Consider the following 72,089-nt stretch of genomic DNA (forward strand, 5'->3'; position numbering starts at 1 on the left):
ATTGAGACGATGATTTCAATACAATAGTTAACAATGTTGTGATACGATTTATTTATACACGTTCCTTAATCTAAACGAATTCTGCTTAAAACTGCACTAGCAAGAAAGAAGAACGATTTATTTATACATGTTCTTTAACATTTACCTTAACCTAAACGAAGTTTGCTTAAAACTTCACTAGCAAGAGAGAAGAAATATTTATTTATATACAATATTTCTTCTGTCTCGCTTGTTAAAACTTTAAGCAAAATCCGTTCAGATTTAGGCAAAATATTAAGCTCACAAATATTTTGGGATGTACTTTTGCAAGTTGAAAGGTATTGAAATATCACCTGCCAAATCTATTCTTGTACATGAGGAGTTTACCTTTCAACAGGCACAACTTAAAAGCCCACTACCGGTTGAAACAGCTTAGAATAGCAAACACTGACTGATTGTGCCACAAAATAAAAATAAAATTCACTTTTATGGGCATTTAACATAAAATGGTTTTCCTTCAGAACTTTGTTGTAGTGGATACATTACCCTGCTTTTCTGAATGTTCAGGCGGGCCCTACAATCGGCATCAGTGCGATTGATGTTGGTTCCACTCATAGTTATCTTTACCATGGGACAACGGTCCTGTGGGCAGGCAGTGGTTTCTCCCGGTTGGCGATCATATTGGTTGATGAATTTGAAGTAGAGAACACTGTTAATTGAGTAAGACATATATTCAAGTGCGCATATAATAGGGTAGGAAACAAAGTTAATAATGTTGCATCCTTTTAATGTTTACCCTTAGTATACCTTAGACAAAAGACCAGTCATACGTTTTCATATTTTGCATGAGATCACATGGTATGCTTTCCCATGAGACAGTGGGAGAATATATCGAAAAACGTATGATATCAAACAAGTGAAAGACTATCCCTTAAAATATCAAGCCGAAATAACCACAAATGTTCCATTTTGCCGTCCCAATGGATGTCTAAAACTGGATGAAGAAATTTTCATGACAAGAAAAAGAAAGTATTTCTCGGAGTTTAGCGTTGATATTTATGCCAAGTCGTATGCAACCGGATCTAGCAGCAATTGTTGTAGTACGAAGGGACCTGACTTAGAAGACGAGAGGTGAATAATAATGCGAAATGTTAGAAATTCAACACTTTCAAAGTTTTATCAAAATAACGGTACAGAATAGTTTTTGCCCAAAAGCCATAATTTCTTAGCTAAGTTATACTGCGTAAATCAAAGTTAGGAGGACATGCATTCAGAGGTCAAATCTCGTCTGTTATTATGGAACCTTTGAAATAAGCTTATTTAAGAATTTCATCAGTATAGCACTGCTTGTTAAATTTAATGCGTAAAGATGTGCTTTGTAATTCAAGTAGAACTCCAAAAAGAAGTAGACTACCACAAGGTCTCATCACTCTGATGCTACAAGTCCAGCAATTGTGGTGATATTAGTTTATATATTTTTCAAAACCCAAGGTCAGCACATCGGACTGTTTTCAAGGATACTAAACGTTTGCAGCACATAAAAAAGGTAGACGGAGAGATTCTCATGCACAATTACGTAAGAATATGTTGAATGGTTCTTGAGCTAAAGTAGCTACAAGCAATATCCCACGTGAAGATAAAAAGTTAATTTCAAGAGACATTCCTCTTTCACAAATGCAATGTCTAGGCCTTGGTACAGCATATTGAATAAATTGTATCCGAATTTTGAAGAATGGGTCCAACGCTATGATTATTAGACGGAGCTGGTATAGTAGGTATTTTATATTGATAAAATAACTTTATCAACTGGATCTGAGAAGACAAAATGCACATTTAGATGTAATAGTCGATTCACCTGATAAATGACACAAACATATTTGAAAGGTTGCAAAGCTATGCAGGTTTTAAAGAATTCATGTGTTATGATATAAATGTAATTTTCAAGAACGATAACTCAGTTTACAATGAAGTTGACGAGACAAGCCCTGCTAATGGCACATCGAGGTTTGTATGAACGTTAATATAAAAAAAAGACAGAATAACAAGAACATTAAATGGTTCCCGAGTTATACAGGTCATAAAGCTTTTCTGTGGTGCATTTTTAATATTGGTCGCAAAAGGGTTATAACTATTTCGAGCCTTGACAAAATCTATAATAGCTTTAGAAGGCAGGTCTACTTGTAATAATCAATTTTGCCAACAAATTGCAACGTGCTGTGTATAATGGTTGCAAGGCTACGCTGATTACAAGAAGTGTGAGTAGACGGATAAATGAACCGAGGGATGAACGGAGGGAAAATATAATTGTTTGCAACAGAGGGGGTTAGCTTCCACGACGTAGGACGATTAATAGTTTTAATCATCTTTACAATTATCAATTATAGCTGTTGTCAGCATGAACCAAATAGCTTTAGCTTTATCGTGTCCAACATGTTACATATATTGAGCAAAACTAATGTGAGCAGAGCTTTCCTTTATTTTGTAAACTGCGTTATTGTTATAGACAGTACAACAAATATAGGCTACATATCCATTTGTGCTATCGTAGTAATATTTCTTGCCATCATTAATTGTGCTTTCCAAATCGGCAATACTGCTTGCTGCTATCCAACTACTCAAAGTCGGGGCCCAGTGTGGAAAGTAGGAGTAAAGGTCAAATGATACTCCTCGAGGAAGACAAACTCCAAATGTTACCCACTTATCTCTGAAATAAAATTATATTATGATTTTAACGTGATATTAAATCCTCTTTCTACTAAAGCGTCTGAAATAATAATATATATGTCATATTTGTGCTCAACCAGGCAGGAACGAGGTCATACTCCACCCATTCAGAACTGAATAAGAGTTTCAGTTCATATTTGTAACAATTTATTTATATATCGTTATTTTGGGGTATTTAAATGAAATATCGTGCATCGAGTGCTTTTCATTTCTTTTATTTCATTTATTTGTTTACATTTACCGTGCTAATTTATTATTTAATGTTTAGTTTACATGTTCTCTTTCTAAATTATTAAAACTGTAATTCTAATGTGCAACTCATTTTGTAAAAGCCTGTATTTGTTTTCCCTTTAGTGTTATATAATATTGTATTAGCAGAATAATGTATCATTTTAGTATTGACCAGAATAAGGTCATGTATTCATCTATGGTTTACCTCTGTATCTTTTCCAGAACTACCTAACAATCAGCCTAATTAGCCACCAAAAGATGGTTATGCTTAAGACATTCCTCAATAGACCAAGCCAAAAGCAGAACATATAATTGCTGGAAAACAGGCTGGTTTCAAAGCAGGACGTAGCACTATAAAACAGACCTTTATCCTCAGAATCCTCTGCGAAAAATGTCTGAAACATCACCAGAACCTCTATCATGTCCTCATTAACGTCAAGAAGCTTTCGACAAGGTATGTCATGCGGCCTTGTGGGCCAGCAGGAGGATATACAACATAGACGCAAAAGGAATCAACACCATAGAAAACATGTATTTTAAGGCGACTAGCGCAGTTCTCGAAACTAGCAACCAAAGTAAAAGTGAAATAGGCGTGCATCCTCTTACCCACTCTCTTCAACATAAAGTGTATCTGGAAAGGATAATGTCCGATGCCTAGGAAGACAACGAGGGCAGCATCAGCGTTAGAATTAGAACACTCACCATCCTGCGCAACGCTGATGATAATATCGATGTCTTAACATCAAAGAGTGGATAGGCATGGATTTTGCGAAGACCCAACAAGGAGTGGAGAACAGGGTAAAATAGAGAGAGTGTCGCAAAGTCATCAGTGGAGCCCCTACTACCAGCCATATATGGGTGCGCATGTTTGATTGTATATGTGCATCTTACTTTTCAATTCCATCACTGTATATTTTGAGAGGGTTCGGAATTCGGCTGCTCCAGTGAAGAATATATCTCTTGGATCCACCCAAGATTACCATAAAATCAGCTGAATCAACTCCTGTTAACTGCTCCTCAGCCCCCGTATCTACCCGCGTCATGATGGGATCTGTTATAGCCTCAATTCTGTCTGGTACCCTCGGACGGATCTAAAATCAGAATGTGACCTCTTTGACTGGGGAACCGCTTGAGATGATACAGACGTTCTCAATAGATGCATGTATAATATACAAGCCACAACATTTCTACCAAACACTGACGTCATATGAAAGTTTCATATTTAGTTTTGTTTTAAGGAATGAAAATGGTGCACTTTTGAAGGTCTATGAGTAGCGTCAAACCTTTTCACTCGAGGTTATAATTGTTAGGAGGTTACGATTTAAAAAAGTTATAAGAAATACATTTGTATTCTGAAAACAAATCCATTATCTTGCTTTCTATTTGACAAAATAATCGCCATGTCATGCATTTCGCTCCATTATCATTTGTTAGCATCAAGACCCATGACAGACTATACATGTGATGATGTATTGTTTATTATATACATTACCAATTGATAACATACAAATAAATAAAACATTATTGGACATAGAGTCGCAAAATTCAAATATGCTACGAATGATTCTCTCTTGGCAGAAATATCAACTGGATATAATATACCTCGCAGGACAGTATTGAATAAATAAAACGATATCTGATTTAATTAATATTATTGTATTATACTATAATATGCATTTGTTCAAAAATTTACTTTGCGATGGTTTTATTCGTTACCTTTCCATAATCATGTGGACATATCGCCATTTCCCAGTTTACTCTCTTCCTGCATTGGTTTGTAACATAGTAATCAAATGGTTTTACAATCTGATTATTAGCAGCGCCAGAAACAGAGCCGTCCGTATCTTGGAATGTTGCAGCCTTGTCGCCGTCTTCATTTCCGAATCCAACATCCTCCTGGTCTCCATTTATGATCCAGTTTCCTGTAGAATCCTGAGTTGGAAGAAATACAAAAGCAAATACAGTTCTACTTATTGTTGCGTAAACCTTATCAAACAGATATTAGGTGGGTGCACGTTTCTCATGTGCTGGATCTATTTCCGATTTCAAGACTGAAATAGAGAAAAAGAGATGTTGTTTGGGTTTCCACTTATCCTTTTTCTCCCACACGCGCTCTTGCAAAATGTCTTAAGGAGTCATAGGGGACCAAGCATATCTAAATCCTAAAATAAATGAACCATATACAAAACTTAAAATATTTTAAAGTCACACAGGGCTCCTTATATTAGCAATTAGATCTGCAGAGCTTAGTCCCGATATTTCATCTCGTCCCGATTCGATTAATAATTAATTTGACTGACTTAGTTTTTAATCCACTGTTTAATCCAGTCCAAAACTTCTGAAACCGAATAACTGTGACTTTCTATACGTTAATGGTCCCCTCAAAACCTTCTCATCAAACCGATGTATTGATAGCGGACGACTAGTAGTTATTATTAACTGTTATATCAATTACACAGGAAACGGTCACTCGCACTAAATGAGGCGGTCATGTACAATACTTACCCCATCAACAAATGCAAATTTGGCAGCCTTCATGGAATTAACAGTAGAACTGCTAAACCTATTTAGCCTCAGAAATCCTATAGCTCCCATGTTGTAGTAAGGTGTTTTCTTGTATCCCTTAAACCAGATGTTTTCCGCAAATACTGGTCCGTCAGAGTAGATAAATCCTTGCCTTGGACTGGTCCTGCAAGAGAAGTAAGTTTCAAAATAACAAAACTAATTAATACTCAATCACTGTAGTCTACACCTGATTTTCCTACTTTCTTTTATGTGCCGCTGATTTTGTAGTGTGTGTGCGCGGGTGTATGTGTGTGTGTGTGTGTGTGTTTGGGATGTTTAAGGTAGCTTTCAAAAAATTCAGTCATATCGATACGATGTCTGCAGTGTTGCAGTTTATAGTGATGTCTAGAACTGGGGCGTTATGCCGCAAACATGTAGCATGATACCACACCTAGTCACATTATCATGACACCAGCCGAAATGTCCTAACACTGACCTCTTAATGCTGAACTCCTAACGAAGCAGCTGTGAGTATAATTTTATAAGTCTTTGGTATGACTCGGCCGGGGTTTGAACCCACGACCTTACGCATCCAAGGCAGATGCTCTAACCACTATGCCACCGGAGCTGTGTCGCTGTTTTTTGTGTAGCATTATATATGAACTTATGAAAACACTGCATGATAGCTTTGGTTTAGGTTTAGATTAGAAATCGCACATTAAGCAATATTATCATCGATAATATATGCTAGGAAATGAAGGACAATTCAATCGTAGCAATATAAATTAAAGAGTATACGGAATATAAAGAATATTCGTGATTGCTGTGGTACAATCTGGAGTAGAATGATCTCCTTTACTTTTCTGCTCATTGACATATCTTGTCACCTATTGGGTTACCTTATGTGAATTTAAATTTGAATATCCATGCAATGTTTCTTGCCAAAATATCGAGGTTCATGAAAGTAAATAGATTTATAACAAATTGTATTTACCTGATTATGTTAAGATACATAGTAGTTGGCATGTTCCATCTTTCCATATATAATCACAAAAACCAACGGACCCTCATTGTAAAGACAATACTATAGTACTGTCCCTGTTATAGCGTATCGAAGCCATGAATCTCAGCAAGTTGCTTGAATTTTGTATATTATTTCAAGATGAATAATTTCTCTTAATTTAACAGCATTTCTATTGACAACTTTTGAAAATGCAATTTCACACTGTTAATAAGCTTACTTTTCTATTCTTATATAATAATACTCAGCCGCACCATGAAACAATCGTCAGAATACAATGCCATAACTGATAATGTATGTCTAAACACGAGAGGGGAGCATTGTATAACCAGTTTGAATAATTGAATAGCACAATGATCGACGCAGCAATACAGTACAAGGATTTCACAACGAGACGTGCCGCACAGCGCGACGTTTGCATCAATGTCGATTTTTGAGAGTTATACGTGATTAACAATTTAGAACTTAAATATTATTTCTCCTGACAATTATTCAGAGCAAAAATATGATGCAAACAAACTAAAAGCACTTACAAAGCCCTATCCGTTGGTACTGATCGGTGGTATTTGACTGTCTTTCCATTGAAAGTAAATATAGCTGGTTCACCAATATTGCCGGATTCGCCGATGAAAACACTGTCTTTTATGAACTGTTCTTTCGGATTTGATCTAAACCAAAACAAGAAGCGATTGTGATGTTTTAATATTTCCGTAGTGAATGGTTCCTGACATGATATAATCGATAACCTGTTGTTTATGATATGTCTAGGATATGACTAAAATTAATTTGGTGTTTGCAAAGTCTCCAGTAAATAACAAGCATTGCAGCATACCGTATTTCTTCTTTTTTTCTGGGTCGCTGCCCTATTCATTGTGACTCAAAACAGCTGGACTTTAACCCTAAGAATATCTTAATGTTTTGTCTTTATGTCACACATGCTGTAATGTAGCTATACGTCATGGAAATTATTTGCTTTTCATTTCACAGTTTAGAACTCACACTTTCTGTCATTATTAACCATGCACATAAATCACCTGTGAATTATCGAATAATCGTATGCTTCTCAAAAAAATGTAATTAGAAATGAAGAGCTTTAGAAAAGTATGTGTCTCACCTGGCATATGTCAAACCTCTAAGACCGCCCAGAAGCCTGGAAATAAAATGTTCAGAGAGATATATTTGTGAAATGATAAAATCTCTTTTTCGTCTTGATATACCACAAACAGGAAGAAATAAATATACATTAAAGGTAAAACGATTTACACGAACACGGTGAATGAGAGAGAGAGAGATAGAGATTTATTTTCCTACGTTAATGCCGGATTTATTCCACCGTGTGGTACCAAAATAATGATATGTTATCGTGAGGCTATTTGTTTGGTATAAAGGATGAACTATTTCCGGTATTAACGTAGGAACATAATATGTTCTTCTTGTTATATGCCAACTTCCTCCAGAATCGAAGTTTAGAAGATTAAACTAAATCTTCGGTCGAACGCACTCACACCCAACGCTTTTGTTCGTAGCTTCACCTTACATTCATAGTCTGAAAATATAAGTATAAGTGACTTGAGAAAGCGGTAGGATTGGGTTGACATAATCTGCCACAGTAAATTACATTTTGTCCATTTTATAAGCAATTTAAATCTATCTGAAAACATTGCACGTGTGGTTCAGTGCAAATGAGTGGAGTTCTCGTTGTTATTCTTGTTTTTGTTGGTTTTTGCTGTTGTAAGGTTTAACGCCATTTTTCAGCGCAAGATAGGCTATACATGGCGCCCAATATTAATAAGGGAGGAAGAACCCGGGAAACCCCCTGAAAGAACCATCGAGAAGCTACTGGCAAGCTTTCTCACATACACACATTGGCCGAACCCGAGATACGAATCCAAGCAGACATATGTGAGATGGCTGTGATCGATAACGGTGAGCGCCTGGTCAGATTTCTTTATCAAAGATTAATTTCCATGCCTGAGATGTAAGGCAATATCTATCTATTTCTCCTGGCATGCAGGTTACTCTTTTATTTAGTTTTTGCAGGAGCAACTTTCGAAGGCACCCACAATCAAGATGGGAAAAGTTATTATAAGGGCATATTTGTTACATGCGAAAATATAGGAACGATAATATATACACATGATTTCGCAACACCAAATGGAAGACGAACACTTACGATGAATTAGACATTTCAAACCAGCCACCACGAATCCATGCATTCTGGTTCCAGTTGTTGTAAGCTAGAAAAAGACAACCGTAAACATCTTTCACGTCATTGCCCAGTCATGCATGATACAAGTAAAATAATTCTTCTGAATTTGTTTAGTCACACAAATTATCTTTCTTTGTAAGGGTTTCATATTTCTATCGTATCACAGGTTCCGAAAATACTCAAAATATGTTTTAATACAATTATCTCTGATATCGTTAGCGTAATAGGTGGAGCAATCTCAGCAAGTATATTTCATCCAAAAGCAAATGAAATGAAGGCTGCATTGACATAGGTAAGTGTAAACATTGTTTTGAAAAGAAAATACCATCCACATAATTAGTATTCTGAAAGACTTTGAACACATACAGGATCCTTTTCTTTCCTTTTTCATGGCTCACAACCCCAAATGGAGTTCCGAAACCAGGAAAGAAAAGGAATCTAACTGGATACCCCGCCTTAGAACATTTAAACCAAGTTAAACCAAGAAGACTAGAAAAAGACAGCCATTCACAACTAAAGTTACCTTTATCCAGCCGGCATGTTCGCTTTTCCATAATTCTCTAAATTTCCTTATTAGTCACCCAATAATCTATAGTTAAAACTATATCAATGAAATATCCGGGGTATAATTTACATAACAGATGACGCTATGGCTCATCGATTTCTAGGTCAATATAAAATATATTTCAGCATCCGCAACAAGTCATAGTCATGTAAAGTTTACAAAGACAACGGTTTGTCTGTTTTATTTGATTATTTTGTCCATGTTTTGTATTTGCCTTTGAAAAAGACTCATTAAGAGTCGAAAGCGCATAGGCCAGCTAGATACTAGTTTTCTACTGTTCGTAGAAAGTTTCTTATATATATATATATATATATATATATATATATATATATATATATATATATATATATATATATATATATATATATATATAATGCTACAAACATTTCAGCTCATTTATATATGTTTCACTTCTTCTATTCTACTTTCCCTATTTAGAATTTACGTTTGTATGTCATTGACCCCTTTACCTGTTAAACTAATCAATTTCACTTTCTTAGCTGGTGAACTGCTATTGGTTGGATCTTCCAGTGGATGATAGTCATTGCAGCAATCCATTTGTCCATCAGATGTTAATTTGTTGTCGATGAATAAACCCTAAATAGATATAAAACATTTAGCATGCTTGTACTGTTAGAATACAGTTCAAAAATAAATTATAATGTGTCAAAACACACGGAGCAGCAGTAAATTCACTAAACAGTGCTACCTTCTGCATGTGATAAATCCTTTACCAAAGTAATGTAACATTCTCCAGGGTTGTCAACAAATGTCACATACTCGAATCATGAGTAATGGATTCTGATAAAGAAAGCATATGTTACCGAAAATGCATTCTTATCAGTTTCCCTCTTTACCGATTATATCAATTCCCGTCCATATTTTCCAAAAAACTAATTACTTTAATTAAAACATACAAATATGGTGCTCCCATCATTGTATTTGTCAAAGAGTAAATGCATGCAACTCTGAATGTTTCAATGCTTATGTCTTTTTCAGGTATTAAACTAAATGAATTCGTTATTAAATAACATAATACAATCCAGGTTTTGTTTTTGTAAAGTACTTACAGATTCATATCCGTGTACTACGTTGTTTTCGAATAAGGAAATAGCTGTGCGGCGAGCTTCCCCTGGTGCCATAAAGTTTTCCGTAGCCGATGGACCTAGAGGTGACTCTGGATAAATGTACCAAATTCCTTTCCCCTGAATTGATGAAAATCATGCTTATCAAAATTGTGGTGAAATAAAACGTGTATTCACAAAATTCATTAGACCAATAAGACTTAAAACACCCAAAATAATCGAATCATCTTGGTTTAGGTTAGGAATAAAAACGGCCTTCTTGCAGGAAGCAACTTGAACATTTTTGTAAAGCTACGTTTGTATGATTTTAACCATTTTGTAAGTTAACTAATCAGTTGTGTGCGTTGTAGGATGAACTTTCTTTTCATAAAATGAGTTGCTCCTGATTTTACAAACTGTATTCAAAAGAATGAAATTCGTGCTAAACACGTGGACAAAACAACATACCTCGCCACCAGCACCAGCATTGTTTTTTAGGTAATTCAGAGGATTGGTCATCCAGTAGGATGTAGGGTCACTACAAAAAGATCAGAAATTGAAATTTTTTCATTTATGTAAGAAAATGTATCTTTATTTTCAATGTCTTGTCTGAAAGAAAAATAATTAAAGAAAAAAGAATCATAACAAATCATTGTATAATTCAAATGCAAAATTTGCAAAAGATAACCACAAACTCACTGAATTGTTGCAATAGTTTTATGAATATAAGATAACTTAGCACAATTTTTTTTATTAATGTTTGAAACATTTTGGCACATTTGTTCACGATGCGTATGTATTTAAAATTAAAAACAAAAGCTACCTTTTTCAGTAACATAGTAGAAGATTCCAAACTAAAGCTACACGTTTAACTCTGAGGATGCACTTTGTGTTATTCATTACGACATAACAAGTTTATTATAATATAGCCTAATAAACTTACCTATCAGATGGGATGAGCTTTGCCTTCAAGGTTCCAAGAGCCAAATTCCCATCCAATGTATTATACTTTTCCCCACCGTCCTCCAGAAAGTAAGAGTGCCCAAGAGAACGATAGCAAACATTGTCCTTGACCTATAATATAATTAATATAACTCATTAATATTTATATACAGACAGGGTCAGCAGCAGAATAACGTGACATGACTTGATAGAGATCATTTTAAAAATGACATTAACGACAGGAGGAAAATGGCCAGCGTGTAAATTAACCAAAATATTTCTTCACAGAGGAAGCATTTTATTTTGAGAGGCTTTAGCGATTGAAATAAGATGTATAGCATATTATGAATAAATACGTTTATATAACAAAAGTTAGAATACCAATGTAGATGTCATAAAGAGCGGCCATGGTACATAAAACTAATATAACGAACATTTTAGGGACGTTAGAAATCATGCCGTGTGAAGCGGAATTCACAATGGATTTTTCCCCCATGAAAATGTGAGAATTTACCGGCAATTTGCTGGGATTTCATCTCTGCCATTTGATAGTATGTATGATAATGGGTCATTTGATCTTTTGTTCAATGGGTATAAATGTTCTCTTCTTTAACGAAGTTTTTGACGCTTTGAATACTTTGAAATCACCAACACATAAGGTAACATTCGGTCCATTTCGCTTTATATTATCGATCGTCTATAAATCAACTCCTAATTCAGTTCTATTTTAAGATAACAAACTTTACATCATATCACACGAACTGACGCGCAATTCAATTCAGGCATGCTATCAATGCAAAAACCCAGCAGTTGTTCGATTTGTTTCAACGGAACCATTTCCGTTTGTGTGACACAAATTAATTAGCAATATGAGATGTTTCGCAGGAGTCGGGTTTGTTACCAAGGTACCAAATCATTGAATATCCAGAAGACCCAAGGGAAACGCCACAAATTATAGTTAAAACAGGAGTTTTGCTTTTAGCTATTTAGTTGTAAATAAATTTTATTTATACTGTATATAGTACACATTTTAATGTGATCGTCTCTGGAAGCAAAGGTTTGATCTGCCTACTCAGTTGCTTTATTAATTAATAGATAGCTATAAGATGAAATATTGGCGATGTGATAATTTATTTAATAATTCCAAAGTACTACCGATGGATCAGTTCGCATAAAAACTAAAATCTAGGTTATTGTTTGCATAATCAAAATGGAGACTTTGCAAGTTGCACTGTAATCTGACTATCTTTCAAAAATTCAAATGCACAAATTAGTTTTTATTTCCATCAATGAGACCTAACTACTTAATATTCGCGTATAAAATTGGTATCGTGATATATATACAATACAAATGTCCTGATACTGTCACCATATACTCAACAAGTGAAGGTTTGTGTTGGAAAGTTTTCTGTCATTTGCATGGAGGGCGGGTCCGCTAAAAACAACGGAACAGTCTTTTACGAGTGGAATTTTGTTTTAGACTGAAACGGGTTCATTTCTACATGCAATGAGCGTTCTGTACAAACATGATGCTTTTACCAATACAAGTCCTGGACTGGATAAGATCAATCAACACATAACCGAGTCTAAACCTGAATTTTAGAATCCTGAACCTGTCACAGATTTCACCTACAGAACATAAATAGAGGTTTAAACAAATATTTACGCATTTACGCCGAAGTTTAAAACTGGCTTAAATTTTAGACATTAACTAAATTTTGAGTCTGGACAAAATTTAAGACTTATTTTGACGAAATATAAGTCTGATCAGAAGACATTTAAGTCTGATCAGAATAAATTTAAGTTTAATCAGAAGAAATGTAAGTTTGATCAGAAGAAATATAAGTTTGATCTCAAATGAACCAAACATTCTGAACTCCACAAACAGACTAAACTTTAAGACTAAATTTAGTGACATTTGAATCTGCTTAGGCGGAAAGTCAGATCTAAGTCACAAGAACAGCTAGAACTGAGCAATATATCTAACTGATTTTTAGGCGTAACTTACAATTTCCGAAATCAAACGATTGGACATGACTTTAAAATTTGCGTTGTTGAAATTTTGATCCAGTTATTCAGTCTAATTTTCAATTTTAAAGTGGCATTGTTGCTAAGAAGCATGATTTCGACGACCATTTAAACAAAGCTGAGAAACAATATGATTCTAAGTAATTACAGATAATAGCTAAAATAATGTTCCTGTTATCCCAAAAGGTCTTGTAAATAACATATTCGCAAGTTTTGGTATTCAAGGGGTTAGCATGAGAATTGTGACGTCTAGAAATTGTAGAGTCTAAACGATTACGGTGTGAGGGAAATACCCATCTAATATTTTGGAAGTAATAAATATGACATATAAAGAAGTTTCACTTTTATTTGACAAAATGAGATCTCTTACCAATACACCGTGAGTTCCATGGATAGTTACACATCTAGCAAAGGTATGGTGTATACTGTTCTCCTTGACGTAAGGTCTGTTGGTGTAATTTCTCGTGTCTTTGCACATATGGAAGTGAACGGGATATGAACCTGGAAGGAACGCGAATTAAAATATTTAAATGTATATCAGTCACATGTCTTGATCCAATTTATGTCAGTAATTTTATGGCTTGACCGTCTCAATACTCATACAAAACAAACGTCTCATCATTAGTATAATCAATAAAAGCATCGAGTTAACTAAAGCTAGAAGAAAGACAGAATAAAGAAAAGCGCAACTCAGAATATTACAAATGCAATTGGTAAATTTAATGATGATGTTTTAAGGAATCCTCTCTGACATATCTTGTGGAAATTACATGCAGAAGATTCATGTATGATTTTCTGAACTTTAATGCATTGCTATTATTTGTATTTTGTCTTTTTGTTTTAAATTTTCGACAAAAGCCATAGACATCACAAGTAATCCTATATGGCTATTGGGAAAAAAGACAAGAAACGCATTCTTGAAAACTTCGTTAAATGTACGGATATAATCATAGCCGGTGTAAAGTTAAGAATAATTTCTTATTTACTTAAAACATGCTATTACAAAAGCAGTATGATAGATTGATCAGAGAGATAATGATAATATTTTCCTTAATCATGTATTTATTGTGAACAAACACGGCTTTAAGCACGCATACCCAAATCGGTCTGTTGTCCCATGTGATACAGTTCAGTTCCTTCTACTCTCCCATTCTTAAAACCGTATAAAAACTGAAATGAAACCAAAGTACATGCATGTATATGTCTAAACTATATATAGCAGCAGAATTCCACCTTCTACGAGGAAAATGCATGATTATGGATTTATTAATGACGTAATGTCAAGGAAGAATATATTGTTAATGACATATATGTTTATGGTAAATATGTACAAGGCCACATTTTATGGTCAAAATGAATCTAGCGTTAATTCCTGGCAATAAGCTGAATGTATCACATTTACTGACAAGTATTATGTACATATGCTGAAATTGTATATGATATAAATTCGGCTTGTACCTTGATGTGTCCCCCAAACGTGTCATAGTTGAAGTTGCTGCACTTTCCTGGACTATTGGCATCATTGACGTAACAACTAGCCTCCATTTTGCCCTCAAAAATAATGTTTCTGCTCAACAGCGCCACCTCTGCTCTCATGTCTACTACTCCATCTTCTACCCCGCCCCAGTGAGTGTAACGGGGTGGTACTGGTAATGCGAAGAAATCAACCATTTAATAATGTATGTAGAAGATTCCGCACGAGCACCACCACTGTCTCCTATTTTTGTACAGACCTAGTATCCACCCTGCTTACTATAAAATGCAAAACTATGAAGACGAAAGTGTTGACATGCACTGAAAGTGTATCACTTTTTTCTTATTAAAGCTGTTCGGCATTGGCGCGCAGTTGTTTTCCTTAAATAATATTTGTAAACAGTGATAGACACTAACACCGTCTATAAAGGTGTGAGTAATACTTCAGTCAGAGATAAACATCGTGTCCAATGTATTTTCGTACGTTTATTACCTTTAAAGGTGTATTATAGAACACAAAAAAACACAACAAAAAACAACGTGTATCTCTACCTTGTCAATTGCTAGTTAGATTTCTATTGCAACTATTTACAATTATGTACAGTGCACGATGATATTGTTTATAATTATCAAAAGCGTAAAGGTTTACTTACAGTCTATCCTGACTTGCTTGTTGCTACATGAAGAACATTTTATTATTGTCCCCTCTTCCGCCTGGTTCCAATCATAATCAGTGGAGGAAATAACGACCTTGTCCCCTTTAATAAGATGGGATGAGATCTAAAGTACACGCTCGTTCATTATTATTATTATTATTATTCCTCCAGACAGGCTAATAGACTGTGTATGCCATCATATCAATATGCAAAGAGGAATTCTACAAATTCTTTCTTTATATTCACTTAGCATCCATTTACCTTAAATCTTATGGCACATCTTACCTTTGAACTAAGCATGATGTCCTTCTATTCGAACCTCTATGATTATTTCTACGTCCTAATACTTACTGAGCTGAGCTAGGTAAAACTATTGATAACTAATGGTTTATTACAGCTCTATGCTGCTAAGGAGCTTGCTGTTGATGTCTGGTGTATTTAAATTTTAGAGTGGTTTTGAGTCCATGTATGCATGTCCTAACAAACAAATTGATTATTACCAATATTCCATGTGGTCACATAATCGATGAGAGTTATTATGGGATAGGCGGCAAAAGTAGTAAAGATGAAAAAATTCTGTTTGGCTTTCCAGGATTCGTCAGTGTCAGTCAAGCTCTCCACAAGAAACTTCAGCCCTTTGTCCCAAAGAGTCAATTCAGCGGAGGCAAGACTTCCTGAGCTGGATGGAGGAGTGATTGTCTCTTTCACCACTACACCAGTGGAAGCTGCAATAGTATAAAATGTTTATGGTCTGGCACGCATACATACATGCACGCACGCACGCACGCTTGCACACACACACACACACACACATACATACATACATACATACATACATACATACATACACAGACATGCAAACAGCAAAGCAGAATGAATCAAAATGGTCATTTGCAAGGAGATAATATTATTAGGATCATGTATAGAGAAGATAAATGACACATATAAACCATTTAATACTATTTCTCTATTGTATTAAGTAAAACAATCACTGATAAACTTTGCTCATTCCTTAGGAGCAATGAATTATAAAAAAGTGCGCGTATTTTTCCAATTCATAATTTAAGTTGCTGTTTGGTATTTGGAAATGTTCCTGAACACGTTATATGAATGCAAATTCAAAGGACTTGTTTGGAATTTTTTGTAGTATTGGGATTTGTATCAAATTTAAGAATGCCTGGGAGTCGTGAAACTAATAATAATTTACTAATGAAATTGAATTTGGCTACAAACATTTCATTTCTGCATGGAGGATGGCTCGATTTATTACAAATTATGTTTATTTTAAAATGTGAAATTTTACTTTTATACACCAAGGCTGCGTATGCATTCATGTTGTTGCTGACTGTCTTCAGCTTGCTTGTGCCTGTCACACTTCCAAAAACTAAAGTTTCAAATGCGTTGTAGATTTCGGTTAAATCATTGGTCAAGATCAAATTCTTTCTCAGCGAGAACAAAAGCACCTCGTTGTTTGCTAATTCTGTGAAAAGAGAAACACACACATATAATAATAACGTCATCGTTCAGATTTAGTTTCACTCAAGATAATCGGAGGCTCTATCTATTCTGTATTAAAACAAGGATTTCATGTACCCAAGGATGAAATGAATAAGCACAATTCTATACTTAATCAAATAAGGATACTCCTTTTGATTTTACATATTTAATTTAAATTCTTTATAACCTAAAATTAGAAGAAAAAAATTGTTTGCAAAGCTTGACGTCGACAGATATTGCTCAAGCGTACCTGTAATCATTTTTCGTAAAGTATCCCGCTTTTTAAGTTCATTCCAAGAGTAAAACCCAAACACTTCAAATTTCTTTTTCACAGGCTGATTTAGGGTATTGATTTCGAAGACGTATGCTACAAGGGCGTCCATCCAACTGTCAGGATCGTTGGGTCCATCCACCTGAATGAGAATGTAAGGATGGATTAATATATATTTATAGAATTTATGTTGGTGTTTGAACAGAGACAAGGAAATCCCAGTCAAAGGGTTATATTTCTGTCTCCCACGAGGCTATGCCACGCGGAGAGATAACTAATGTAACCCCGTGACTGGATTTTCTTGTCTTAGTACAAACACCGACATAGATAGTGTTCCTCACTCATCTTTTTTCAATTAAATTAATGGTACCCGGCATGCTTGCAATATAGCTAGCAAATGCAACACGCATATTATCAATGAGCTAATAGTATAGCCTCTCACGTTATGTAAAGGTCATCAAGTTTTATACTATTTATGAAAATATGAATAATTTTCTAAGTGTAGTCTAGTTGTATATGCCGTTCCTCGTAACAGCAACAAAATCAAGAAAAAAGTCATAATTGTTATGTGTTGGAAGTATTACACAACAAGCGGTTTGGAGAAACGTGCTATAGCTATATCAATACCGCACATTAATATGAATATGTTAATGAGATCAATTAGAAGACCTGTCGACAAAAAGTACATATATTCTACGCATGAGAAAATAGAAACATAAAAACATTTGAGATTATTACTGTATTAATACATTGAATCGATGTATGCCATACTAGAATAACTATACATAATTAATATTTTAAATGGATAATATGTAACTTTCAACAGTGCCAATTTGGAACACGTACTATGGCAGAAAATGGCACCACACTTTGCATTACAAGAGGCCTACTGGATACAGTTTTAATCAAGTGTGTAGTAGCTGAGGAGATTTCAAATTCATGACTTTCTGGGAAATTTATATTTTCTTTCATGGAAATAGCAAAGATGTAGCAATCGCTATTGCAATGACATACTACAAGGAAATCTACTTGTGAAATAGCGTGGGACCTGATGAATTATCAGTCTGGTTGGTAGGTGCAGATGTTGTCATTCGAAATTGCTTTACTGTGTCTGAGTCATCTGGTGTGGAGTGTTGTTGTTGGACAAAGTTGAGAAAACCAGCATGACATAATACATTGATGATTTTGTGCCGGCTTTGCAGAGAGTATGGATTTCTGTAGCCAGCGATGTGTATAGCCTGTGTGCCTCGAACTATATCAAAAAGCTCAACGTCGTGTGTGTATGTGTGTGTGCGTGTCTCAAAATGGTTTGGTTTTGTGTTATTAGAGTTGCAGATACCTTCAATTGCTTTATTAGTGAATTTCGTTATGATATGTATTCGTTGTTTTCGGTTGTTGTAGGTGTTGATGTTGTTAGATTTTATAACAACTCCGTAAGGCACAACAGAAAACAGCAAAGGTATCTTCATTGTAAAAGAATTTCCTATTGCATGAACACCATGACCGAGACGACCGGACTGAGATAACAAAACTGAGATAAGACAAATAAGCTTAGCAGAACAGCTAGATTTCTTTGTCGAATCAGTGAAAAATAGATGGGATGAAATACAAACACATAACAAAATTAATCGTAAAGATCAAGCTAGATGGATGGAAACGTAGAGATGGCTAAATAAGTAAACTGTTAAATATATTTATATTCTACTTTGATTTATAGATTGTTGAGCATCAGTCAAGGAATAAACATATGCACGTTAAATGCACTTCAGAAAAAACTAATTTACCAGTTAGGAATATTCCTTGGAGGAAGACAATAAATAATTCTAATAATTAGCATGATACTAAACGCTTTGATTGTGAAAGAATATAGGTAAATAAGGCTCTGATGTCAGTTATATTCGGCACTGGGAAGAATAATTTCTTTCCCGTTTTCCGATTATTCTATCAAAACTGACCAGAAATGCATCTGTACATGCACCCAAAGATAAGTTACGATAAAAACAATATTCTGGTGGAGCCAATAGCAGATATAGGTCTATTAGTGGTTTGACTTTGACCCCAACACTGGCTTGTATCTATCATTGAGAAAAGGTCTTTGTCATGCACAATCTTTGCGAAACAAAAGACCAAATATGATCGTCCGACCTCAATTGGTTAAACAGGGTGTAGAATAAAATTGCGTTTCCAAATTACCCATAACAAGGTCAGACTAACCTAATCTACTTCATATCAGGGCTGTATACGGAATAGAATCATAATATACTAATTTTGCAGTAATGAAAAACCAAATAAGATCACCCTCTCTCAGACGGTGTTGAAGACAGTTTGGTTACAAGGTTGCCATTCGGAAGAACGCTTAGATCGCGAATGGACAAGAATGCTACAAGACACTGAAGAAACATCTACTGGATATTTTCAATTGTACACATACGCTATGATCATAAAGAATTCCGTTTGATTTGGAGAGCTTCTGTAGAGTTCCATCCAGTTTAGTCCAGGACAACTTTCTCTTGCCATGAACCTCCAGTGTACCACCGCTCTTCACTAAAATTGACTTTCCGATTTCTGGGAAATCACCGCGCTTTCCTGTCAAAAAACACAGAAAAATGGGTAAATGGGTAAATGAATCGATATTCGTCATTGTTATTCGTCATTGTTGTTATCGGTCCTCTATATCCTGTCCGATATAAGTTCATCTATTCATCTCTTGCACTTGCATTATTTCCTGTTTATTTTCCCCCAACATCTCTTCTAACATCACACTAATACGCAGTTACGTGAAATGCAACCTATCATACAAAAACTATGGTAGATATATTGCCATTAACTTATTTTCATAAACAGCCATTAGTCTGTTAGTCGTAAAAGTAATATACGATGAGACTTTGACGCTTGAACCTATTACGTACATAATTAGCATTTGAAAGTTTCTATACGTTTGCGTCAAAGATTAGATCACACTATTCTATTTTGTCTATCTCATCAATTTATTTCGCCATGCTTCTTCAACTCTTTTGCATCTAATCTAGTATTTATTATTTAGACGTAATATGCAGTAATATCTTAGATATGAATAACACGCAGAACAATTAAATGAATCGATGACATGTTGGGAAATTCAGTTCTTACCGGCAAGTGTTACATGAACGTTTCCTTGATGAAGACAAGATTCACTTCCAATGATGACCTCTCCTGATATCTCTATAAAGTTTACTGTTAGCGTGATATCCACGTTAGGACTGAATACGAGCTTCCCACTAGAGATCACTACAATGCCTGTCAGGGTAAGGGTTGATTCATCTAGGAGTATGCCCGTGTCGATTGTCACATTGGCGCCAACAGCTGGCTGAATAATAATAATAATAATAATAATAATAATAATAATAATATGTTGGAAAGCATATATGCTATAGGAGACAGATATATATATATATATATATATATATATATATATATATATATATATATATATATATATATATATATATATATATATATATATATTGGTTGACATCAGTAGCAGATCCCCAATACCTAGATAATTAAAAACGATATTATACATTGATGAGATGATTACACCGGTCAACAATGGAAAATTATCACAATATGTCCGATGTTCGCTTGATATACCCCAGGCTCACGAAGGATAGAAATATATCGATCCGTTTTGTAAATTTCATTTGCTCATGGCATTCTTGTTTCTTTATTTTCTACATAAGTAGTAATAGGTGATACCCTACGGACAAAGGGACTTCTATGTTAAATTTACGTGGTTGTACCCTACCTACAATGGGAATTTAACATGAGGAATTTTAACATTGGATGTATAGGGACAATGGATTGGGACTGTCTAGGGTCAAAAATGTTGGGACTGTCTGGCATCAAAAATAGTGGGTTTGTATAGGGACAATAGGAATGATGACGTCACGGTGGCAAGAATGTTAAATTCCCATTGTCCGTAGGGTACAACCCCACCCAAATTTAACATAGAAGTCCACTTGTTCGAAGGGTATTACTACTTACCTCTCTTGTTATTAGTGTTCAAGACTAAATAGTCACGATCTCTTCAGAAAGGAAAGTCTGCATGAACATTGAAATATTTCACAATGGCGAGGTCACAATATCAAGTGATTAAATAACAGGCTTAGTCTCACTTGCTCGGCAGCTCTGGTGGGTGCTAAGCATATACAATTTCCATTTTGCAATACGCTAAGAAAATATCTCCTGGCAACACCTAATAATTACCTTTAGCTGCAATGAAAACTAACGCCTAGTATTAATAATGTAGGGCAGCCACCCTAAGTGTTACAGATTTCCCTTAGCATGCGAGAAAAGACACAACCGAAATATTTCATACGTCTAATACAGATTTATACACAGATGTGACTTCAGACTACAAAATAGGATCCCGCTGTCAAACGTTATATCGAGTCAGGTATCTTACTACAAAGTTAGCAAATAAAAATAACTTGAATACAATTGTTATATGGTATAAAGAAATTGGCAAAGTACGTAAATGTTAATAATCATTCGGTTTGCGAATAGTTAGTCAGATCCTTCAATCTATCTGTCTTATTTTAAAATTAATTGCAGACTGGTAAATGTGAAAATGTGAAAAAAAACTTGTTTCTATTGATCTTGTTTTCAGGTAGATTTCTGATAGTTTTCACACATTGCTACAACCATCATCATCATCCTCATCGTCGTCGTCGTCATCATCATCTCATTCATAATATCGTGTTCTTTTCGTAATAACGTATACCATCTATGTTCAGATGTTGCAATGATGTTCACATCTATTTCTTAATATCTGAAGCCTCTTGTGAGTAAGGTTTCTGATTTTGTTTTATTTTTGTTTTCCATTTCCCGTCGATTTTATCAATCTTGCCATCTCTTATAGATGTAAACGGGTTCGCCACTTATTACGTTTGAATACCTATCTGAAATCTCCTTACCAAACTGCCTTTATTGAATGTATGTATGCATTATAGCGAACATAACTGTTTGTAGCCAATAAAAGTGGTACGGTCATTGAAGAATAATGGTGTTGAAGACATACTAGTGGTGGTGGTGGTAGTGGTATCCCTGCTCTTTGCACAAAAATTATAAATTCTCTTCTTCATATTTAAAATATGTAAACCAAAAACCAACCAAACCAAACAAAATGGATTCTAAATCTGCTTCCCCTTCGGGGTCGATAGCTACCGCATTTTGTTAGATAACACCTATGCTCGCTGCATATATAACCAAATTGAAACAACAATACAACCACCATAGTCGATTAAATGTAATACTGTGAACGCAGACATGTTTGGAATTGTAAATGATCATAGGAATAAAATGTTTCTGATAATTAATTGTCCAATAAAACACATATTTTGATGTTTTAAGACTTTATTTACACCGTTTAAAGGCATTTGGATTAAACGATGTTAAAAATGCAATCAAATAACAAAAAGAAAAATAGAAAAGACAACATTACCTTTCCTGAAGACCACGTTGTCGGATCTGACCATAATTTAAGAGATGCATCTTCATGTGGACAAGTGGCTGCAGCGGCCGTTTGTTCACGTGCTACTAATAGCAGGAACAACGCCAATATATGGAACGAGATACGACATAATGCCATCATCAGCGTTCGGTAGTATTTTGCTAGATAAGGTTAAGGTGCTTGTATTTATACTGAAGTTTCCGATCGCTATTTGTGTGCTTTGCCACGTGTCTGATGACATCATGTTTCGCTTTCTTTCATACTCAGCTAATAACAATGTCATACAAATATTGGGTCCGGGTACTGATGTACCGTTCTGATGCACACGTGTATCAGACGTAATCACCTCGGGCGATTCGTTCAATTTAGTTTAATTATACTTAACCAGAAAGCGTTATGGGCTAAATAAGTTAGCCTAGATACGTGACATACGACTACTAGGTCAAGTTTCGTCTGGCTGATGCTTCATACATTTCCCTGATAAACATTTGTTGTTCTAGCAATCAGTGAGGAGGGTTTCAGGGGCGTACAATAGCGATTTTATTAGTGTCTTATACCGATTAGGGTGTGTACGATATTTTATGGTTTTGTGCCGCTAGTGTGATTTGTGAGAAGATAGTAAATTTTGTTGATATCATGAAAACTGGCCTCAAAAAATCACTCTGATATTTCAGGACTTTTCTTCTTGTTGCATTCAGAGAGAGAGAGAGAGAGAGAGAGAGAGAGAGAGAGAGCACTCCAGGAGTAGCTAAAAAGAGCGGCATAGACGCCTTATGGATTACATGTTATGAAAATAGTTTGGAAAAACATTATTACAGGTTACTGTACCATTATAACCCAAATGGAAAATTAAAACTAGTCATGAAAAGATGTTTCACCGTGGGAACGGAACATTGCGGATGACAATAGGGCCTCCTTTGGAAGTCAATAGTATGTTTCGGCTATAAATCACTTCCCCCGAAAAGAGTTTATATGCAAGCATACTATTTGTATTAAAATAATGTTAGATTTTCTTCAGACGCACACGTACTTTCTTTGTTTGGTTTGATTGGGCAATACAAGGATAACATCAATTTTATGAGCAATTTTGGTTGTCATGAAATTGCCAGTTTAACAACGTCAAAAGATTTTCTATTAATAGCTCGAAGTGATTTCTTTAAATGTCTTAGTACGAGTCAAACAATCTTGGCATCATTGTCCTTGCTGCTGTTCTTGCTGTTGTTGCTTTTGATGTTATAGATATTGTAGAAAGTATATGTCTCTTGTTCTTTGGTTTTCACAGGTAGGTTCGATATAACGCTCTTATTTCTTTATGTTCGGTCCGAAACTGATGTAAGAGATCCACTGTTACACTAATTACACATTATTGACTGCTGAGAGTCATCGTTTTCGTTTCTTGCGTCATCGTCTTATGTTGTTGTTCGACTGAAGTTGATTCTTCCTCCTTCTAATGTTGTGTATAACACAGAAATTATTCGTTTGCAATTCATTGCATTATGTCGGTACCCTCCTAAATTGTTGTGTGGCAAAAGTCAGAGAAAGTTAAACTCAGTAACTTGGTTAGAAGTAGAAGCTGTGACAGTAATGTTACTGCAGCATGTTTTGATTTGATTGCAGTGACATGAACCCTAATATGCTCAAAACGGTTTCTTGACTTTCTCATAGTTGATCGTATAAACGCTATTTTTGAAAAATCAGAAAAGGACCATGCCTAACGTCATATCACACACTGAACACAGTATAATACTTATATATGAAAATAAGAGCAAACACCATTCAGTCATACTATATAATATGAAGCAAGATGAGATAAGAATACTGTCTGATATCTCTCGTACTACATATGGGTAGACAAAACATGGTGTTATAAATGTATCGTTTTCAATGATGTTAATATTATAGTTAAAAATATAATTGGTCCCTTTTAAACAACAACCCAATAAAATAGGTTTTATCCAAGGGATTAAAGATGTCGTCACATATATGGGCTCGGCTAAAATCACTGGTACTAATATATTTCTAATATCTGTAAAATGAAATGATATTTGTCTTCTATATGACTGTTGTCTCATAACATGTTCATTGATTATCAAGGATATCATTATGCGGAAATTTCTGTGTAATTAAATTATGGACCACTCATGACGAAACTATCACTTGTGCAATATTTATAGGTTCCTGCATTTGTATGGGAAAATATGAACGAGCTATTTGGATGGAATAATGTACGACCTTCTGACAAAACGAGTTCATATTTTCACATACAAATGCAGTAACCTTTTTATTATATGCTCATTTTTTATTCTACAAGAAACAACGTAAATGAATGTATGCCGCATTCCAAGCTAAATACACAAGCTCATATTCATCATTGCACAAATTATCATTATTACTGCGCACATAACTCCGCCCAGATAAATTTGAACTTAGCCGCACGCTCGACATAACTTTGGAAAGAAAATGGTGCGTCTAGTTAAAATTGAAATTTGGAGTCATATTGTGCATGAATGTGCATTGCAAGAACTTTTCGATTTGATCTCGAGTGAATAGACTTTGGTATTATTCTCGATTCTAGGAAATTTCGTGATTATGGACTGGATTTGTATGCGACAATTCCACATGAAATACATGAGATTGAGGACGCTAAGGAGAAGCCTGTTGACATCTGCAAATGTGTTTCTGTTTCTGTCATTGAATGTTTGAAATCATAATGTGGAAAATATTTGAAGTCTTTCATTTGCAATTATCAAAAGGACGCTATGGAATTTAATGTTTTTTTCATTTTGAGTGCAGTAAGGAGGATGTAATTGCAATTATCATCGAAATTACAGTACAATTTCGAAATGCGTAATCAAGATTGAGAACCTATGACATGGCTCATGTAATTTGGATTTGCAGAATTAAGAAAATACATTTTGAGGAAATTCAGGATACAAAACTGTAAGTACATTTTATTTTGCCATTCTTATCACCAGCTAAAGAAGAGAGTATATGACTTGTCACTTGTATGTTATTTGTAAGGACCAATTCTTGCGTCTGTTGTATACTGTAGCTAGCCTAAATCCGAAACATTGTATCAACGCGGAATGTGCCAAAGCAGCTGGTATGTGGCAGTCCACGAAACATCTGTTTTAGTTCATTCAGAAACAAATTTAAACAACCACAACGTAAAGAGCCCCTTACGCGAGTGTACATGATTTATACACAAATCAGAAGTGCTGGCGTATGCATCCATTGTTTGTTTACAATAGAAAGCAGTTCCTTTATGCATATGAATGCTATATGTGTATTGTCGCGCGGGTTCAATATCGGGTAATACTTCACGATTCTGACAATGTAAAGTTAATGGGGGAAAAATGAGCATATAATAATTCCGTGTGTCTACAGAAAATAGAAACCATCCTGAAAATATTGTGCTTTATAATACTGCTCTAACATAAAACACGATGGCTTTCGGTACATATCAGAGACAAATTGGACAGCTTCATCAGTGCAAGCAGATACAGAAACAACGAGTATGCTTAATTAGGAAATTAGACTGTCTCACTTTAGAATTCATTCATTCAGTCGTTCTTCTAATTTTCCTTTTAGCTGAATATGGTAATGATTTGATCGGTATACATTACTAAGAGTATACAGGAGCTATAATGTTGACAAATTGGAAAAGTGAACTCATATATGATCGGGAAATTCACATATTCATTCATACAATCAAAACATTATTTAAATAGACCGATTGAGGAAATCATATAATTTGTTACACTAGCATCACCATTTGAAATATACGTGAAATAACTCAGCCGATATGGATTCATTCTGCAATATATGATGTATATAGAATATATTATGAATAGTAGCAAGATAACAAATGTGTTACAAGCATACTCTTCCATTTACTGTCCAAGTGAAATTCATTTGAGTAAGAATACGCGTTTTCGTCCTAACATAAAATTAGTCATATCACTATCTTAGAAATCACCTAGATAAGGAAAGCATTACAACTCTAAACGGATTCTTTTCACATTAGTTACGTCTGCTAGAGATAAGGACAAAACAGGCATACACCTTAAACATCCGCGAACCAACTGACTTTTCTTCCTTTTTTATTTTGCAAATGATAAAATATTGTCCTATAAAACTGTGGCATTAACGTAATAAATAGAAAAAGGTTCACAAAAGCACAGATATAAACTCTTGCGCAAAGCGTCTGTCGGTTATTTTCAAATTTATATTTAATCACAAGGTCTATATTTCAAACACAAACGTGTATTTTGTGTACATATTTTCCACGTGAGGGTCTTGGGGGCGTTCCTATTTTTTAATTTGTTTGTGATGTTTCCAGCTTGCTGTTTCTAACCAGTAGCTAAATATCATCCTTCTTCATCCAAGTTCCTCTGTTACCACGTGATATGGGATAAATATCCACGTATTCGCTTCCACGCGCAAGTTCAGGCTGTGATTATCACGACAGGAGAAGCTGTTTATGATCATATACTCTTGGGTGTTTGATATCAATTTCTGCATCAAATATGCACTTTCTTCATCAAGTAGTATATATTAAAGAAGTCGTTTGTGAGTCAGACAATAAAACGGTTTGGGACAGTTTTATTGTGAACTAGATTAACTGTGTCCCGAATAGTGGCTTAAATATTCGCGTAAAGTTAGTTAACAGGTGCGATTTCTCAAAACCAAGTGGTAGTAATAATTTAAAAGGCAAAATATTAAAATCTAGTATTTTAACGTCATCGACACACTATGTCTCATTGTTTGACGACTATCCATCCAGTAACGTCTATTCTCACCCCGAGGCACCAAAAGTAAATGGTTGACTAAATATATTGTCCATTTGCTCTTAAAACTTGAGTAGTTACGTTTCATTTGTTTAAGTTCTTGCTATATACCAGTTAAAAATCAATATTGTCCTTACAATTCTCAATAACACAATGCCTGGGATTACTACTGGTGACAAGGGCTTAACATTTATCAGTAGAAAAATGGGTCTATGAGTTTGTGACCTATAAGATTGTCATATAATCCTTGGGAACTAAGCGATCTACCTGGAGTCACCGAAGCCTTTAGGTTACTTTGTGAGATAAACAATGATTTATTGAAATTGCAAGTTTAAACGATACTATTTTCACGCATCAGCGAACGCAATGTTTACTCTCTTAGCGGGTTAAATGTATTTTGGTTCACACGTGGGTCACAATTTATCCGAAACAAAATATGGACAATAACATGTCCCACACACAAAAACATTTGCGTCAGATGTTTTAGTTTACTGCCAATTATCTAACTAGATACACGTTCTAAAAAATTTTTTTAATAAAAAAAATTCGTCGAGGCGATTTCGAGAAATCTACTGCTAGATGAAAGTCGATTAAGACACGTGCCGTGAAAACATTATATCTTTAAACCGTTTCGACATGTAACCTTCTTTTATATTTTATCTCTAGGGGATAGTCAACTCTCGAACGAAGTCCTGACGAATTTCGTCGATAGCAAACTGCGATATAAGGTGCGTTCGACGGGTACCAGGTACGAAAAACACGCACATATTAATAGACTGAATGAAAGAGTTTGTACTAACTGAACTTCTGATTACAGGATTTTGATTTCAACGCCTGTTGAACAGTACGAAAGTAGTGATCCGTTCTAACAGTAGGAAAATTTGAGAAAAAAAAAACTTTTCAGCCTATTTCTAGAACATCGCGGCTAGATAAAGCAATCAGAACTCTACAGATGCTGTAAGATTATATCTTACGTTTCCATTTGAGCCAATTCGTCCCCTCTTTATTAGGTTTTTACATGGATCCATCTTTGATATTTTAATCCTAGGGTATAAAGTCCACTAACCAAGGACGTCCTGACATTTCGTCGAGAGAAAACAGCGAAATAAGGGCGCATCATGGTGTAACAAGCTAACCGGGTGGACTTTTCGGATTCACAACAGAACACTTTTGGCGAAGATAAAACTACAAGGTTTAAAAATGGATGACTTGCATGAGCAATTAATTGTGAATATGTGTGTGTATATACAATCCGAATATTGGATTGAATTAACATAAGAACGCACAGACTTGATGAAAAATACAAAAAAAAAATAATTTAGCAAATACAAAGACAAGGGGTGAATATTTCACAACGATTTGGTAATGAAACGATGGATATAGTTTACTCAGGTAGTAAAAGATGTAAAATTTTACTCAAGTAGTAAAATGCATTCACTCAGGTAGCGAAATTATGGTGACAAGAAAGAGGGACAGATATACAACTTATCAGTCCTGAAAGATACACTAGGTTTTACGAACCCTAAAATTAGCCCACGGCTAATAAATTACATATACGGAGACACACTCCGTCATCAGTACACTTTTTTTCAGCTCCACGGCTGCTACAGTTCAGCTTCACAGCTGCTACAGACTCTGGACACTCAGAAGACTGCGAAACACTCGGAACACTCTGAACATTAGACCCTCCGGACACCCGAACGTTAGACACTCCAGACACCCCGGACAGTAGACCCTCCGGACACCCCGCACTGTAGACACTCCGGACACCCCGGACAGTAAACACTCCGGACACCTCGGACAGTAGATCACTCCGGACACCCCGGACAGTAGACACTCCGAACACCCCGGACAGTAGACACTCTGGTCACTCCAGACACAAACACTCCGGTCACTCCAGACACATACACTCCAGTAACATACAGAGACACAGACACTCTAGTCACTCCAGACACAGACACTCTGGTGACAGAGAGAGACACAGACACTCCGGTCACAGACAGACAGCTGAAAATATATCCAATACCGTGTATCATACAGGACACGGGTATAATAACACAATGACGTTATACACGGTAAATTATATAGATTACATTATCAGCACAATAATTACAAAATGACAGGTTCAAAAATAAACCTAATCTTGCTCGATAAGAATCCTACTATATTAAACAGTCTTTTTTAAAAATGTAGCTTGTCATTGCTAATATAAATCCCTTGCTAAGTAGAAAACGAGAATAGAAATATGTGTATTATGCTGCGTAAACCAAAGCTATATAGCAAAGATTAAAAGATAAACGTGGTAAAACAGTACTTATAGCTTATAAACTAGAAATTAATAAACTTACATACCTCGAAAGCTGGATATGTGCACGTTTTTGAAGCAGACTGACTGCTGACAAGACTATTCCGTATTGTTAAGAAACTTACGTACGGTAAAGTATTTATACACAAACATAGTCTGTGCATTATATGCATTGGTTCGTCCCATCGAGAGCACTTCGCACGTGCGGCATGGGATGAACCGAACTTACTATTTCGAAATACGATACAATATACATAAATCATCCGCTGGTATCGTTGTAACAAAAAACGAAACCGGAGTACATGTATTCAATAAATAAAAGAATTTAATTCCGTGACAGAACCTCCCCCCCCAAAAAAAAAAGTGGTAACACTTTTAGAAAAATCACGGAATGTGAACATAAACAATTGTTAAAACTTCCAATTTGAATAGTGAACGAAAATGATCTGATAACTACACCCTACTTTAAAACTCAGCACCCACATTTTCCGATCCTCGAATCGCCTCGATCCGGAAACTATGCGGTTGCAAAGACAACGCCCAACGCACCAATCTTGCATTGCGACCTTTGCTTTGTTCAAGTATAAGAGCGGCTGATGGTCCGTTTGGAAAGTAAACTCCCTCCCGAAAAGGTACGTATATAATTTTCCTATCCCCTATACTAAGGCTAGGCACTCCTTTTTAATTACGAAGTAGTTTCGCTCCTAGGGAGCAATTTCCTACTTGCATAAGCAATGGGCAATTTCATTCCCTCTTGCTCCTGTATCAAAACAGCCCCAAAACCCGTATCGGACGCATCAGTCCTCAGCACAAACGTTTTGTTCAATTCTGGCAACTTTAACATTGGTGCACTTACAGTTTCTGTTTTAAAGCATTAAATGCTTTTTTCCTGGCACACACCCCAAGGAATTTATTCAGTTGCCCTTTCCTAGTCAAGGCTGTTAATGGGCTGGCAATAGCCGCAAAATTGGGGACACATTTCCTATAAAACCCAATCAAACCAAAGAAAGATCGTACTTGTTTTTTATTTTCTGGTCTAGGTGCATCTTTGATTGCTCCTATTTTATCTGGGTGAGGTTTCAACTGACCTAATCCACTCACGAGATGTTCCAAACACTCTAGGCTAAAATACCCTATACTACATTTGGGTGGGCTTAGCTGTAATATTTGCAGTGTGAAGTCTATCGAACAGATCCCGTAATACTTTAACATGTTCATCCCATGTATGTATATAAACAAAGATATCATTTACAAACTGTCGACGTTTTCCATACCGTTTAATAGTTTGCGCATGAGACGAACGCATGACGCACCGGCGTTGACAAAAGCGAAAGGCATAACTTTAAATTGATAAAGACTTTTCGGATTCGCGAATGCCGTTAACTCCCGGGCATTATAGCGATTGATATCTGCCAATATCCCTTGGTAAAGTCTAATTTGGGGATGCATTTATGACCTGCCAAGTTCGAAAATAAACTTTCCATCTCTGGCATTGGTTCTGCGTCGAACACGGTGATTTTGTTCAATTGCCGAAAATCAATGCAAAAACGGTTCTTCCCGTCTTTCTTTCTGACTAACACAACAGGGGACGAGTACGGGGAACTGGAAGGTTCGATCACTTCCTTGTCTAATATTTTCCCCACTTCTTCGTTGATTGTCTCTCGCACATTAAAGGGTATTGGATATCATTTAATCCTGATCGGCTCTGAGGTATTCAACTTGATCTCGTGTTGAATCAATCCAGTACAGCCCGGTTTGTCCGTAAACACGTCAGGGTATTGGGACAAAACCTACAATATTTGTGCACGCTGACCCACTGATAAATCCGGGCATACATTGATCTGGTCAATACCTTCTTTCCCTACGTCAATGGGGTATTCAAGGGGCATTTCTGTCCTGGAGACGATTCCAATTCGTCACACGACTTATCCTTTATCACCGCTACGCATACTACATTCAAGACCCCTTTATCCATTGTTTGTCTAGGTCTTTCTAGATAGAGTTTAAGCATATTGACGTGAAATATCTTGGACTTACCCTCCACGTCAATGATATAGTCCATTTCGCCTTTCACCTCTTTGACTTCGTATGGCCCTTTCCATTGGAATAGCGGCTAATTTGTATTCGTTGGGAGAAGCACGAACATCAAACGTTTTACTTCGCGTTCCTCTGTTGTAGTACTTCACGTACCTACAACTAGATTTCGCGAGTTTGCCTTGCGTCATTCGACATGTACGCTCTAATCGTTCGCGCAGATCTACTGCGTATTGGTAAGTAGTCTTGACTTCTTCGTCCGCGACTTCGTCTGACCACAGTTCGCGTAAAATGCGCATAGGACCACGAACTGTCCTACAGTACAATAGTTGAAACGCGGAGAAGCCTAACCTTTCATGAGGAACCTCACGATACGCGAACAGAATTGCGTTCAGATACCTATCCCAATCCTTAGGTCTTTCCGCACACATACTAATAATAAAAATAAGGACTTTGTATAGCGCCTAATCTTTACTAAGCGTTTTACAACATTAGACAACACCTACAAAATAAAAAAACATATATAATGATAAGATTACGAACACAAACACCATGAAATTAGAAAACATAGAAGAAAAAAAAAACATGCTGAATTTATTTAAGGTAGGAAACATTATTAGGTCTTTAAGTTTGTTCCGTCGCAACATTTGCTTCAACGTCGCGTTGAATTTCTCGACCAACCCATTGCACATAGGGTGGTAGGGTGTCGTGCGCAACTGTTTAAGGGACAACAACCTTCTAATTTCTGCCATGAGATCTGAGGTGAATTGCGCTCCACAATCCGTAAGAACCTCTTCGTGCACTCCGACCCTGCTTAAATAAAATCAGCATGCTTTTTATTTCTTCTATGTTTTCTAATTTCATGGTGTTTGTGTTCGTAATCTATCATTATACATGTTTTTGTCTTGTAGTTGTTGTCTAATGTTGTAAAGCGCTTAGTACAGATTAGGCGCTATACAAAGTCCTCATTTTTATTATTAGTATGTGTGCGGAAAGACCTAAGGATTGGGATAGGTATCTGAACGCAATTCTGTTCGCGTATCGCGACGTTTCTCATGAAAGCTTAGGCTTCTCCGCGTTTCAACTATTGTACTGTAGGACAGTTCGTGGTCCTATGCGCATTTTACGCGAACTGTGGTCAGACGAAGTCGCGGACGAAGAAGTCAAGACTACTTACCATTACGCAGTAGACCTGCGCGAACGATTAGAGAGTACATGTCGAATGACGCAAGACAAAGTCGCGAAATCTGGTCGTAGGTACGCAAAGTACTACAAGCGAGGAACGCGGAGTAAAACGTTTGATGTAGGCAATCAAGTGTTCGTGCTCCTCCCAACGAATAAAAATAAGCTGCTATTCCAATGGAAAGGGCCATACAAAGTCAAACAGGTGAAAGGCGAAATGGACTATATCATTGACGTGGAGGGTAAGTCCAAGCTATTTCACGTCAATATGCTTAAACTCTACCTAGATAGACCTAGACAAACAATAGATAAAGGGGTCTTGAATGTAGTATGCGTAGCGGTAATAAAGGATAATTCGTGTGACGAATAGGAATCGTCTCCAGGACAGAAATGCCCCTTAAATCCCCCATTGACGTAGGGAAAGAAGGTATTGACCAGATCAATGTATGCCCGGATGTATCAGTGGGTGAGCGTACACAGATGTTGGAGGTTTTGCCCCAGTACCCTGACGTGTTTACGGACAAACCGGGCTATACTGGATTGATTCAACACGAGATCAAGTTGAATACCTCAGAGCAGATCAGGATTAAAGGATATCCAATACCCTTTAATGCGCGGGAGACAATCAACGAAGAAGTGGGGAAAATGTTAGACAAGGAAGTGATCGAACCTTACAGTTCCCCGTAATCGTCCCCTGTCGTGTTAGTCAGAAAGAAAGACGGGAAGAACCGTCTTTATCAATTTAAAGTTATGCCTTTCGGTTTAGTCAACGCCGGTGCGTCATGCGTTCGTCTCATGTGCAAACTATTAAACGGTATCGGAAACGTCGACAGTTTGTAGATGATGTCTTTGTTTATACACATACATGGGATGAACATGTTAAGGTATTACGGGATCTGTTCGATAGACTTCACATTGCAAATATTACAGCTAAGCCCACCCAAATGTAGTATAGGGTATTTTAGCCTAGAGTGTTTGGAACATCTCGTGAGTGGATTAGGTCAGTTGAAACCTCACCCAGATAAAATAGGAGCAATCAAAGATGCACCAAGAATAGAAACTAAAAAACAAGTACGATCTTTCCTATGTTTGAATGGGTTTTACAGGCAATGTGTCCCCAATTTTGCGGCTATTGTCAGCACATTAACAGACTTGACTAGGAAAGGGCAACCAAATAAAGTTCCCTGGGGTGTGTGTCAGGAAAAAGCATTTAATGCTTTAAAACAGAAACTGTAAGTGCACCAATCTTCAAGTTGCCAGAACTAAACAAAACTTCTATGCTGAGCACTGATGCGTCCGATACGGGTTTTGGGGCTGTTTTGATACAGGAGCAAGAGGGAATGAAAATGCCCATTGCTTATGCAAGTAGGAAATTGCTCCCTAGGGAGCGAAACTACTTCGTAATTGAGGAGTGTCTAGCCTTAGTATAGGGGATAGGAAAATTCCATACGTACCTTTTCGGGGGGGGGGGGAGCTTACCTTACAAACGGACCATCAGCCGCTCTTATACTTGAACAAAGCAAAGGTCGCAATGCAAGATTGGTGCGTTGGGCGTTGTCTTTGCAACCGCATAGTTTCCGGATCGAGGCGATTCGAGGATCGGAAAATGTGGGTGCTGAGTTTTAAAGTAGGGTGTAGTTATCAGATCATTTTCGTTCACTATTCAAATTGGAAGTTTTAACAATTGTTTATGTTCACATTCCGTGATTTTTCTAAAAGTGTTACCACTTTTTTAGGGGGGGGGGAGGTTCTGTCACGGAATTAAATTCTTTTATTTATTGAATACATGTACTCCGGTTTCGTTTTTTGTTACAACGATACCAGAGGATGATTTATGTATATTGTGTCGTATATCAAAATAGTAAGTTCGGTTCATCCCATGCCGCACGTGCGAAGTGCTCTTGATGGGACGAACCAATGCATATAATGCACAGACTATGTTTGTGTATAAATACTTTACCGTACGTAAGTTTCTTAACAATACCAAATAGTCTTGTCAGCAGTCAGTCTGCTTCAAAAACGTGCACATCTTCAGCTGTCGAGGTATGTAAGTTTATTAATTTCTAGTTTATAAGCTATAAATACTGTATTACCACGTTTAGCTTTTAATCTTTGCTATGAAGCTTTGGTTTACGCAGTATAATGCACATATTTCTGTTCTCGTTTTCTACTTAGCAAGGGATTTATATTAGCAATGACAAGCTATATTTTTTTTTCAAAAAACTGTTTAATATAGTAGGATTCTTATTGAGCAAGATTTGGTTTATTTTTGAACCTGTCATTTTGTAATTATTGTGCTGATAATGTAATCTATATAACTTACCGTGTATAACGTCATTGCGTTATTATGTCCGTGTCCTGTATAGTACACGGTATTGGATATGTTTTCAGCTATCTGTGTCTGTGACCGGAGTGTCTGTGTCTCTCTCTGTGACCAGAGTGTCTGTGTCTGGAGTGACCAGAGTGTCTGTGTCTGGAGTGACCGGAGTGTCTGTGTCTGGAGTGACCGGAATGTCTGTGTCTGGAGTGACTGCAGTGTCTGTGTCTGTCTGTGACCGGAGTGTCTGTATCTGGAGTGACTAGAATGTCTGTGTCTGGAGTGACCGAAGTGTTTGTGTCTGGAGTGACCAGAGTGTCTACCGTCCGGGGTGTCCTAAGTGTCTACTGTCAGGGGTGTCTGGAGTATCTACTGTCCGGGGTTTCCGAAGTGTCTAATGTCCGAGTTTTCCGGAGTGTCTAATCTTTGGAAGGTCTAATCTTCGGAGTGTTCCGAGTGTTTCGATGTGTTCCGAGTTTCCAGAGTCTGTAGCAGCTGTGAAGCTGGACTGTAGCAGCCGTGGAGCTGAAACAAAGTGTACTGATGACGGAGTGTCTCTCCGTATATGTAATTTGTTAGCCGTGGGCTAATTTTCGGGTTCGTAAAACCCAGTTTATCTTTCGGGACTGTAAAGAAAAGTTGTATATCTGTCCCTCTTTTTAATCACCATAATCTCGCTACCTGAGTGAATGCATTTTACTACTTGAGTAAAATTTTACATCGTTTACTACCTGAGTAAACTCTATCCATCGTTTCATTGCCAAATCGTTGTGAACCATTCACCCCTTGTCTTTGTATTTGCTGATGAAGCGAAATCAGGTTGGTTACTTATTCCTTATTCCTTATTCCCGATTCAATAAGGAATAAGTAACCAGTTACCGATTGAATAAGAAATAAGTAACCAGTTACTTATTCCCGATTCAAATATTTTCACATACATTTTAATACTTATTCCTTATTCACACAGGTTTTTTTATTATTATTTATTCATTATTCCCAATTCAGTGTGTAATTGGATAACATTTAGTTAATGCAGATGAAAGCTTTTTAGGACATGCAGTGGTGTAATTCTAACCGTATTGGAGAGTGCTATATGAAGCTAAATATAGACAGATCACGGACTATATGTAGGAATCGTTTAGGATATTGATAGGAATACGTGTTTTGTAATGTGTTTTGTAATTTGATATAGGATTAATGAGTTGTTTTAGGCATTTGGGTCGTGTCTTGTGTTGCATAGCGATAAGTATTAGTATTCGGGTTCGAAAAGCTTACTAATGACTCAAGTAAAAGGGAAACCACTAAAAACCATACAAGTTTGAACTTGGAGATTTCTCGTGTGTGGTCGTCATGTCCTTAGAGGAGAATTATGTGGAGTATTTACGAGTTTAAGAAGCCTTCAGTTGACTTGAATATTGTCTTGAAGTCCTTGGAACTGGGGAACTTAGCATACTTGTAACCGATTTCCAGAAATTGGGGTTATAAGGGGAGTGGAGGGCAGGTAAAGCACATGACGATAGAAGATGATATCTTACTTATACAGTTTGGTCGTTAAGTATCATCTTTAAAGAGACTTGACAAGGACCCTTCTTGAGATGTTATCTCTAGAAGATCAGTGTAGTAACGAAAGAAGTCTTGAGAAATTTCGTTGAGCCGATTTTGAGAAATCAGCTAGATGACGGAGGTGTCGTACGACACATACCGTAAGATTATAACATAGACCCTTCTTTGACATTTTATCTCTAGGGGATAGAGATCCGTCTACGAAAAATGTCCTGACGAATTTCGTCGAGAAGAAACAAGGGACGTCCTATGGGAATCTGGTATTACCCCACCCCCACCCCCGATAGTTTGTACTAATTGAACACCTGCTAAGAGGATTTTGATTTCAACGTTTCCTTCATATTATCTAACTAGGTACACGTTCTAAAAGTTTTTTGTTTATATAAAAAATTCGTCGAGGCGATTTCGAGAAATCTACTGCTGGATGAAAGTCAATTAAGACACGTGCCGTGAAAACATTAGATATTTATACCGTATTGACATGGAACCTTCTTTTATATTTTATCTCATGGGGATAGTCAACTCTCGAACGAAGTCCTGACGAATTTCGTCGATAGCAACCGCAATATAAGGTGTGCCCGACGGGTACCAGGTATGAAAAACACGCACAGATTAATAGACTGAATCAAAGAGTTTGTACTAACTGAACTTCTGATTTTGATTTCAACGCCTGTTGAACAGTACGAAAGTAGTGATCCGTTCTAACAGTAAGAAAATTAGAAGAAAAAGAACTATTTTCCAGCCTATTTCTAGAACATTGCGACTAGATAAAGCAATCAGAACTCTACAGATGCTGTAAGATTATATCTTACGTTTCCATTTGAGTCATTACGTCCCCTCTTTATTAGGTTTTTACATGGATCCATCTTTGATATTTTAATCCTAGGGTATAAAGTCCACTAACCAAGGACGTCCTGACATTTCGTCGAGAGAAAACAGCGAAATAAGGGCGCATCATGGTGTAACAAGATAATCGGGTGGACTTTTCGGATTCACAACAGAACACTTTTGACGATGATATAACTACAAGGTTTAATAATGAATGACTTTCATGAGCAATTAATTATGAATATGTGCGTGTATATATAATCCGAATATTGGATTTAATTAACATAAGAACGCACAGACTTGATGAGAAATACAACAAAAAAAATAATTTAGCAAATACAAAGACAAGGGGTGAATGGTTCACAACGATTTGGCAATGAAACGATGGATATAGTTTACCTAGGTAGTAAACGATGTAAAATTTTACTCAAGTAGTAAAATGCATTCACTCAGTTAGCGAAATTATGGTGATAAAAAGGAGGGACAGATATACAACTTATCTTTACAGTACCGATAGATACACTTGGTTTTACGAAATCCAAAATTAGCCCACGGCTAACAAATTACATGTACGGAGACACACTCCGTCATCAGCACCCTTTGTTTCAGCTCCACGGCTGCTACAGTTCAGCTACACAGATGTTGTAGACTCTGGACACTCGGAACACTGCGAAACACTCGGAACATTCCGAACATTAGACCCTCCGGACACCCGGACGTTAGATACTCCGGACACTCCGGACAGTAGACACTCCGGTCACTCCAGGCACAAACACTCCGGTCACTCCAGACACAAGCACTCCGGTCACTCCAGACACAAACACTCCGGTCACTCCAGACACAGACACTCTGGTCACAGACAGAGACACAGACACTCCGGTCTCTCCAGACACAGACACTCTGGTCACTCCAGACACAGACACTCTGGCCACGTTTTTGAAGCAGACTGACTGCTGACAAGACTATTCCGTATTGTAAAGAATATTACGTACGGTGAAGTATTTATACACAAACATAGTCTGTGCATTATATGCATTGGTTCGTCCCATCGAGAGCACTTCGCACATGCGGCATGGGATGAACCGAACTCAATATTTCGAAATACGACACAATATACATAAATCATCCTCGGGTATCGTTGTAACAAAAAACGAAACCGGAGTACATGTATTCAATAAATAAAATAATTTAATTCCGTGAGAGAACATCCATCCTAAAAAGTGGTAACACCTTTAAAACAAATCACGGAATGTGAACATAAAAAATTGTTAAAACTTCCAATTTGAATAGTGAATGAAAATGATCTGCTAACTACACCCTACTTAAAAAATCAGCACCAACATTTTCCGATCCTAGAATCGCCTCGATCAGGAAACTATGCGGTTGCAAAGACAACGCCCAACGCACCAATCTTGCATTGGCGACCTTTGCTTTGTTCAAGTATAAGAGCGGCTGATGGTCCGTTTGGAAAGTAAACTCCCTCCCGAAAAGGTACGTATGGAATTTTCCTATCCCCTATACTAAGGCTAGGCACTCCTTCTCAATTACGAAGTAGTTTTTCTCCCTAGGGAGCAATTTCCTACTTGCATAAGCAATGGGCAATTTCATCCCCTCTTGCTCCTGTAGCAAACAGCCCCAAGACCCGTATCGGACGCATCAGTCCTCAGCACAAACGTTTTGTTCAATTCTGGCAACTTTAACATTGGTGTACTTGCCAGTTTCTGTTTTAAAGCATTAAATGCTTTTTTCCTGGCACATAACTCAGGGAACTTTATTCGGTTGCTCTTTCCTAGTCAAGGCTGTTAATGGGCTGGCAATAGCCACATAATTGGGGACACATTTCCTGTAAAACCCAATCAAACCTAGGAAAGATCGTACTTGTTTTTTAGTTTCTGGTCTAGGTGTATCTTTGATTGCTCCTATTTTCTCTGGGTGAGGTTTCAACTGACCTAATCCACTCACGAGATGTTCCAAACACTCTAGGCTAAAATACCCTGTACTTTATTTGGGTGGGCTTAGCTGCAAGATTTGCATTGTGAAGTCTTTCGAACAGATCCCGTAATACCTTAACATGTTCATCCCATGTATGTGTATAAACAAAGATATCATCTACAAACTGTCGACGTTTTCCATACCGTTTAATAGTTTGCACATGAGACGAACGCATGACGCACCGGCGTTGACTAAACCGAAAGGCATAACTTTAAATTGATAAAGACTTTTCGAATTCGCGAATGCCGTTAACTCCCGGGCATTACAGCGATTGGTATCTGCCAATATCCCTTGGTAAAGTCTAATTTGGGAATGTATTTATGACCTACCAAGTTCGAAAATAAACTTTCCATCTCTGGCATTGGTTCTGCGTCGAACACGGTGATTTTGTTCTATTGCCGAAAATCAATGCAAAAACGGTTCTTCCCGTCTTTCTTTCTGACTAACACAACAGGGGACGAGTACGGGGAACTGGAAGGTTCGATCACTTCCTTGTCTAACATTTTTCCCACTTCTTCGTTGATTGTCTCTCGCGTATTAAAGGGTATTGGATATTCTTTAATCCTGATCGGCTCTGAGGTATTCAACTTGATCTCGTGTTGAATCAATCCAGTACAGCCCGGTTTGTCCGTAAACATGTCAGGTTATTGGGACAAAACCTCCAATATCTGTGTACGCTGACCCACTGATAAATCCGGGCATACATTGATCTGGTCAAGACCTTCTTTCCCTACGTCAATGGGGTATTCAAGGGGCATTTCTGTCCTGGAGACGATTCCGATTCGTCACACGACTTATCCTTTATCACCGCTACGCATATTACATTCAAGACCCCTTTATCTATTGTTTGTCTAGGTCTTTCTAGGTAGAGTTTAAGCATATTGACGTGAAATATCTTGGACGTACCCTCCACGGCAATGATATAGTCCATTTCGCCTTTCACCTGTTTGACTTCGTATGGTCCTATCCATTGGAATAGCAGCTTATTTTTATTCGATGGGAGAAGCACGAACACTTGATTGCCTACATCAAACGTTTTACTTCGCGTTCCTCGGTTGTAGTACTTCACGTACCTACAACTAGATTTCGCGAGTTTGTCTTGCGTCACGAAGTGTCCTACAGTACAATAGTTCTAACGCGGAGAAGCCTAAGGTTCCACTAGGAACCTCACGATACGCGAAGAGAATTGCGTTCAGATACCTATCACAATCCTTAGGTCTTTCCGCCCGCATACTAATAATAAAAATGAGGACTTTGTATAGCGCCTAATCTTTACTAAGCGCTTTACAACATTAGACAACACCTACAAGATAAAAAAGAAACATATATAATGATAAGATTACGAACACAAACACCATGAAATTAGGAAACATAGAAGAAACAAAAACATGCTGAGTTTATTTAAGGTAGGAAACATTATTAGGTCTTTAAGTTTGTTCCGTCGCAACATTTGCTTCAACGTCCCGTTGAATTTCTCGACCAACCCATTGGTAGGGTGTCGTGCGCAACTGTTTAAGGGACAACAACCTTGTAATTTCTGCCATGAGATCTGAGGTGAATTGCGCTCCACAATCCGTAAGAACCTCTTCGGGCACTCCGACCCTGCTGAACATGTCCTCGAGCGCTTCGGATACACGTTAGGTTTCAATCCATGGCAAAGCTATGGCTTCGGGGTATCTAGTAGCGCAATCTATCAGCGTCAAGATGTGTCGGTTTTTCCGATCTGTATGTGGAAATATAGGTCCCACAATGTCAAAGGCCACTCTTTTAAACGGAGTATCTATCAATGGCATTTGACCTAACGGTACTCTAGTTACCCTGCCCTTAGATACAGTTTTCTGGCAAACTTCGCACGAGCGACAGATCCGCGCTACGTCGCTATTGACACCAGGCCAATACAATTCTCTTAATACCATCTCTGTTGTTTTCTTCATACCTAAAGGACCCGCCATACTCGACTCCTGCGCGACCTCGAGTACATGCGACCTGGATTTATGGGGGATCACTAGTTGCAAGAACTTCATATCAAGTATAGAGTATTCCCTATACATTAAACCTTTTCGAGTAAGGAATTTAGAGGAACCCCCGTTCTTACTCTTCCTCACGGCACCCGATAATGCTTTCTTCGCGTTTGCACGTAGAGACGCGTCGTATTTTTGCTCATTCTGAAATTCTTCGTGGGAGATATCTGTAATGGCTTCCGGTAATTTTAATTTGTGTAAAGGTTTGTTATCTTCCTTTACCTGAGCCCTAGTTTGCACTGCTTGGATGATCGGGAATCGGAAGTCTGACAGGTCGGGAACCTAGATCCTTGTACATTGCCAATCGTAAGTTCATAGATCGGGTTGGCTGTGCACAATGCTTCCATGTTTTCGGTCTCTCTTATATTGTAACTGCATTTGTTCTTTCTTGTAACTGCATTTGTCTTTCTTTCTCTTTTTCCCGCTTCTACTTGCGTTTGTTTTTCTCTTTCTTCTTTCTGAAGCTCCAGCTTCCTCAACTCCAATTCCATATTGTACTTTAATTCTAGTTCCTTCACTTTTATGTCAGAGTCTGATACAGACTTACTGATTGAAACCAAAGCATTTTTATCCAAAAAATTCTTTTCTGCCAAATGCTGAACCAAAATATTTCTTATTTCTTGTTTCGTTAAGGAAGCCTTTACCTCAGAAATATCGTATTTTCTGGAAAGTTGAATCAATTCATCTTTTTTTAAAGATGTTATTGTTCCTGGGTAGGATTTGAAAAAAAGAATTTCCACTTTTGTTCACGTTGTAGAAAATGTTTGTCAATTCCACACAAGACTTCAAAAACATAGGGAATTCAAATAAAAAAGACAACGAAGTTTTCTAAAATATCTTAGCCAAAATTCAAAATCCCGGATGAGCCCCCAATTCTTATGTTACACATATAGGCTCGAATAAACAGCATCGCAAGATAAAGTGAAAACAACAAGCTTTGAAAAATTGAACAAATACTTTATTTCCCTGGGAAAATGCTGTAAAAATAAAAGAATAAGAACTTACGTTTTAAGAATCAAAGCCAAAAAACAAACTCCAAGAATAATCCACGAATAAAAGTTTAGAAGTCCTAATAATAAAATGTTCTAATGATTTCAAGTCGAGTCCCGACGAAAAATCCAAGATGGAAGGCGATGACGTATGCTGTATTCTGTTCAATGTTGTTGTCTACATTTCCTTGTAGAAACACAAGAAATAATCCTCCGGTTTTTGAAATCCCAAAAATATTTTTACAAAATGTTTTATTTCAAGAATTCTGTATGAGCACAACAAATATTTCCAGAGAAACGAATTAATCTTTTAGAATTCAAATAATCTGAAGAAAAATTCACATATAATTCACAAACTGGCTACAACAGAAAGGAAACGACTTGACATCAAGCGTTTTAAAGTCCAGACTGTGAGACTGAACTCTAAGCATCACTTTTAAATCTAAGTAATGCGCAATTTTGGAAATGTCTAATTGCAAAATAGATGATCACGTGATCATGTTTATATATATAATATCACGTAGCCCCTGGATCCTTATTACTCCGAGAATAAAAGTTGTTTATTATTCCCACAATAAAAATAAATTAAAAAAAAGAACTTGTTCGCGTGACTGTTACTAATTTTGAATTAAGGTCGAGAACCAGGTCAGCTTTATGTTTACAGAAATGAAGAGTCAAGGTCAAGCTATTTTCTGGACAAAATACTAGTTCCTAGTAAACGAAACAACATTATTTTGATATATAATGACATTAAAAAATAAAAAAATTTTAAAGCTGACAAATAACTAAATAAGACATAAATTAAGTCAAATATAAACAACAGTGCTAAAACAGTGGGAAAATGTTAAAGAAAACTAGTCGAGCCGATTCCGAGAAACGTTTGGCTGTATAACGGATTTGGCTACACTGGCTGCCGTAAGAAGATTATATTTTACATATACAGTTGGGACATTACGTTTACTCTTTGAAGAGTTTTTAAAGGGACCCTTCCTTACGACTTTATTTCTGATGGATAGAGGCGACCTAAGAAGGACGTCCTGACGAATTTCGTCGACAAGAATCAGCGAAATTAGCGGGTTCCTATGGTTATTGGGCATGAAAACTCACGCACAATGTGGACCGATTCGTTAAATATTTGTAATATTTAAACAACTTCTAAAAGGTATTTGATTTCAACGCATCTTCAGCTATATCTAACCCAGTATCGTTTCCAACATGAGGAAACGTTTAAAGAAAATTCGTACAGCCGATTTTGAGATTTTCTCGGCTAGAAAAAGAAGTTCGGTATCACACATGCCGTAATGATATCATATCTTACAAGTAAAGTTTGGATATTACGTACCCTCCTAACGAATTCTGACATTTATTCTTCTTTGACATGTTTTATATAGGTGGCAGAGGCAATTCACAAAGTAATTTTCGTTTCATATAAGCTAATTTTTGTTTCATTAACGTTTACGTTTAATTTTAAGTGTTAGAGCGCTTTTTTTGTACCGTATATATATATATATATATATATATATATATATATATATATATATATATATATATATATATATATATACCAACTTATGCTGTAATTTTATCTCATGGAAATAGAGTCCACCTACAAAGGAAGTCCTGCAAAATAAGGGGTGCCTTAGGGGGTACCGGGTATGAAAAACACGCAAATGTGTATAAACTGTATCTATAGTTTGTACTTATGGGACCCTTACTTAGAGGATGTTGATTCCAACGCCTCTTATACTGTTTCGAAATAAGACCCCTTTCTAACAGCAGAAAAGTGTAAAGAAAATTAGTCAAGCAGATTTCGAGAAACTAAAGAAAGGAAGTCGAGCAGATCACATGCCGTAAGATGATATACATGTGGGCCACATTACATAAACTCTTTATACAGTCTTGACATGAATCATCCATGGATATTTTATCTCTAGGAGATAGAGTCCACCTACGAAGGTAGTCCTGACGAATTTCGTGAGATAAAACTGCGAATAAAGGGGCGCCTTAGGAGGTACCATCTGTGAAAAACACGCAAAATGTGGATCAAATTGAGCTATAACTTGATCTACTTATAAAATGACTTAGATGACTTTGATTTCATCTATTTTGGAATTAGTTCCAACTGTAGGAAAAGATTGCAGAGGGGATTTTTGATGGCCCAAGGGCCGCACCATTTTTGTGATCTCTCATGACACCTTGTGACACCAATCATTTTGCGGGGCACAGGATACGGCCTTGCGGGTCGCGTGTTTGAGAACCCTGATCTAATATATCAATAATTTGTAGCAATGTGACGACTACTTAGAGGATTTTGATTTCAACGCCTCTTGGACAGTATCTACCTCGGAATCTGTTCCAACAGTAGGAAAACATAACAAATAATTTGTCGAGCCGCTCTCAAGAAATTCTCGGCTAGAGAAATGTGACCGGTACAGCACATGCCGTTAGAATGTCTTATTTTACGTCCCCTCTTTAAGCATCTTTGACATGTGCCCTTCTTTGAAACACACACACACACACACACACACACCTACATACATATATATATATATAAAAATATAAATATATATATATATAAAAATATAAATATATATATATATATATATATATATATATATATAGAGAGAGAGAGAGAGAGAGAGAGAGAGAATCGACCCACGAAGTATGCATTAACAAATTTCTTCGAGACGAATCAAAGAAATACGAGGCGCTTATTTCGGTACTAAAGATGAAACACCCACCTTGAACATAGATTATCTCAATACTTTGTATTAATTGTGCGCTTACTTAGAGGGTTTTGGTTTCGGTGTCTCTTGGACAGTATCTAGTTAGGGACCCATTTTAACAGTAGAAAACATTTAAATGAGAATTTTCGAGCTGATTACGATAAATAAGGAGCTCATTATACGATCGTTATAACGATGACCACTAGGATATTGCCTCTATCCTTATCTAGATCCTACGGTTCTCGCCTAAATGACCCCGTGATCGATCTTTCTTTTGAAAGATTGTACATATGGATATGTTTGACTCCTACAAGATATATTAACTGCATTAATCGAGAACAAAGTGATTACTGGGAAAGTCGTTATGGATACCCACAGTAGTGGAGCGTTACACCCCTTTGGCAGATTTTAGTAACACTTTTCGAAACAGGTGTCTGATTAAATCGAAAATATATATATATATATATATATATATATATATATATATATATATATATATATATATATATATATATATATATATGTATGTGTGTGTGTGTGTGTGTGTGTATAGTCCCATGAATAACTCTTTACAGAGTTTTACATTGGCGATTTTTGAGTTTTTATGTCTGGTAATATGTTGAAACCACGAAATAAATCTTGACAAAGTGAGAGGAATCAGCGAAATGACGGGGGGGGGGGATTTCTAGGTATCGAATATGAAAAAAAACGTTCTATGACTGTCGATTGTATTGATATTTTGTACCTACAGATACTGTACTGCGAGATATCAGCGGCTCATGCAGAATTTCTCTCTACGGACCTGCTCCATCATTTGATAGATTTATTGAAAATTTAAGGGGCCGATTTCTAGAGATATGGAGCTCAATATATGTTATGTATAACCAAGAACATATGAAGATCGCAACTTCAGTCCTTCTCTTGCGGTGGAGAACTAAAAACTGTTTTTCAATCTGCCGCCGAAAAAATGATTTGATGTCCACCCATGACACATACAGGCACGTGATGCCCTACAAAAAGAAATTTTGAAGTCTTCACCCTCTAACATTTGGAGAAACTCGCAACCTGGAAAATTAGCTATGGATATTCGCATACGGGTATCCAAGAAAGCAAACTTCCTTGCCGTCTTAAATCACAAAGAAGTCGGTATATTTTTCGATTCCCAAATTTGCTTGTCTCACGTCATTGGATATTGCTGCCAGGGCGCCACTAGGCGCCTTAGCTGGTGTGGCCCTAAAGTCCATCGACTGCCTGGAGAGACGGCGAGTACCATCTCCGACTTTAAACGGCTCCGAAACGCCCATCCCGAAAACACTTATCCTGCAACTTCGTGAGTAACGAGCTGGAACATCTGCCATGGTGAGGTGTTTAAAGGTTGGCACTGTCAACCTTGGCAACTCGCAAAACTGCGTGACATATTGGATGGCTTTGGATCATGGGGATAGTCGCGTACCACCGTCTTGCCCGCGGTGTCGGCTACTACACTCTATTCAGAAAATTCTGAAGGGCCGATAATGATAGCAAATGTGCTCGATAACGATCTGAAGCCAGGTGCGCTGATATCGAAGGATTTGTTTCTGCTAGGCTGTTTATTGAAATAGGTCGGATTAAGGAACGTAGGCCATTCCGGTGGACAGTTTCAACGGCACGAGAGATACACACAAAGACCTCCTAAGCGCATTGGCAAACATAAACCAGTACGTGAGAAATGTTGAGCTACTGAATTGCAAAAACAATGACTACGTCATACACATGAATGACATTATGTGTTCACTATGACCGCCACTTGACCAAAATTATCTGACGTATATTTATTCAATTCAACAGAGGATTAACGAAATGGTTTAGGCACGACAGTATAATGAGGGGATATAATGGCTCACATGTACATAATCTGATGGCATGTGATCTGCTCGACTTCCTTTATTTAGTCTCGAGTTTCTCGAAATCGGCTCGACGAATTTTCTTCAAATTTTCTCTGCTGTTATAAAAGGGTCTTTTTTTCAAAACAGTTTAAGGGGCATCGAAATCAAAAATCTCTAATTAAGGTTTCCATGAGTACAAACTATTGATACCGTTATTAACATTTGCGTGCTTTTCATAGCCGGCATCCCCTAAGGCGCCCCTTATTTTGCTGTTTCGTCTGCACGAAATTCGTCAGGACTTTCTTCGTAGTGGACTCTATCTCCTAGAGATAAAATATCCATGGAGGATTCATGTCAAGACTTATAAAGAGGGGACTAATGGCTCACATGTATATAATCTGACGGCATGTGATCAGCTCGACTTCCTTTATTTAGTCTCGAGTTTCTCGAAATCGGCTCGACGAATTTTCTTCAAATTTTCTCTGCTGTTAGAAAGGGGTCTTATTTCAAAACAGTATAAGCGGCATCGAAATCAAAATTCTCTAAGTAAGGTTTCCATGAGTACAAACTATTGATACCGTTTATTAACATTTGCGTGTTTTTCATAGCCGGTAACCCCTAAGGCGCCCCTTATTTTCCTGTTTTCGCCACTACTTCACAGCTGCACTCTTTCTCCTGCTTCCATTTCCGCAAGGTATCTGTAGTATTTTACGCCTTGAAAATATACAACTCACTCACCTTGACAGGGAACTATTTTACCTGCGCATCCTCAGGCCAGTGAAATTATGCTTTTAGGCCACATTTCACCTATAACCTTCCACCATGTCTACCATTATAACAACAACACAAGACGTCTCCAGACAACGGAACCGTCCGTTTTGAATTACTCTATTGCACAATTTACATGTCATCCGTCACGAATAATGCACATGCACACACATAATCGTTACATATGATTAGGTTTTAATACGGCCTACTCATCTCGAGGGACATTTATGGTACTCTGACCTGCACTCACTTTAAAATTAAAACATCCATCCTGAAATCTCATCAACAATGCAGTCTGTGATGTTTTGCCCTAGCAATTGGCTAATTAGTCGGGATGAGGACACCGACTCCCCAAAATCAACCATGTGATCAAAATTCTATTAGTAGAGGTTCAGTTAGCGCAAAAGTTTGATACAATCTATGAACATTTTAGTGGGGTATTTTTTATACCCGGTACACATCGTTGTTTCCTATCGACGATATTCGTCAGGACTTCCTTCCTGGGTCGACTCTGTCGCACAGATATCAAATATCAAGGAAGGTCCATTGTCAGAACTCTCTAACGAGGAGACGTAGAGGCCCGCCCAACTGTATGCGTAAGGTATAATATTCTGATCGCATGTGGTGTCCTCTACTTCTTTTGTTTAACCACGAAATCGTTGAAATCTTCTCGACTAATTTTCTTCTAAGGTTTCCTACTGCTGTGATTGGTTACTCTTTACCGACTGTCAAACAGGGGTTGAAATCATAATTCTCCGAGTAAGGGTTCAAGTATCGCAAAGTTTGCTTGCAATCGGTTCATAGACTATAACGGTTTTAATAACTGCTTTTATCCGTAAAGACCCTCTTACGTTTTCCGTTTGCATTAGACAAACACAGTCAAAAATGCTTTTGGGAGTCAAATATATATTTGTTTAGAAGATAATGTGCAATAATAAATGTCTGTGTCGTTTTATTGGTGAACTATAGGAACCAGATATGGACTGAAGAGGTAATTTGCTAATGAACTTTGTTACAACTATCATATATTAATCTCCGGATTCCAAGATATCGGGTCGACGAATTTTCTTTAAACTTATCATACAGTTGGAAGAGATCTCTAACTAGATATTCTCAGAGAGGCGTTGAAATCGATATATTCTAGTTAAGGGTTTAATAATAACAATCTTTTCAATCGATCCAGATTGTGCGCATTTTTCATACCCGGTTCCCATTGGTTGTCCCCTTTTTTTGCTGATTCCTCTCGATGAGATTCATCAGGACTAAAATGTCAGTGAAAAGTCCATGTCAAAACTCTTTAAAGAGGAGAAGTATTGGCCCACTTGTAAAATTAAGATATTATCTGCTTGCCGCATTTGCTGTACCCACCCACCCCCTTTATGTAGCTCCAATTTCTGGAAATCGGTTAAACAAATTCTTTCAATGACTTTGGCTTATGTTGGAACAGATTCCTGAATAGAAACTGTTCATCAGAAGTTGTAATCGAAATCGTTTAGATTTTCCTCACACTGAGCGTGTTTCTTACACCTACCCGTATGCTTGTTTACCCAGTTCCAAGGACTTCAAGACAACATTCGATGTCAACTGAGGGCTTCCTAAACCCGAAGATACTTGAAATAATTATTATCTAAGCATGTTATGACCACATAAGAGAAATCTCCAATGTCACACTTGTATGGTTTTTTGTAGTTTCACGTTTACTTGAGCCATTAGTAAGCTTTCGAACACAAATACTAATATTTCGCGCCATGCAAAACAGGACGCGACCTTAACATCTAACATAACTAATTAATCCTATTTCAAATTAGTAATTATGTATACCTATCAATATCCTAACCCTTTCCTCCAAAAGTCCGTGATTTGTCTCTAGTCAGCATTATATAGCTGGCACCATTGACGTCAAGTTGGTTACTTATTCCTTATTCCTTATTTCCGATTGAATAAGGAATAAGTAACCAGTTACCGATTGAATAAGGAATAAGTAACCAGTTACTTATTCCCGATTCAACTATTTATACATACATTTGGTTACTGATTCCTTATTCAGACCCAGTTGGGTATTCATTATTTATGTATAGTTCCATAAATAATTGGTTATAACTTCTTGAAGATTAAAAGCCCTTCAGGGCATGCATTGGTGTTATTCTAACCCAGTTAGAGAAATAAGAATGTTCTTTTGTGCCAGCTATATATAGCTGACTAGAGACAAATCACGGACTATGTGGAGAAGGGGTTAGGATATTGATAGGTATACATAATTACTAATTTGAAAAAGGATTTATTAGTTGTGTTAGATGTTGGGGTCGCGTCCTGTTTTGCATGGCGCGAAATATTAGTATTTGTGTTCAAAAGCTTACTAATGGCTCAAGTAATCGTGAAACCACAAAAAAACCATACAAGTGTGAAATTGGAGATTTCTCTTATGTGGTCATAATGTGGTTAGAGAAGAATTATTTCAAGTATCTTCGGGTTTAGGAAACCCTCAGCTGACATCGAATGTTGTCTTGAAGTCCTTGGAACTGGGTAACCAAGCATACGGGTAGGTGTATGAAACACGCTCAGTGTGAGGCAAATCTAATAATACTTAGTGCGAATTAAACGGGAGAGGTTGCAGCGAGACGGCACATGGTCGGAGTACCGCCTAAATGTCCGCTGTGTAAAATAGGAATGTACAATAAAAAACACGTAATGTTAAATTGTAAGGAAACAGAAGTTGATAGGAAAAAAATAATTGATGAAATAAACTTAAAGAGTAAATTTAAACCACAATGTATATTATATCTTGATGGTGATTTTAGCAAAGCAACTTTATATAAAATTTCAAGTTTTATTGTTAATAATATTAAGAAGTGTGGCCCAATTAAATTTTAACTTAGGGAATACCTCAAGAGGGAAAGTACAGATAATGATGCCATGGGGCTATGTCACATGGCGCTACGCGAAGTGAACAGGCCCATGGCAGAATCTGGAAAGGAACCCCTCTTGAAAAAAATAAATTTTAACTGAATTTCTATCTTTTCTATCACTAACATCAACATAAAATCTATGTGAATTGAAATTGGATTTTAAACTTAAATTTAAATTTAAAACTTATCTAAAATTTAAAAAAGAAAATGTATAAAATCAGAATTTTGGTTTGCAACTCAAATCAATATAAGAAAAAAAAAATTGTGTTTTTTTTTTTTTCCTCTCTCTCCACGATTGAACCATTTTTGAGATATTTCTAATTAAAAGATAGACCTGTTCCATGGGGGAGAAGCATAATAATTAAAAAAATGTGAACCCTTCATGGAGCTCAGCCTCATCTTATTAAGAAAGGTGATTTAACACATACATAAGAATCAATAAGATTCAAAAAATAAGGGGATATCACCGTTCTTCAAAATTCAAAACGTATAAAAAGAATTTCCGTTGTATATGAATACGGAATATAATAGGAAAACTTATGCACTACAAGAATTTGATCCAACATGCTATCCCAACAAAAACACATTATAGCATACATAACCCATAGCACAAACATATAACAAACATGGGATGTAGGAGACCCTAGCAAGGTCACAGAGAAAACAAAAAAGAGGAATTTTAACCGAGAGGATAATCTAAATCACTCTCGGAGATACTCCTCTATAGATACACTAGGGATTGAATAAATACCCGAACTCCTAAATTCACGTTACAAAAACGATGAAATAATACATTACAACATATCTGGGGGAATACAAAAACAGCAGCAGGGAAGTTGAACAGACCAGTGCGTCCAGCCAAAATAAACCTTCCTACGCGAACTTTCTCCGTAGAAGCCTCAGAAAGCAGAAATAACGCCTTCTACGGGAGCTAATTTTCGTGCATTTCAGACCGGGTGCATCGTGTGGTCGCGCCGTGTGTGTTAGTAAATATAGCGTCCGGGACAGGAAAATAAATTATCGGGAATAATTTTTTGTGTTATTATTTTTTGTTGCAACGTGGGGCTGCATTTTCATGAATAAATTTGATCAAGACCAATTCGATACCGACTGCGTGGATCATGAAGATTTATCGTGATGAAACCATGCGGTGTCGCCTGATCGCGGCTGAACAAATTTTTAAATTTATTTATATCCATGTCGCCGTTGCACCAGGTCTGATAGATATTTCTCAACGTATGCGTGTCTACGCCATTGAACACAGATAAAATATTACAATTATCTCTAATCACCTTTGGAATCTGCGTATATCTCTGTGTTACGTAAATAACATCGGTGTTCTTGTGTCTGCCACGCGAGAATATCCTAGCCGGATTAGTTTGCTTGTCCAGCATAACATCATCGAATACAACAAGATTATTAATATCGCCGTCCAAATTTTCCACGGATGGAGCTTCATTGATGTCTGTGATAAATTCGATTGTGCCCTCATCGGTATTGTCGCTAAATTCTTTTAACACTTGATAACAACGTTGATCGTCCACGGATGGTGCAACCAAATACAATTTATCCCATTTCAGCCATCGCATGATCAAATTCAATAACAATTGTGTCTTACCAGATCCAGATGGACCAATGATTATCATTCTGATTGAATTCGGTAATACCGCATGATGTTTTACCTGCTCGCGTCGTTTCGTGGCTGAAAAATCAATTACATTCATGTTACTAAAATACATGGATCTATATTGTGTAAAGTGCCGCAAGCACACAGCTACGATAAATCCAACCGAAATCGTTACACGCAACAACAGGAACGCAATTGCAGGAGAATGTGAAGTTTGTAAGACACGTAAGTTTAGATTCGTAAAAAAAAGTAGAAGAACCGGAGGAGATATCGCAGCCTCCTTGACAAATCTACCTGGGTTGCCCTGGGCGAAATATCCCGGAGAGAAGCATCTACCAGGGTACAATTATTGTGGACCCGGAACGAGACTCGATATCAGACTCGACGATAATGACCAACCAAAACAAGGCGAAAATCCGGTAAACGCTATCGATAAAGTTTGTTACTACCACGATCTCGCATATCGCAGCGGAGATTTACAACAAAGGGATCTTGCTGATATCAAGCTAATTCATGCACTAGACGCGATTCCTGATAAAAGTTGCAAAGTGAAATTAGCAACCTGGCTGGTAAAAGGCGCGATGAAAGGCAAATTAGTGTTCGGTGCTGGTAAATAATATGGAGCAGATATATTATTCTCCGCGAGGATTCTGGCGAGGAAAATCAGCGATTGCCAAACTCGCTAAAGCCGCTAAAGTAAAACAATCCGTCGCTGAATCGTGGTTATCAAAACAGGCAATTTGGCAAATATATCTCCCTCCACCTAAAAAAATACCATACGCGAGTTTCACCGTCAGTGTCCCTAATGAGGTCCATCAAGCGGATCTTATGTTTCTTCCTCACGATACCGTCGACGGAGTCACATATAAATATGTTCTGGCCATCGTCGATATCGCTAGCAGATATAAGGAAGCAGAGCCATTATCGAATAAAACAGCAATGGAAATTGCTAAGGCATTTAGCGAAATTTATTCACGATCCCCGTTAACATGGCCGAATCTTCTCCAGGTTGATCCAGGTCGAGAATTCCTCGGCGCGGTTACTTCATTGATGAAAAAAAATAACGTTAAAATCCGTCGCGGTATTGTAGGTGTTCATCGCAATCAAGCTATCGTCGAAAGATTCAACAAAACGCTCGCAGAACGATTATTCGGATACCAATACGCGCGTGAATTTATTCAGGATAATCGATCTCACGATTGGGTATCAAGATTGCCTCATGTAATTAACGCGCTAAATAATGAGACGACTCGAACAATAGCAATGAAACCCGCAATTGCAATTACAAAATCGAATATACCCCTAAAACGAGATTCCACAATTCAACCTGTACTAGGTAGCGTCACGGTCAGGTATTTATATAAGGAAGGTGAGGCCGAAGGAGGCAGAAAAAGAGCAACCGACCCAACCTGGAGCGTTACAACACATAAAATATCCGCCGTAACAAGATCGTCAGGAAGACCGGCAATTTATATCCTAGATTCGTTAGCGCCACAACGCGGATTTACCAAAGAAGAATTACAAATAGTACCCGAAGATACTCAACTACCGCCAGCGTCACTAATGTAATTTACTCGAATTCGCCCTAGCTGAGATAGTTTTCTTACTCTCGACACGGCCAAATATACCAAATTTGACCAAGATATTCTGTCATCGACGATCCAAACTTGGCCATCTACGGTTAATCCCTGCGATGAGTGTATCGTTGTTGCGTAGCCTAATTTCCATGGCGATTTTTCTGCATTTAGCGCGTCATTAACAAGATTAATATCAACGAAGATAATATCATTCAGGACCAAGTTCCTTTCTTCTCCGCATGGCAAAGTAACATTAATATTTTGTCGCCTAGTATCAGTGGGCCTGTAGCATAATGGTACCTGCAGTGTTGGAAATTTCTCACAATGCAGTTTGAATAACATTTCCTGAATAATATCACGAATAATTTTTCTACTAGCGACAATCAAATGATCGGGACGCCACAAATTTAGAAAATTGCTCATAGGAGTTTGGTCGATTATTTTCCTCATTACGTCACACTGAATCTTGTTAGGTTGTAATCGAATCAATTTTTTGAATTCGGTCAACAAAATATCTGTCGATCTATAATCAGCGTCAATTTCCTCATAATAATCTACGAAGTTTCTGAGCCATTCATGAGGCGATTCACCATCGATAGGATTAGGTTGGCCATGATCGCCGCACATTATTACGGCGGTATTTTTCCCTCCCAACCAAGCTAATATCGATTTTAATATATCCAAATTCACCGTGCAAATCTCATCGAATATTATAATCTTGTTGATATATTTATCGCCCATGCGTGCCGAGTCCCATGATCCACCGCTGTATTTGAAATAACTGTGATACGTGCAAGAATTAACGCCACGCTGCTTTATTTCTCGCGCTAATCTATGTGTCGGAGTCAACACAATCATATCGGAGTTCGCAAATAAATTTATCACTCGCGTTGTTTTACCGCTACCACCAGGCCCATTTAGGTAAACGAATTTGCTGCGTGAAATTGGATCGAACGCAGATGCGGCCGCCGAAGATTCCAGAATCGAAGATTCTCCAAATCTACCTCGGTGAAATTCATCGTGATCTTCAACATCGGCGTCCTCGCAATAATCTAGGATATCTTCGTTTTTTATCCTCCAATTTCCCCATGAGCCACCATCGGTGATTAAATTTTCCAACCTATCTTGGTATTTTTTATCGATATAAACGAATCCGTCGCGACTCTTACTGCGATATCAGAAAATTTATTTATCATCGAGAGCAAATTTATACTAACATAGGCGAGCATCGACGATCGCAAATGCGTATATTGCGCTGATTCTCCGTCAAGGTAGCTAATCACGGTACCTAACTTTGCTCCATCAATGATAATATTCTCTCTGTTACAAAATATTCCTCTTGATACCGTATCGGCGATTATAAAATCCATCTCGGCGTCGTTGATAAACAATCTAGCGTGTCGATGTTTATGATCAACGGATCCACCCTAGGTAAATTTACCGATTATCTTTCTTCCTATATCTTTCGCGTTATCGCAATCTGTTGGCAACCACACATCGGTCTGTTTCCTGTAAGATATAATCACCTCGCTCACCGTCAACGACACTAACATCGACGAATCTAGCATATATCTCAATAACACCGTAGGGACCCAACGACGTTGGGAGAAATGCTTGCCGAACCAAATATAGCAGATTTTATGTAGATTTTCAGCAAACTCAAACGACGTTACACAAGCGAATCCGGTCATGACAAAATCAGGCAACGGTCCGTTAATTGCACTCTTGTCATCTCGCTGGTAGGATGACCGAATTTAGCAAAATAATCTGCACAATCGCCATATCCAAGGAAACTTCCAGGATAACACGCGCTCATGTCAACGGAGATCATATCTTCGAAATCGTACCTGGTATTCCATAGTCCGCCATGGCCGTATTCGATACAGCTAAGTTGAATATCGGCGAGAAACTCGTTTCTTGTAGGCCTCCACGAGTTTTTCTCTCTAGCGGCGTGAGCAGCAACAGACGGAATTGTAAAGCAATTTGTCAGTAACTGATCGGGATTTGACGAATATTTCACCGCGAGATTTTTCATCGACTCGTGTAATATTTCATTCCTGTAAATATCACCGCATGGCAAAATAAACTGATCGTATCTTTCCTCGCTCGAGAAAAACCATATCGATATTGGATCAGATGCGCTTATTTTTTTGATAAATCTGAACATGGCATCGGAATTATTCTCCGCAGTATCCGCGAAATTCGCGGCATCTACAGGATAAAATTTAACCATACGATCTCGTGGAAATATCATTACCGATTGCGACCACGCGTGGGAATTATGGTCGACAATCTCGATTGGTGCTCCTCGGGATCTATACGACGACGAGTATAATATTTCTCCCGATAACGTTTTCACCGTGATTGGAAACTTAAGATTTTTACTCAACGCAGCCACGTCGTCCACCGATGCACCATCAGCGACGGTCCTCGCCCATGCATTAATTTTATCCAACCTCAACTGAATCAAACCAGATCCACGTCGAGCGTTTTTCATGTGCTCGATAACACGTTCAGCCACGCAGTTTATCATCGATGATTCTTTCATCGCAGGTAGGTTTTTCACATCCGGGTTGTTATTTAGCCGATAAATTCCATAAACAACAGCGCTGGCTGGATAAGATCTAGCATAATAAGGGCCATCGATTCCCAGTAACAATCCTGGCTTAGAATTCTTATCGAGAATAACATTTTTCTTACCGCCACGCACAGGATCTCGCTTATCGCGAATAATCCAGGTATCATCGGGCATTTGTGCGATAAATTTTATTCCAAAGATAAATCGCTCTTCGTGGTGCTTGGTCTTTATATGCTCGATTATTTTCTTGGCTCGCTCCAAATTCATCGTAGCATCGATGGAATTTGTTTTCCAGGTCGACCAAGTGTGAACCGCTCCATCGTCGAAAAATTCTTTCTTCGCTCGATCAACCTCAGGAATAATATATTCTGCCTCATCAAGATCAAATGCATCCATCGATTATATTTTAGACAAATGTTTAAATTATAATGCATTGCAAATGGATACTAATCGGTTCAACAAATAATTGTGACAAATCCTGCAGAGGCGATTATTGCGGCGCTCACATACATGCGATTCGGCGTGGTAGTAAAGGACCACAGCGATGTTTGGTTTGCCAAGTTGGCACGCGAGGGAAAACTCGATTGTGTTTGGCTTGTGGAGGGAAAAATTATCGGGAATTGCGGCGATATTACGAAAAAAATCTTCCTCGGTCATAACATGTGAAGAAGATTATATTAATCGATTCAAAGCAAATAACGATTTAAACAAATAGATTATCATATATGAGCCTGAAATCAGAGATTCCTGAATCAACAATGACACACGAGTTTAAATCTCACCCAACGATCACTGGATACGAGGCGTCGTCCGATGGTATCGTTAGAAATATTAGAACAAAGAATCGTGTTGGTCATGTTTGTAATTCGGGTTATCTGTTATTTACCATTAGCAAAAGCAAAAAACAAAGATGCGAAGGTTATTTTTGTCATAAGTTTGTATTTGAATGTTTTCACGGACCAATAAAAGTCGGTCTTGTTATCGACCACATCGACAGAGATAAACTTAACAACAAACTGTTAAATCTTCGGGCGGTAACTCTGAGTGAAAATTCCAAATTTGGTAATACCGGTGGCGTACGGCGACCATCTAAGGCAGTTAAATCAATAAATCGAGAAACAAACGAGGAAATTATATTCACATCGATGAGTGCCGCTGCAAAATATTTTGATATTAATCCAGCATCGGTGCAACGTGCGACAGAAAAAATAATAAACGCGACATTCTCCTACCGATTTGGTGCATGGTTCGAATTTTATTATATTCCAATAATATCAGATTAAAAATTAATTAAATATTACAAAATATAAATATGAATGAACGAGGAAAACGTAAACAATATCATCGAAGCCATCGAGGATCTGAAAAAAAATGTAAATTTGTCTTCGGATTTGGACGCAGGTAAAATCCGGTCCGAATTTGAGACTATCGTCCAAGGAAAACTCGAATACAGGTACACGCTACCATCCGAATACAAGTTCATAAAGAAAATCCAGATTGCGATGTATCAATCGCTTGCGTCTGTCAGCGATGATCAAATCGAGGATTTCGTTAAATTATCGACGCTGGTAGAAAAAGTTAGATCGAGTTTATCAGACGAGTATGAGTCGAGAAAAATTACCAGCTCGCGCGTCAGGCAGCTAAAAAAGCTGGTCGATGAGAGTAAAATTAAAATCGAAGATTCTTAAAAATTTCTATCAACAAAAAAAAACAAAATTTCCTGATTTTTATTATTTTTCTTTTTCATTATTTACTGAAATTGTGCAATTTTCTTGTTTCTGACTACCATTTACCCCATCAAATTTACGAAATTATATTAATTACTCAATTTGACGGGTATTTACCCCAGCAGATTCACGAAATTATATAAATTACACAATTTGTTGGGTATTTACCCCATCAAAAACATAAAATTACACAAATTTCTTAATTTCCCTGAGTTTTATTATTTTTTTTTATTATTTACTAAATTAATTTATTTACTGAAATTGTACAATTTTCTTAATTTTGACGGGTATTTACCCCAACAAAAACATAAAATTACACAAATTACTCAATTTGACGGGTATTTACCCCAACAGATTTACGAAATTATATAAATTACTCAATTTGACGGGTATTTACCCCATCAAAATTAAGAAATTTACTAATTTTGAAAAATTTCCTGGTTTTTATTTATTTTTTTGGCCATTTTTCTTTGGCGGAAAGATTACGATCTCACCAGCAAGTTGATACTTAATGTTTCCTCGCGTATATCAGGCAAATTTCCATTTTGATCCGTCAGTTTGAAATTTATCTTCGACAATAATCGATTGTGACATCGCAGGTAAAACGGATTTACTGGCTCTTTTATTATCAAAAAACCCGGAGAGGCGCTAGGTGAAAACGAATACAAGATAAATCCCTGTTGTGCCTGCTCTGACACAGACGCATCTGCGTTGTAGCTACCTTCAACGACATCCGCGTGAAGATAAATCGCGATAACTTCCGTTATGTTAACGATACCCGGCGAGATATGCCGTCCCTGCCCGGTAGGATCATTATTGTGTTTGAGAATCGATTCTGATTGTATTTTTTTAGTCCACGCGGCATGTAATTTCGGAAATAAATCATCGATGGTATCAACAACGGATTTTCTCATTTTATCAAGGTCATAATCAGGAAATTTGAAATTTGGTAGCGTTTCCTCGGTTAATCCGAATACTGTCATAAATTTTTGTTTTTCTCCTGAATTTTTCATCAACTTGAAGCTGCTAATAGGAAGAACATAATCGGCAATTGATATATCATCAATTATCGCCCGAATGAACATATTGTGATAATATTCAACATCATTCGCGAGTTGATTTAAAAACTTCACGTGATAGATAATTTGTTGGTAGCGTCGAAGATTTCCACGCCGGGGGGAATTTTAGGAAGAGGCAACCATGAGAGAATTTTGTTGTCCCTGAAAGCAAAAGCGAACGTTACCAGGTTAAATTTGTGGTTGTTCATGAGGTTGATGGCATTGTGGATCGTAGTTCTGTGTCTAAAATCTCCGTACCATCCTTCGTCGGTGGTAAAATCTGATTTTTTTGGCTCCGGTAGCTCTGGAGGAGCTTCTTCGTGCCAACCTGGAATAATAAAATCTGGTTTTTCTGGTTTTACCAGAGGTGTGATTTCGGGCCAACCTAGAACTGTCCTAATCGATGATTGGTAAATATCGACGATATATGGCGATTTTACCTCGATTATCAATGACAACGTTGGTTCGTGTGCTAATATTTTTATTCCTGGCTTAGCATCGCCGGTTATATTCGATATTCTACTGGTTATTTCCTTATCGATTTGCTCAATTTCGTAACTGCCTGTTGGTATGCCAACGACGATCCAATCGGGAGTTCCATCGGGACGGTTTTTATTGGCAAAAACAAGCGAATTATTCGACGATAATCTACCAAATGATTTCGATCTAACATTGAGCCAGCTGTTATAGACGCGTAACTGTGACAGCGCAATTTCTTTAACGCTAATTGGTGTTGGAAAATCGATACTAAATTCTGGCCTGGTTGAGCTTGCCGATATCAGCGTTGTTATCGGTGGTGTCGTGTTTGTCACGATTTGAGCTAGTTCCGACATTATTGATATTCATTCGTTCAATCTCGGAGTAGATATTTACCATCATGGAAAATTCGAGATCGGATATAACCCCGTCGTTGAGACTTTCAGAAAGCAGCGATGATAATTTCGAATACGCCTCGTTGACCTGGGATAGTTTACTCGTGTACAGGTATAATTTCTCACTCGTGCATGATGATATTTTTTTTGCGATAATATTAAGAACACCCGCGATTGTCGTTGTTGATGAGATTATTATCGTTGCTATGATCGGCGTGATTGTTGTTACCGCAGATAAGATTATACCCGCGCCGGCGATAATTGCGCTTACCGCGTATACGGCAACATCGATGGCAATTAATCTGCATTGATATTTTTTTATTTTTGTTTGATATTCGTCGAGGAGTTTTTTTAGTGAATCCTGCCATGAACGCGCCTGATTGTATCGGTAGTCCGATGCGGTCATTTATTAGTTAATTTATCTAACCAATTGGATATATTCCGGATAAATATTCGAAAATTGCATGACAAGGTGTTGGTCCTGTCGTGGTTCTATCTGGTGGTTCTAGTATAAATGTTTCCGTGGCATTTGCAAGTATAAAAATATTTAAAGATTCGTCGTGGGTGTGACCCGATTTTATTATTTTGAATTTTATCACGGAGATAAAATATATTCGATATATACCAGCAATTGGCGCGGTAAAGCTAAATATGTTATTCTCGGGCGTCCACATAACTATTTGCATTTTTAACACAAATGGCACATAACAACGAAGTTTTTCTACTTTTTCTACCTCGAATGGTATAATAACACGCGCTAATCTTCCAAGATTTATCGACGATATTTTTGTGCTAATATCGTTAATTTTTGTAGTTGCGTCAAGAAGTTTCGTGTTAAAATCTCGAATTTCTCCGTCGTACAATGATACATCAACATTTTGACGCGCCAAATCACGTACCGCAGAAATATCCTCGTTAATTTTTCCCACGCTGTTGCTGAGATCGCCGTGTAATGTCTTATCGACTTTTTCATTTGTGATTTGGTGTATCTTGGAAATTTCATCGTTAATTTTAGTAATATCCTCGTTGATTTTTTTCGTTTTCTCGCTGAGATCGTCGTGTGATGTTTTATCGCTTTTCTGACTCATTACGGTTTTTATTTCGGTAATATCGGCGAAAACGTTAGTAATATCCTTGCTGACTTTTCCTACCTTATCGCTGAGATCATCGTGCGATGCTTGATCAGCTTTTTTCTTTGCTAATTCGTGTGCTGCGGAGGAATTATCGCCGGATGTTTTTATATCTTCCTCGATTTTTTTGCTAAATTTAGATAAGGTATCGTCGAGTTTTTTAAGATCGTTATTTAGCCTGTTAAGTCTTTTTGTCACTTTGTCCTGAAGATCGTCGTGTAGTGTTTTATCGGCCTTCAGAAGCAACGTTGCTGATAATTCGTTGTCCTTTTTTTCCACATCCGCGATATTGGCCTTCAGTGGCAACTTCGCTACAATATCGGCGATATCAGCGATGGATTTTGATACCGACTCTGATAAGCGAGTAAATTGATCAATACGATCGTTATACTCGTCTCGTTTGATTATATCGGTTATTTTCACGTTGCTTGTTTGTAATCTTCCTTCGCTGTTCTCAAAAATAGCAACTTCGCCAGATTCTACTTCTGACAGCGACAAAAGATTATTAATATCATCCCTCGTGGCGAACTTTGATAGATCGACGTCAGCTACTTCCTTCTTCCTGTACAGGAACCTTCCGTAAATATCAACCATGATACTTATCTGCGGCGTATTCAAATACGATTCTATGATACGGACCGGATGATTTTGAAATTGCATCAAGGACATTAATTGATTCAGGACCGCATATCGCTGGATCCATTAACGTCTGCGTCGGAAGTGTCGAATACCAAATTGGAATATTTAACTTTGACACGTAATCGATAAATTCTTTTGGTGGAGCTAGTCCGTACGAGTCAAAGTAAACAACTTCGCGAGGATTAATCGCGTAGGCGACCCAGTGTGTGCCAGGGCCGGTATTTGAATCGAGATTTATTATTCCTGTCTCGGTGGGGTTTGGTTTTTCTGGTAGTTGATCCCGCATAAATACGCCTCTGAAAAATTTTATTTTTTTATTCTTTGCTTCGCTGAACAAATCTAAATTTGAATAGGGCGCGCTAATCTTAGGCCGGATCCGTACGGGGGTCGTCTTAGATAAAGGCCGCTTCCCTTTTTTTACCGTATCGCCCTCCCATTATGCTTTTTGCTAGTTTGTCGCCTGCGGCTCCGGCCGCACCTAATCCTATCGCTTTTGCAATTGCCGGAAGAGCCCCGGATAATAATCAAGGAATAGCGGCCAGGAAAGGGAAAATTCCGCCCGTTTTGACCATGTCTCTGATGGCACCTATACTAAGATTCACATGAACGCCGGAATTCGCTGATTTGGCATTGGTGAAACGTTCACGTTGACTCTTAGTTAGCGACAGTTTGTTAGGACCGCCCTGAATTTGATCGTTTTTCAGGGTTAATTTCACACCGCATCGCTTTGCTGTTGCTGTTTGGAGTTTTTTCATCTGACCTGGGGTCAGAGTTACGCTGACGTGTTCGTATGACATATTAATAATCGTTTAATCTAAATTTAGAAAATCTTCAAAGTTACATTTTCTCAACAGGTGCGTCGATAACCCTCATTCTGCCACTAATTCCTTCTAGGATCATTGTTCTATCGCTGAGAATAACCGCGATTGCTTTGTGATTAAGTCCACCTGTGTTAATTCTGGCTTTGAAATGGATATCAACGACAGATTGCTTTACCAGATCAAGATGCTCCAGGGAAAAGTAGTAGATAGGATAAAGTTTATTAAAATCCAGCTGTGATATTTGCAATCCAGTATCGATATTTTGATCGCGACCCATGAAACTTAACAAGCGATGATACGCACGAGCCGTCGAATGATTTTCAAAATCAATTGATATTTCCTCGGATGGTTCTTGTTGGCCATTTACTCTCAACGACACATTTGTTGCTCCAATGTGATCAAATATCATGTGACTGTATAATTGATGATATCTACTGGTACGCAAAAAAGCGATAAAAATATGCCTAGGTGCAGAGGTACCCTGCTGCGATGCAATACGCCAGGTAAGATCACCATTAATATTGATAGTTGTGGAATCTGTTGTTGTTGTCAGCCAAGACATAACAGATTTACCGCCCTGGTTCATGAATGACAATAATTTTTCTTCCTCGATTATTGATGGAGTTATCGCTGGCATCCACAAAGTAAATTTAAGTAATTTTACCATACCGTTATTATTCGCGGCGTCATTGGGACCTATCATGCCAGTAGCGTAATCGACAGCACCTTCTCGCCAGATAGCATCGTTACTATTTTCCTTTCTGACAAACGTAACGGTGTGTTTTGCCCCGTAGATAATTTTCCTGAAATGTCTACAAAATCCGAATATATGGTTAACGGAATAGCACAAGAGAATCTTCTGCGATCTGGTGTTAGCATAGACTTTCGCGTGGCAAATCCGAGATTATAATCAGGATAAGGTTTAATGATCATATCTTCGACATCAGGATTGGGAACAGCAGGATTGGCGCGATTGTTGGGTTGTCTGATAAGGAACGGCCTACTTTCGGGACGATTAGAATTATCCTTGGCAAACATCATACTAGGGCCAGCTGATCTAGTAAAATCATCCGAGTATCTAGCTAGACCTATAATCATCGTTGCTAAGTCAGTATCATTGGTAATTGACTCAATTTCTCTTCCGTCAATCATGTAAGTGGCACTCTTGAATAATGCCATAATACCGTTGTTAACAAATCCGACCCTAAAATCTGCTGAATAAGCGGTATCATCCGTTTTAACAACTTCCCCGATAACTTCGATATACGCCTCAGATGGAAGAAAATATCTTGTCGTATCGTGAACTTGAATTTCCAAGCGATTAGGTGTATTTGGTTCAACTGCAACGTACGAGAAATACTGAAAATCACGCACGGAGGTGTCCTTGCCTACAGGCTCATCCATGTCGAACACTTCGTTTGACACTTGTGCGAACATTTATTATTAAAATTATCGTCTAAAACGAAGACCGCTACCCGAAATAAAACTTGTATTTGCAACTTCCTGTACTAGGTCATTTATTTTTTTATTTGCTGCGTCGTTTATAACTTTACTGACATCAGCGGGCATTTCGCTGGTGCTAGGTAATTTGACAGGCTGCTTTTTTTTGCGCATTAAGTTTGATATTTTGCTTTTGACAACATTGAAGCCTTTACTGGCTAAATTACCAATACCAGAGATGACAGTCTCGCAAATTTTTCCTATTGCTTTTGATGCAATTTGCTTAGCTGCGGGTCCGATTTTAGGGACTACTCGCGTGACAAGGCTTCCAACGATATCGCCTAATCCGTTACCGTGAATATATTTATATACGGGCAATCGAGAGTTAACTATGCGGACCTGTCTAGGTCTGCGTTGATGTTTGTGAACAATCATGTTATTTCAATTATGTTGTTTTAATCGATGAGTTCGTCAACGAGCTCTTTGTAAATGTGGGAATTGATGACACCGCCGCGGAATAATCGCTGGCAAATATCTGAGGCCTCGTTGATTATTTCAGAAGAGTTATTTCCGGCTCGTTTTCCTCCTATTAATATTTCGAGGCGAGATACGTCGTTGACAACGCTGTCAGGACAAATGGTATATCCGCTTCCTATTTTAGGATCTTGCGGTGGTGGCGTGCTTTGTCTAGGATCTGGTGGTGATGGTGTGCTTTTTCCAGGATCTGGTGATCTGCCTGCCATTATTTTTTTGTAGTGATCGACCTCCTTTTTAAAATTTGAATATCCGATATCGAGTAAATTCATCGGTTTTCTTAAACTACCAAAATAAATTAACTGCGGCCATGTTCCTGGTCCAAATGAATTAATAAATTCTTCTTTCAAGAACAATTTCCTATTTTTTAGAGTATAACCCGCAGCAATTTGTAATCTTTTAAAATCGTCTCTGAGCACATCGATATTTTCTTCTCTCAAATAAATATCAGCAGGTTTACTATAATCAACTTTTTCTCTTAAAAGAGATGCAATTTCTTCCTCAATTGGTGCTCGAACTCCCTCGTCCGCTGGTGGTTTATGGTCGCTTGGTTGAACTTTTTCTTCTGGTATTGGTTCCTGGTCGCTAATATCCTTTTTCGATTTTTTTGATTTTTTCCGAGGTTGACTTCTTTCCTTTGGTCTAGCCTCTAATTCCTGTGGTTGAATATCTTCTTCCAATTCCTGTGGTTGAATATCTTCTTCCAATTCCTGTGGTTGAATTTCTTCTTCAAACTCCTGTGGTTGAACTTTTTCTTTTGGTTTTGTTTTTCTTCTTCGTGAGGATTTAGGTGTTGTTCTTAGTAATTCCGCCTGTTCCATATTATAATTATACGTTTCCTGTGCAGCCCTAAGAAATCTTCTGTAGTATGGATCCGTTTCTCTCACCTGTGATCTTCCCGAGTAAACTTTATATAACATATTATACCAAATTTTACGATTTGCGTATCTTTTTTTCCCTTCATTAGTCAGATATTCTCCTCGACCACTAAAATAATCTTCCGCAAATTTACCAAATTGATCTATATTATACAACGTCGAGAACGGCTGTGATATTATTTGCCATCCCTCCTCGGTAAAATTTCCTCTTATGTCATCGGGATCAAACGGTTTTCCTCCTCCAGGTTTTCTTCCTCCAGGTTTTCCTTTTTTTATTTTAAAACCAATTGCTTTTGTTGGTTGTGCTTGATCGTGTTGTTGTGCTAGTATTGCTAGTCGTTCCGGTAATACTCGTGAATGTTCCTCAATTCCTCTCAACACGGGAAGAATTCCACGTTTTCTGATATCCGGATCGTCCTCGTCGCCAAAAAAGACTCTTTCGGTCGCTTCGGTAACTGGCTTTAATAATTTCGACGATAACTCGGTAAAACCCTGCTCCACGTCTTCGTGCTCACGCACTTTTTTCTTGAACAATTCTTTTGCTGGGATAAGTTTCTTTATTGCCGCTAATTGTTCTCGCGCTAATCTAGCGGAATGAGGCTCTCCAACTGTGCTAGTTTCCCGACTCATATTATTTTTAATCATATCATTTTAATGTGACGTAAAATGGACCAAAGCAGCCCCACGTTGCAACAAAAAATATAACACAAAAAATTATTCCCGACAATTTATTTTCCTGTCTCGGACGCTATATTTACTAACACACACGGCGCGACCAACCGATGCATCTGGTCTGAAATGCATGAAAATTAGCTCCCGTAGAAGGCGTTATTTCTGCTTTCTGAGGCTTCTACGGAGAAAGTTCGCGTAGGAAGGTTTATTTTGGCTGGACGCACTGGTCTGTTCAACTTCCCTGCTGCTCAAAAACACATAAATAATTTATGTAATTAGGAAAGAGGGGGGGGGCATCTGTCTGGTGCCCCAAAAAAAGAAAAGAATTAAACCCGTACCTAAACGATTTCGATTGCAACTTCTGATGAACAGTTTCTATTCAGGAATCTGTTCCAACAAAAGCCAAAGTCATTGAAAGAATTTTTTTAACCGATTTCCAGAACTTGTAGCTACATAAAGGGGGTGGGTGGGTACAGCATATGCGGCAAGCAGATAATATCTTAATTATACAAGTGGACCAATAGTCTCCTCTTTAAAGAGTTTTGACATGGACTTTTCACAGACATTTTATCTCTAGGTGGTAGTGTCGAGCCACGAAATAAGTCCTGATGAATCTCATCGAGAGGAATCAGCAAAAAAAGGGACAGCCTATGGGCACCGGGTATGAAAAATGCGCACAATCTGGATCGATTGAATAGATTATTATTATTGAACCCCTAACTAGAATATATCGATTTCAACGCCTCTGTGAGAATATCTAGTTAGGGATCTCTTCCAACTGTATGAAAAGTTTAAAGAAAATTCGTCGACCCGATATCTTGGAATCCGGAGATTGATATATGATAGTTGTAACAAAGTCCATTAGCAGATTTCCTCTTCAGTCCATATCTGGTTCCTACAGTTCACCACTAAAATTATATTGGCTTTTTATTATTGTATGATATCTTCTAAACAGATATATATATATATATATATATATATATATATATATATATATATATATATATATATATATATATGACTCCCAAAAGCATTTTTGACGGCGTTTGTCTAATGCAAGCGGAAAACATAAGAGGGTCTTTACGGATACCAGCATTATTTAAAAAAGTTATAATCTAGGAACAGATTGCAGCCAAAGATTGCGATGCTTTAACCCTTACTCGGAGAACTTTCATTGCAACCCCTGTTTGACATTCGGTAAAGAGTAACCAATCCCAAGAGTAGGAAACCTTACGTAAATAGCTAGGCCTCTACGTCTCCTCTTTAGAGAGTTCTGACAATGGACCTTTCTTGATATTTTATCTCTGTGCGACGCCCGCGAAGGAAGTCCTGACGAATATCGTCGATAGGAAACAACAATGGGTACAGGGTATGAAAAACACTAAAATGATCATAGATTGTATCAAACTAACTGAACCTCTTCTAATACGATTTTGATTACACCGCCTCTTCGACATTACCTAAATAACAGAAAGGAAAAGTGGAAGAAAACACACATTTACAGAAATTCTCAGCTAGATAAAGTTAGTTGAGCACAAAACATGACATAAGATATTATAATAATTTTTACATTTGAGCTAATAAGTCTCCTCTTTATACAGTTTTTACACATACGCATCCATGATATTGTAATACATTGAGTATCAGTCATTTGCATATAGCTCTCCATTTTAAGGATTTCATAGATTTAAGTGATCACTTGGTTGGTTTTGGGAAGTCGGTGTCCTCAACACGACTAATTAGCCAATTGCTACGGCAAAACATCAAAAAATGATTGTGTGGATTTGATTACATGATGAATGCTTTAATTTTATAGTGAGTTCAGGTTAGAGTGCCATAAGGGTCCATGCAGATCTGTAGTCCCTATTAAAACCTAACTATATATAACGATTATGTAAGTGCATTTGCAGTATTCGTGATGGGTGAATGGTAAATTGTGAAATATAGTAATTTAGAAGGGACGGTTCCGTTCTCTGGAGACGTCATGTGTTGTTGTTATAATGAAAGATATGGTGGAAGGTTATAGGAGAAATGAGGCTTAAAAGAACAATTTGACTGGCCTGAGGTAGCACAGGTGAAACAGTTCTGTCAGTTGGTGATTGAGTTGTATATTTTCACGGCGTGAAAAACACGAAAATGTTAATAAACGGTATCAATAGTTTGTACTCATGGAAACCTTACTTACAGAACTTTGATTTCAACGCCTCTTATACTGTTTCGAAATAAGGTCCCATTCTAACAGCAGAAAAAGTTTAAAGAAACTTCGTCCAGCCGATTTCGAGAAACTTGCGACTAAATAAAGGAAGTCGAGCAGATCACATGCCGTAAGATTATATACATGTGGGTCATTATGTCCCCCCATTATACTGTCGTGGTTAAACCATTTCATTAATCTTCAGTTGGATTGAATAAATTTACGTCATATAATTTTGGTCAAGTGGCGGTCACAGTGAACACATAATGTCATTCATGTATATGACGTAGTCATTGTTTTTGCAATTCAGTAACTCAACACTTCTCACGTACTGGTTTATGTTCGCCAATGCGCTTAGGAGGTCGTTGAGTGTATCTCTCGTACCGTTGAAGCTGTCCACCGGAATGGCCTACATTTCTTAATCCGATCTGTTTCAATAAACAGCCTCGCAGAAACAAATCCGTCGATATCAGCGCACCTGGCTTCAGGTCCTTATCGAGCGCATTTGCTATCAATATCGGTCCTTCAGAATTTTCTGAATAGAGTGTAGTAGCCGACACCGCGGGCAAGGTGGTGGTACGCGACTATCCCCACGATCCAAAACCATCCAATATGTCACGCAGTTTTGCGAGTTGCCAAGGTTGACAGTGACAATCTTTGTACACCTCACCATGGCAGTTGTACCAGCTCGTTACTCACGAAGTTGCAGGATAAGTGCTTTCGGGATGGGCGTTTCGGAGCAGTTTAAAGTTAGAGATGGTGCTCGCCGTCTCTCCAGGCAGTTGATGGACTTTAGGGCCACACCAGCTAAGGCGCCTAGTGGCGCCCTGGCAGCAATATCCAATGATGCGAGACAAGCAAAATTGGGAATCGTAAAAGACACCGACCTCTTTGTGATTTAAGACGGCAAGGAAGTTTGCTTTCTTGGATACCCGTATGCGACTATCCATGGCCAATGTTCCTGGTTGCGAGTTTCTCCAAATGTTAGAGGGTGAAGACTTCAGAATTTATTTTTGTAGGGCATCACATGCATGTACGTGTCATGGGTGGACATCAAATCATTTTTTCGGCGGCAGATTGAAAAACAGTTTTTAGTTCTCTACCGCAAGAGAAGGACTGAAGTTGCGATCTTCATATGTTCTTGGTTATACATAACATATATTGAGCTCCATATCTCTAGAAATCGGCTCCTTAAATTTTCAATAAATCTATCAAGTGATGGAGCAGGTCCATAGACAGAAATTCTCCATGAGTCGCTGATATAAAATATAAAACGTCTCGCATAACAATATCTGTAGGTCCAAAATATCGATACAATCGACAGCCATAGAACGTCTTTTTTATATCCGATACCCAGAAATCCCCCCCCCCATTTCACTGATTCCTCTCACTTCGTCAAGATTTATTTCGTGGTTTCAACATATTACCAGACATAAAAACTCAAGAATGGCCAATGTAAAACTCTGTAAAGAGTTATTCATGGGACTATGTATGTATATATATTCGATTTAATCAGACACCTGTTTCGAAAAGTGTTACTAAAATCTGCTAAAGGGCTGCAACGCTCCACTACTGTGGGTATCCATAACGACTTTCCCAGTAATCACTTTGTTCTCGATTAATGCAGTTAATATATCTTGTAGGAGTCAAACATATCCATATGTACAATCTTTCAAAAGAAAGATCGATCACGGGGTCATTTAGGCGAGAACCGTAGGATCTAGATAAGGATAGAAGAGGCAATATCCTAGTGGTCATCGTTATAACGATCGTATAATGAGCTCCTTATTTATCGTAATCAGCTCGAAAATTCTCATTTAAATGTTTTCTACTGTTAAAATGGGTCCCTATCTAGATACTGTCCAAGAGACACCGAAACCAAAATCCTCTAAGTAAGGGTACAATTAGTACAAAGTATTGAGATAATCTATGTTCAAGGTGGGTGTTTCATCTTTAGTACCGAAAAAAGCGCCTCTTATTTCTCCGATTCGTCTCGAAAAAATTTGTTAATGCATACATCGTGGGTCGATTCTACATCTATCTATCTATCTATCTATCTACCTACCTACTTACCTACCTACCTACCTATAAATCTATCTATCTATATTTATCCATCTATCTATCTATCTATCTATCTATCTATATATATATATATATATATATATATATATATATATATATATATATATATATATATATATATATATCTGTCTGTGTGTGTGTGTGTGTGTGTGAGTGTGTGTGTGTGTGTTAAAGTGTGTGTCAAAGAAGGGCCCATGTCAAAGATGCTTAAAGAGGGGACGTAAAATAAAACATTCTAACGGCATGTGCTGTACCGGCCACATTTCTCCAGCCGAGAATTTCTTGACAGCGACGCGACAAATTATTTTTATGTTTTCCTACTGTTGGAACAGATCCCGAGATAGATACTGTCCAAGAGGCGTTGAAATCAAAATCCCCTAAGTAGTCGTCACATTGCTACAAATTATTGATATATTAGATCAAGGTTGTCAAACACGCGACCCGCAAGGCTGTATCCTGTGCCCCGCAAAATGATTGGTGTCACAAGGTGTCATGAGAGAGAGCCCTTGAGCCATCAAAAATCCCCTAATGCGGCCATCAGGGTGGCTAGAGATTGAGATCCCTGTATTGATGTACATTGAGCGTGTTTTTCAAACCAGGTACTCACAGGGTGCCCCTTAATTCGCTGATTCCTCTCGAACAAATTCGTCGTTGGTCGACGCTGACCCATAGAGATTAAGTGTCAAAGAAGTGTCTATGTAAAAATTTATTTAAAGAATCTTCTTACTGCATGCATTGTATCCAACCCCTTGATCTAGCTGACAATTTCGTGAAATCGGTTCAATAAATATTCATCAGACTTTTCCTACAGTTGGAACACATACATAGCTAGGCATTCCCGAAGAGACGTTGAAATAAATAGTTTATAAGTAGAAGTTCAGTTAGTGAACATATATTGATACAATTGATGCGTGTTTCTTATACTTGCACCCGCAAGACGATCCTTATTTCACCAATTCCTCTACACGAAATTTATTAGGACTTCCTTGGTAGGTAGACTTCCTCCCTTAGAGATAAGTATAAATAAGGATCCATGTCAAATATTGTAAATAGGGGACGTAATGTCTCAACTGTATACATCGAATACAATCTTCCAACGGTATGTGTTGTATGCGACAAAATTCTCTACAAACTTTTCCTACTGTGGGAACTGATACCAAACTAGATGAAATCAAAGTCCTCTATGTCATTTTATAAGTAGATCAAGTTATAGCTCAATTTGATCCACATTTTGCGTGTTTTTCACAGATGGTACCTCCTAAGGCGCCCCTTCATTCGCAGTTTTATCTCCACGAAATTCGTCAGGACTTCCTTCGTA

General features: G+C 37.5%; 1 protein-coding gene across 1 annotated transcript; it reads right to left on the reverse strand.

Moving 5' to 3' along the window:
- Positions 1–3,756: 3,756 nt before the first annotated feature.
- LOC149781955 (cell surface hyaluronidase-like) lies at positions 3,757–41,619 on the reverse strand. Its single transcript, XM_089935047.1, has 15 exons — positions 41,581–41,619; positions 20,295–20,511; positions 19,597–19,751; positions 17,145–17,307; positions 15,898–16,122; positions 14,727–14,914; positions 14,366–14,438; positions 13,639–13,769; positions 11,242–11,372; positions 10,767–10,836; positions 9,705–9,831; positions 8,634–8,697; positions 5,440–5,623; positions 4,651–4,866; positions 3,757–4,025 (listed from the first exon to the last, which is right to left on the reverse strand). Exons 1-15 carry the CDS (start codon positions 41,617–41,619, stop codon positions 3,822–3,824), a joined length of 2,187 nt encoding a protein of 728 aa, XP_089791173.1. The 3' UTR covers positions 3,757–3,821.
- Between the last annotated feature and the right edge of the window lie 30,470 nt (positions 41,620–72,089).

The sequence above is a fragment of the Sinohyriopsis cumingii genome, chromosome 15 (genome assembly GCF_028554795.1).
Source record: "Sinohyriopsis cumingii isolate HCF-2022 chromosome 15, ASM2855479v2, whole genome shotgun sequence".
Lineage (NCBI taxonomy): Eukaryota > Metazoa > Mollusca > Bivalvia > Unionida > Unionidae > Sinohyriopsis > Sinohyriopsis cumingii.

Coding starts and splice junctions, on each gene's coding strand:
- LOC149781955 (XM_089935047.1), bottom strand. CDS start 41,619: ATGGCGGGTCCTTTAGGTATGAAGAAAACAACAGAGATG. Junction 14,439..14,726: donor CGTTTGGGGGACACATCAAG/GTACAAGCCGAA, acceptor GTTTCATTTCAG/TTTTTATACGGTTTTAAGAA. Junction 10,837..11,241: donor AAGCTCATCCCATCTGATAG/GTAAGTTTATTA, acceptor ATCTTTTTGTAG/TGACCCTACATCCTACTGGA.